Below are 72089 nucleotides of genomic sequence, written 5' to 3'. Positions count from 1 at the left end.
ATTTTTGGAAATTATAGAATTGTATATTGCAAGCAAAGTTTATTTTATAAAAAGATTTATAAAATATTTATGGTAGTTATTGTACAGTTTTTATTGTTTTTCAGGGATGTTAGCCTCTATGAATATGTTTGTACAAAATTGTGTGGCTTCATTGGCAGTTATCCTGCAAAATATTTCTCAGTGCTGGTAAGAGATTTTAATTTATTTTTCTTAAATATCTCCTTTCTAATTCTTAGTTTTCCAGTTTCAAGGAACAGTAAAATGTATTAATATTATTACGGTTTTGATATTTAAAATGAAATTTGATGATCGTTATGTATGATGTCATCCTCAGTAAACTGAATTGGTTTTATTTACCTGTTGCCAATATTTCCTAAGAGGATTGGATTGATGGATTGTTTTTAAACAATGAAAAATAGACAACAAAGAAGAAGAAAAAACCTAGCAAAACATTGTATTGTTACGTTTCCTTTTTTAATGTTTTGTTCATTAGCAATGCAAATGCATTTTTCAATCGAAGCTGGTTGGCATTGGGGTTTCTTGCATAGTTTTTCCCACAAATGTCTTGGATAAGTTTGACTAAGTCAGTCTTTAGATATTGGCTTCATGGTCATTTCAACTCATCAATGCTATCCATCCTAGATCTATTTTACTTTACTGCAGTCTCTCAAAGCTAATCATAACTAACAGATTAAACTGATTTGCAGTGATATTTTTTGTTTAATTGAATTGATATAGTTCCAAGATAATTCTGAAAGCATGTAATCCAAAATATATCACATAGTGTTAAATTATGGGATAAACTACCTATTACATGATTAATTGATGTATCTAAATATGTTTTCATATTAATTTTACTAGGTTCGTTACATTTTCTTATAGGAAAGAAGTCTTCTTCAAAATGCATTTTCAACAAATCCATTTATGTCACTGTTGGCTGTAGATTGTTGGTGCTTCCTGGTGAGGTCAGAAATGTTTCTTATTCTTGAGGGGTTGGGGGGGGGGGGGGGGGGGGGGTTCCGATACATGTTAATAATACATATCTCATTTGTTACATTCATCTTTCATATTGCATCTTTAAAATGTTTACGTTTATAAGGTGTATCATAACTATTTGTTATGTTGTTGGGTCCAGATGTAGACCAATGGTAAAGTGATCACCATATGAGCAGTCAGTCTAGGATCGATCTCCGTCGGTGGGCCCATTGGGCTATTTATCGTTCCAGCTAGTGCACCACAACTGGTATATCAAAGTCTGTGGTATGTGCTATCCTGTCTGTTGGTTGATGCATATAAAAGATAACTTAATACTAATGGAAAATTGTAGCGGGTTTCCTCTCTATGACTCTACCGGCCTCGGTGGCGTAGTGGTTAGGCCATCGGTCTACAGGCTGGTAGGTACTGGGTTCGGATCCCAGTCGAGGCATGGGATTTTTAATCTAGATACCGACTTCAAACCCTGAGTGAGTGCTCCGCAAGGCTCAATGGGTAGGTGTAAACCACTTGCACCGACCAGTGATCCATAACTGGTTCAACAAAGGCCATGGTTTGTGCCATCCTGCCTGTGGGAAGCGCAAATAAAAGATCCCTTGCTGCTAATCGGAAAGAATAGCCCATGTAGTGGCGACAGCGGGTTTCCTCTTAAAATCTTTGTGGTCCTTAACCATGTCTGACGCCATATAACCGTAAATAAAATGTGTTGAGTGCGTCGTTAAATAAAACATTTCTTTCCTCTCTATGACTATGTCAAAATTACCAACTGTTTGACATCCAATATCCAATGATTAATACATAAAATGTGCTCTAGTGGTGTCATTAAAGAAAAGACACAAAAAACTGAACTTTTTAAATGTTTGTTAATATAATATCAGTGCACTAAAAAAAAGTTTACTGTAGGCATGATATTTATTTTCGCAGAAGTATTGTTTGTTTATATATTGACAGGACAAGACAAAATGATAACATTTCGGCAAATATTTTCAGGTATGGCAGTGCTGAGCTCTGTAATATACATGTCATGCTCCTGTGTCACCTTCACAGAAGAATTTACTCCACCAGCCTCGAGTGTATGAAGACGACACAGCTAGGGATTCTCATTCACAGACTGGCTAAGTTTCTTGCTCCTGAACATCAGGTAACTTTAACTGGTGCCCACTTGTATTTCCTAGATAAAAAAACTACATATTTAATGTGTTATATTGTCTGACTATGCTTTAAAACCATAGTAATGTAGATATACTGATTGAAAGAAATAAGGGATCACATAGATAGTATCAGCAAAATAGCGGCTGCATGGAAGGAAGGAAATGTTTTATTTAACGACGCAAATAGTGGCTGCAACCATAAGCATAACCATAGTGTCTGAAGTTTACTGGTGGTCAGTTCAAGACTACTGACATTCAATCACTTTATAACTTTGCTAGTAGTAAATTGAATTTGTTCCTTTATTATTATTTTTCCATCAGTATACAATGCGTCAGTCAATGTAAAACTTGTTTTTATATTGTTCTTAATAATATATTCTTATTAAGTTATCTGTATTTTATTATATAGTTCATTAAACTGTTATTTTTGTTACTTCTTATTAAGCAAGAGCTGCCAAAGATGTTTGTGCCCTGTGATAATTTGGCACTATGGACAGAACTGCCATTGGCTGCTATGCAAGCCAGAATAGTTCCAGATCTGATGGAGGATCTGGTTACCAGTTGTACAAAAATACTTCACAACTGGATCAACTATTCAAATAAAACCCAGAATGACGTTCCTCATGTGGTAAGATGCTAATTCAATTTGTTTTAGTTTTTTAATTATAGCATTTGGGGGTGTGGGACGTAGCCCAGTGGTAAAGCATTCACTTGATGCACCGGCCTCGGTGGCGTTGTGGCAGGCCATCGGTCTACAGGCTGGTAGGTACTGGGTTCGGATCCCAGTCGAAGCATGGGATTTTTAATCAGTGATCCATAACTGGTTCAACAAAGGCCATGGTTTGTTCTATCCTGCCTGTGGGAAGCGCAAATAAAAGATCCCTTGCTGCTAATCGGAAGAGTAGCCCATGTAGTGGCGACAGCGGGTTTCCTCTCAAAATATGTGTGGTCCTTAACCATATGTCTGACGCCATATAACCGTAAATAAAATGTGTTGAGTGCGTCGTTAAATAAAACATTTCTTTCTTTTCACTTGATGCACGGTCGGTCTGGGATTGGTGGGCCCATTGGGCTATTTCTTATTCCAGCCACTTTACCACAACTGGTATATCAAAGACTGGTATGTGTTATCCTGTGTGTGGGATAGTGCATATAAAAAAATCCTTTGCTGCTAATCGAGAAGAGTAGCCCATGAAGTGGCGACAGCGAGTTTCCTCTCTCAATATCTGTGTGGTCCTTAACCATATGTCTGACGCCATATAACCGTAAATAAAATGTGTTGAGTGCGTCGTTAAATAAAACATTTCCTTCTTTCCTGTAGCATTTGGATGTTCCTCATATTTAAGTTTTCATAGCTGAATTCACCTATATGACTTAACAATCCAAAATCATATACATCTATCTTACGTTGGCTTGAATGTAGTAGGACTTAAAGAGGGATTGGGAGCATTCATTATTTAAATTTAATTTTGTAAATTGTATTCAGTAAAGGTAAATTTAAAATACATTTCAGATTTTTACATGTTGGCCTCTTTTCAAATTTATGTTAACATATCTGTTCTATAAAATTTCAACATTAAGCGGTTTTAGTATTAATAAACGTTTCAGTTACAAGATTAAACTCTTACATGACTGCATGTATAGTCTGCCAAATTATCAATTTCATCTAATTTTGACGCACAAATGTTTGGAGCATCTTTAAAGGTAAACACTTTATCAAAACTGTGAATAATATTTTGTTACTTGTTTCTTGTGTTGTACAAGCCTGGATACTCATCTTTACATAACTTGTAAATGGTTCTGAGCTATTAGACTGAAATGGGCATTATTTTTTTTTTTTTCAGGTTGTAGCTTTGCGCTGTCTGAACAACATTTTCTCAAATTCTGCTTTCTTGGAGCAGTACGTCTTGCAAAAACCGCAGCAACTGGTGGTGAACAAAGTGTGTGAAATGTGGAGGCTGCTGACTTGCAATGAATGGGATTTGACTGTTCCACTTGGTTACCTGATATCCTCCCTGATCCTGCTCAGTTCACTGCTCATCTCATGGTTCCAGACGTCAGATATCTTACAGGTCCGGTTTTCTCACTGGTTTAAATTGTATATTAAAGATTTGACAAATTTTACTTCTGAAAAAAACCATAACCAAATTTAGTTTGTAAAGTAGACTTAGTAAACATGTCAGTTCATGAAGTTTGAAGTATTTTGAAGTAAGAAGTGTTTTAAGTTTAAACTGTTTTGTCAAATGATAATGCACCTTTTTCTTCAGAACAATGAACATGTTATTCAAATTTAAATATTAAAAGAAAAACTCTCTCATTAAAAGAAATTGTTAGATTTTCCTATTATATAACCATGGATGAAGCAGAGAGAAATAAATATTAACAGACAATCCATTTTCAGAATAAGAATAATTTTACTACTATAGCAAACTTTATACAAATATTACCTATTTAGGAAAGGTTACTATTAGCTTTATTCTGTCTAGTTTTTCGAAATATATATTTGAACTCAAATAATAAAGCCTTTGTAGATCTCATGACTTCCTTATATCAAAGAAAAGTGTATTATTTCAAAATAATTCATATTGTTGTTTCATATTAAATGCCATGGATTTCACAATAGTAGCTTCATGCAATAATTCTTAATAATTTGTAACAATAACATACAGGAGATTTAAGTTATTCACCAAATAAAACCTGAAACTGAATTTGGTAAAGTGCCTGCATACAAACACACAGTCACGATAGGGTGTATTTTACCAAATCAAATCTCATAGATGACAATAGTAACATAGGTGGCTAAAATTCCTACTTGCAGTGTATCAATTGACATAAACACCACAGATATAAATATTACCACCCCTCACCCTTAAAGTGAATCAGGAAAAAATGGGGGTCAAGCTGCTCATTTCAGAGATAATGAGTATCATCTATGACTACCCCAGTTCCACACAAAATTTTAGTACTTTTTTTTTTTACAGGTACTCCATACATGTTTCAAGCACAAGGTTACTTCACACAGTGGTACTGGATGAAATAAAATTGCATACATTTTTTGCGCAGATGAAATTATTTTTATAACCAACACACTCACATTTATCACCAATCACAGAACTTGTGGTGTTAACTTTTCTATCAAAAGTTCAGTACACCTCAAACTTTGACCCAGCCGGAAGTTATTTGGTTTAGTACTACCTAAAGAACCATGTGCTAAAAATTTCAATAATTTCCGTTACTTTCAGATACTGTCTCTTATCCAAAAGGTTCTTTCGCAGCAAGCATCTGTCTTAATAAGGCTGTCTGTTGTGAAGTTTTTAGAGAAATGTGGATCACTAAAAATATCACCAAGTTTTCAGGTAATTCAGAATAAAAACTTGTGCTTAATATCGTTAGCTTTTCAATATAATTGGTCAAATTGGTTATATCTTTGAAAATGTGTCTGTAAACCTGTATATACCCATGTGGCTTTTAAAAAGTTGCTTAATATAATATTTTCATGGGGCCTTGGAAAAACAAATATTAGAGAATGTGTATACTGAGGAGGTTCGATTTTATTATCTAAGCACCTCAGGTGATAATAATTTAAAGGGACATACCCTATTTTTAACACGTGAAAATTAACACTAAGTTTAGTTAATCTACAAACCTATAACACATTTGGATAAAGTTGCAATAGAGTGAAACATGAGTCTGTGGGTCTGAAATGGTGAAATACCCTCTAAAAATAGACTAAAACTTGACTTCATAAGTGTTATTTCTTAGACGCACGTGCGTTTTTAAAAATATGAGAAATGCATTTTGTGATATTAAAAACACCAGAATGACCAATAACACTTCGAATGTACGGAATTTATAATCTAAACAATAAAATCTAAGTAAAGTAAGTTTTAAGTTATCCAAAACGGTTGCAATAGTCAAAAATATGCGTTAGTGTTTAAAAACTAGGGTATGTCCCTTTAAATAATTTCTCTTTATAGCAGCAAAAGTTACATAATTTTATATTTCTGAAATTGCCTAAAGGCAATGCCACACAATACAAGTGTATAGCAGTCAATGAAATCATAATGTTTTTATTTTGTCATCGGCTATTCTTGTATGAGGGACTCGTATTGTGTTATCACCTTGAGCAAAATCTTTTCCAGTATGAGTCTTGCATAATATTATCTCAACTTTTATCTATTGCTTTTGTTTTATTTTCATGTTTTAAATGTTCATCATGTTATAAATGTTCAACTGATTGGTGGTTTTCTTGTTCCATCCAGTGCACCACAACTGGTCAAAGGCCGTGGTATGTGCTTTCCTGTCTGTGGGAAAGTGCATATAAAATATCCTTTGCTGCTAATAACAAAATGTAACGGGTTTCATCTGATGAATTTGAGTGATAATTACCAAATGTTTGACATCCAATAACCGATGATTCATTAATTGATGTGCTCTAGTGGTGTCATTAAACAAAACAAACTATAACTTTCTTTTTTTAAAGCAATCTCAGATACTAAACAAGATCCCGGATGTTTTTCGAACGGTTCTGCTGGACTCGAACTGCGTGGTTCACCATGAAGCACTCAATGCGTTTGCCAAGTTTGCTGAACAGACGATCCACGAGTCAGTGGTTCCACAGTGTATAGGAAACAATGCACATCTTCAGGACGTCGTCGTTTCCTTCTTGAACAAAGTAGGTACATAGGAAGCTGTACTATAAAATGGGCAATAAACATTTTTAATACTGAAGGAATGTATAAAACATAATAATAATAATAAATAATAAATTCTTTATTTAGTGAGAGTAACACAGTTAGCAAAAGCTAATCTTCCCTGAGGCCTTCAGGTACAAACAATACAGAAGTACAATACATACAATTATGAACAAATAGAAAAAATATATATGGCATTAAACATGTACAAATGATATTATTTTAGAAAATATTTCTTGAGTCTGTATTTAAAAATGGCAGTATTTGGCGATGATCGGATCGGACTTATTAAGTAATTAGTATTTAAATGCATGAATACAACAACAGTCCCAGTGCTGTCCCTAGCCTAAAATAATGAGGGGAGGGTGGGGGGCCGGGGGGATAATCAGAAATGAAAGTGTTGCAGATTTATTTTTAGTCTGTACAGTTTCCAGGTCTTCTGCTGTTTTTCAGAAATTTGCCATATTCTCCATCCAAAATTTGTGATATGATTTTAACTGATGCTTTTGTTACAATCTGAATGATGAGCCTCCATTTTAAACCATAGTCCAACTCTAAATTTAGGGCTAATCTCAGTACTCAACCACAAGTATTTAAAATTTCTTGATTTGTTTATAACTTCTTTTTTTCTTTTTTTTTCCCCTTTTTTTTTTTTCCACCCCCTTTCATCTTTAGGCAAGAAAAGCAGGACCAGGGCATATTATTGATTAATGACAAACCTTTTACAGCTAAGGGTAATTTTAAAACAAAAAGGGCATATTTTCATACAACTGCTCTCTCCCCATATAACCGTAAATAAAAAATGTGTTGAGTGCGTCGTTAAATAAAATATTTCCTTCCTTCCTTCCTTCCTTCCTTCCTTCCCTATCCACCTCCCCACCCCACTAGGTCTGGCCCTGATTGTAGAAGCATTACTGTATACTTCATAACTGAATTGTTGCTGAATAGACTACGGTCATGGTTGTCATTAAACAAAACTAGTACTCTTTTAAAATTACTGCCCCCACCCACCCCCCCACCCCCCCCTGCCCTTCCCAACTTGGACACATCTGTTGGAAAATTTGGATGATGTGTCTGAAAGAGGTGTGCTTGAAAATTCAGGGGATGTAAGCAGATGTAAGTATATGTCAAATGATTGATTGATTGATCGATTGCATGGAAGACTTAAACAGTTTCCAGGTAACAGATGTGCCATGTCAGAGCAAAGCAATCAATAATTCAAACTTTTTGTTTATTTAGGTTCCTTATCAAGCTGGAAAACACTCTGTGGGGAAAACTGAATATTTGTCTTCTCAGATGGATTTCATAGATCACCCACAGAATCACTGCCATTCCCATACATCAAAAAACGACACTGAAGTGAGCACATCTGTTTGTAATATAAACATTTACATAACTGTTTGGGGCTCTACGTACTTATTATATTGTTTGTGTTTGTGGTACCCTCTGTGTTAGAAACAATAACAGAAATATTGCTGAAGTGAGCACATCTGTTTGTAATATAAACATTTACAAAACTGTTTGGGGCACTACGTACTTATTATATTGTTTGTGGTATCCTCCGTGTTAGGATTAATAACAAAAATATAGCTGGTATTGTCAGTGGTCCAGTCAGTCAGAAAATAAGGATGTATAAGGCCAAACAAAATAAATTTCTGGTCTCTGGTTTTTGCTATGCTTTTCTTGCTGTGACGTAAATCTGCATTTGGAGCCAAAATTCCATTGCGCATAAACTATGACATGCATTCTGATTTCAATTTAAATATGCCCCTTGTTTCGGTGTCAGATATACTCACCTTTTCTATACAACCCATGCTTTAAAAAAGAAAAAAGCCACATCAATTCTGGAACATCGGTCTGACCAGATACCGACTTTTTTTTTTGGCCTAACGGGATTTTGAAATTAAAGGCATACTGTCACAGACCACTGACCTGTTTCATGGCCTAACAAAGTATTACTTAAAAATTTATATATTTGATTAGTCCCTAAACATACTTTATTCAACCATCTACATAACCACCATACTCCACTTATTCATGATATTTTGTAAAAATAATTGAATTATGGCAATGGTCCATAATTCAAAAACTAACATTGCTGAGAGGGTGGACATTGATTTTACTCCATCATGATGTAGTTAAAGTGATGCAATAGTTAGATTTGGTCTGTAAAAACTAATGTAATTTTTATTTATTATTCATTAAAAGAGAAATAAGGTCCTTAAATCTGTGACAAATTACCAAAGAGTTAGTATCATATTTGTTCCTGGTGATATAAAAAGAAAATAATATTAATTAAATATGGGAAAATAACTTCCATCAAAAATGGTCAAAACTTAAAGCTAAACTGTTGTCATGGACTTTTGTTCATGGCCATTGCAAGTGTCAAGTTTAAGAAACATATATCATGGATCCTCTTAGAATTCAAATTACTTGGATGCAAGTATGGATACAACTAAATGTGTTTTAGTAATAATTATAATTTACGATATATATCATAAAAATCTGGTTTGTAAGTACTTATATGTAGATAATCATCTGGCCAAGAAGTAATTAAAAGGGGAGATAATATATCAAATGTATGGGATTATAATTATTATGGAATCCATGCAGTACAAATTTGTTTTGAATATTGTTACAGTCACATTCCAGCTTGACTTTAAAATGCAAATATAATATGTCATCATAATGGTCATGTTATTTATTCATGAAAAAAGAAAAACAATCCAATTTTTTCTCTACTTTTCTGTTTCAGCCTCCAAGGAAACGATTGAAAATGGATATCTGTCCTCAAAACGACGTAAGACAGGTTTCTTATTTGGCTTGTCGTATCTATACTAATGCGGAGTGGGGCGGGACATAGCCCAGTGGTAAAGTGCTCGTTTGATGCGCGGTCGATTTGGGATTGATCTCCGTCGGTGGGCCCATTGGGCTATTTCTTGGTCCAGCCAATGCACCACGACTGATACATCAAATGCCTTGGTATGTGCTATCCTGTCTGGGATAGTGCATATAAAAGATCCGTTGCTGCTAATGGAAAAAAAGAAGCAAAATTTCTCAAATCTACTTTTTTCCTGTTGGAATACTAAATTAGGACAGTTACATGTATTCCTACCAAATTCTATGGCTTGTAAATATTTTAATAACATTATAAATTTGTCTTTTCAGGATGACTACAAGAAAGTGTTAGGAAAGTTTCAGTCGGTTTTCACAGACTTGCAACAACTTTCTCTTATTGGCAAACCACCTGAATGGTTTCTTCAAAGTGGAGGTACCATCCTTGAACAAATGCTACAGATTTTTAACAAAAAGACTGTTATGGATAATTCTTAGAAATTATATCCCATAAGTTATAAAAGTGTTATTGCATTTTTGTAGCACCACCTGGCTATTGGTTTTAGACCCATCTATATATTGATCTCCCCACACATGATCATTAAAAAAACTATCACAAATCTAGTGGTCCAGACTACCAACTGCCAGCACAAAGTTGGCCAACTTTCTGCTGTCACGTCTACGATTGTCCAGTTGTTAGTCTGAATGCTTTTACAACTTGATTCTTATTGTATAAATCCATTATCATCCATTACAGGCATTTGTAGCAGATATCAATGGCATTATAATTTGCAATATTCTCCTAGAAGATATCGCTTATTTTGTTATGTCACTGTGTATGTTTCAGCGCTAAACATATCATTAATGATGTCACACCACTGTTGTTCTGCTAGTTAACGAATCTACTGCTGCCAAATATAGTGACATTCAACCCACATTACTGACATTGTTTACAATTGTCGCAAATGAAAATAATGATGGATGATAAAAAGAATACCCCCCTCGAGTCTTGTGATATCATAATTTATTAGCGCTCATTGATAAAAGTATAAAAAATCCTTAGCAAGCCTCGGATTTCATACTTTTATCAACTCGTGTGATAAATTATGATATCACAAGACTCGAGGGGTTTAACCTCTATTTTAGTTGTTAATCTGAGCGCTCCCGTCATAAGTCAAGAAATTACAACGCAACCATCGAGTTGGCCAACTTGGTTGTCAGTTGAGTCTGACCCTAGCACTACTTGGTGATCCAAGGATCACATTACATAGATAGGCAAGAGAGAAAAAACAAACAACATTTATTCCCATTGTGCCCCTATGATAAGACTAGAGTCGTAATAACAATGCAGTATATTTTGATTCCTGCTTGTTGCATGCTATAGTACTTTATTTTACCAATATATTTTTATTTGTGAATCTTAACATGTCTTAATGAAGAATTGAACATAATGTTCTTATGTTTCTTTATGCTTGTGTAACATTTTCTATGTATATATTTGTACATATCTATTTAAATTGATGAACATTACATAAATCTGAAGAGCCAATGTGTTGTGTGATTTCTTTATATATTTATTGCGTCGCCATTACAAACTACAAAGGCAAGATGTAGTGATTACTTTTCTGGCAGTGTTGACTTTTTCATTTATCACAACATAAAACATGTTTAGATCTTTTGAGTGAGTTGTTAAAGGGACATTCCGGAGTTTGCTGCAATGTTTTAGATGTTATCGACTAACGGAGACTTTTTGACGACTGTAATTAAATATCAAATATATTTTTCTGCATAAAATATTAGTGGCTGTATATTAAACGTGTTTCTGATTGTTCTAATATTTGTACTAGGTTAAATTTCATTTTATTTCCTAAAAAAGATTTTTTTCATACGTACAAAATTATTTGAAGACAAAATCTAGTTTTGGCTTCTTACAAATATTAAGATGACAAGAAACGCATTGAATATACAGACACTAATATTCTAAGCAAGAAAATATATTTAATACGTAAGTTTAATCGTAGAAATATTTTATTAGTCGGAAACATCTTACAATGCAGCAAACTCAGGAATGTCCCTTTAAATAAAACCTTTCCTTCATGTTTAGATCTGTTGAGTGTTTGTGATCATGTGCTAATCTTAGCAGCAGTCATTGTTGATTTTCTTCTTGATATATTTTTATGCGTACAAAATTGGAAGGTTATGTCTGGATTGAGCTATTACAAACATGACGACAACAAACCCCTTGTTTGTACAGATACTGATATTCAAAACAAGAAAATAGTTTTAATATGTCATTTTTGTCATGAAAAAGAATCTGTTGGCCATTAACATATACTGATGGAAAGAAATAAGAGATCACACAAAATACTATCGGCAAGTAAAACCTTCAACCCTTGTCAGAAATAGACCATGTTAATGGCGGTCCGTTCAACACTACTGACATTCAATCACTCATTACAACTCTGTATGTAATACAGACACTATTATACTTGTAGTGAATTAAATTTCATCTACAATACCATGTGTTCCTTTAGTTCTTTCCAGCAGTATATTACAATAGAAGCAAATTCAGGACCATCCCCTTTATTCAATTAAAAAAAATGTGTTTCTTCTCTAAAGTTTGTTGGGGCTTTTTGTGGGGGTTTTAACGCATTAAGATGAACATGTATGGATGCTACTATTGGTGAGATATTTAATTCCGTACAATTCTTGTCTTAATAAGAAAACAAAAGTGCCACATCAGGGCTGTACCCTGATCAAAATCCTAGGTGGGGCACTATTTATAAACAAATGAAACACTATACAAATTAAACCCTGAGATGTGTATGCTACTTTCTGGAGTTAAAAAAAAGTGAAATTCTCAGAGGGGCAACTGCCTCTCTCCCCCCCCCCCCCCCCCCCCCCCCCCCCCCCAGGGTATGGCCCTGCAAATGAATACTGAAGCAGAAGCAGCAGATAAAACTGACTTTAGTGGTTAATTTTTTTTTTTGCTAATGGAACACTAGTGGGTTTCCTTCAAAGACTATTAGAATTATCAAATATTTAACATTATATAGCTGATTAATTAATAATGGCCACTGGAGGGACCTGGAAAAAGTGGTTGTTAGGGGCAGGTGGCTAATTCCGAAAAAAAACACGGGTAAAACAAACATTGACATACTAATATTTTTATATGGAAACTTACTGTCATACATAATAGTAATAAGTGACTACTATTGCCAATGGGCATAATATTACATCATAGATTAAACAATCTTTAAAATATATCACACTGGCAGGTAACATGGGTTAGCCTACGTTTAAGAAGAGAGTAAACTCGAGTTATTTCACTTGCTGCATTAGAGAAAATGTAGCAGGTTTCTTCTGATGACTACGAGTAAGAATTACCAAATGTTTGACATCCAATAGCCGATGACTAATTAATGTGCTCTAGTGGTAAAAAAAAAAAAAATATGGGCCGAATTTACAAAGCCTTACGTATTAAAAAGAAAGAAAGAAATGTTTTATTTAACGACTCACTCAACACATTTTATTTACGGTTATATGGCGTCAGACATGGTTAAGGACCACACAGATTTTGAGAGGAAACCCGCTGTCGCCACATAGGCTACTCTTTTATGACAGGCAGCAAGGGATCTTTTATTTGTGCTTCCCACAGGCAGGATAGCACAAACCATGGCCTTTGTTGAACCAGTTATGGACCACTAGTCGGTGCAAGTGGTTTACAACTACCCATTGAGCCTTGCGGTGCACTCACTCAGGGTTTGGAGTCGGTATCTGGATTAAAAAACCCATGCCTCGACTGGGATCCGAACCCAGTACCTACCAGCCTGTAGACCGATGGCTAACCACGACGCCACCGAGGCCGGTCACACACGTAGTAAACTACACACATTTACAATGCATAAACACTTGCGTCTAAGAAAAACAGGCTTCGTAAATTCGGCTCTATTTGTTCAGGGTATGCCCGTCTTGTGTCCATAACAGCAAGTTCAAACATTTTTTTTTTTTTTTTTTTTTTTTTTTTTATAAAGAGTGACCGCTGACCGCGTAGGGCAGGTGGCTGTTATATATAGGTAAAACAGAGAAAAAGCATTGGACCAGTTTTATAGTGGCCGTTGGTTGTTAGGCCTTTATACCAGTTAATTTACGTCCTCCATTAATTAATAAACTAGGCCAAATTAATTTTAAAGTCCGTTCATTTTTATTTATTTATTTTGCTCTCTCTCTCTCTCTCTCTCTCTCTCTCTCTCTCTCTCTCTCTCTCTCTCTCTCTCTCTCTCTCTCTCTCTCTCTCTCTCTCTCTCTCTCTCTCTCTCAATTCCCTCTCCTCCTTTTCCCCCCTTTCTTATTTTATATCCTACGAATCAATCGTAGTCCTGGTCCGTGCTACAGTTTGTGTTACACCTGTCGATAATCTGAAGGTTACGTTAAATCATACTAGGAACTTCCGTGTCATAGGTGGCAGTGCACTGTCAAATATGTATAGAGTAAACGCAAGACGTTACGCAACTGCTGTTCGGCAGTAATATTTGACAGTGCTTTTTTGCGTAAATACTATCATCTATTCTCAATCAATTCATATACTTTTATTTAGTATATTGCCTGAGTTGGCCGACACACAGCTAAGAGGAAGTGGGAAACATTATCGTCAATGAGAATTGATTTAGGACAAGACAACCTGAACACGTGATGCGTTTACCTCTGCTATGAGTATTGCTGTTACCTTGGAGTTTAGGTTTGTTACAGGGGTGGGGAAGGGCACAGGTATCCCCAAACAATAACGGGCAAGATCCGCTTGTGTTCCATTGCACATGCCTGCAAGGGCGACCCCTCTCCCACTCAATTCAAACCTTTTCCTGTCCTGGACGGAGGAGCTGGGGAATGTCCACACCAGCGCCAATGACGTGTGTGCTACAACAGCTTGTTCTGAATGTAGCACATTAAAAATCTATGACCTGAGCTGACCTAGCAGGATCACTTTCTGTTGTTAACCTTTTATTTCTAACTTTGGTTGATAAATCAATGGAAGGTGAACTGCTGTCATTGCCATGTGATTATCGAATGTTACGAGGTATAATGCTAGCAAGTATAATTAAACATGTTAAAGATGTTTGCTACATGTAGGTTCCTTTTGACTTTTCGTTGTTTTTTTGTTTTTTTTGCCAGATTACTTGGACATTCTGAATCATGTACACTGCAGCTTTCGTAAGGGGTTCAACTGTGCTAAATGATGAAGACAGCAAATATTGTTTTATGAGAAAATTGCAAAAGTTGGTCAACTATTTTTGCAATATTTTTTAAAAAGGAAAAAAGTGGACCTCGGCTTTTGCGGGAGGGTTTGGACACATGCTATTCAGACAATTATAAGTTAACATTTAGGTTTTATTCACTTTTCCATGGGCTTGCATAAAAAATATCGAATTGTATTTTTTTAAATAAGGGATATCAGTGTTGTTTGGGGTTTTTTTTGTTGGGGGAGGGGTTTGGTGGAGGATGACTGTAAGGTCCCAATTTTGAAATATTCTTAAATTGATTTTATTAATGTGGAAATTAAACACAGGCATAGCTCCTAAATTTGTTTATTTTGTTTACTAGTGAGAGAAGGTAACTACTGTCAACATGATAGCCAACACATGCTATTTAGATAATTATAAGTTAACATTTAAGTTTTATTAACTTTTCCACATGTTTATTGGACAGCCAATGCTATGATATACCAGCCATAGGATACTAATTGGATTAGGAAAACCATCCATCTATGCTCACTCTCCATTATGTCATAGCCTTTGTAACAGTTCATTAATGTTACACCAGTTGTGGAGCACTGGCTGCAGCAAGGAAGGAAATGTTTTATTTAACCACACACTGAACACATTTCATTAACGGTTACATGGCGTCTGACATATGGTTAAGGACCACACAGATATTGAGAGAGGAAACCCACTGTCGCCACTTCATGAGCTACTCTTTTCGATTAGCAACAAGGGATCTTTTATATGCACCACCCCACAGAAAGGATAGCACATACCATGGCCTTTGATATACCAGTCGTGGTGCACTGGCTGGAACGAGAACTAACCCAATAGCCCCACCGACAGGGATCAATCCTAGACCGACTGTGCATCAAGCACTAGTCCCGCCCCCCCTGGCTGCAACAAGAAATGGTCCAATGGTCCACAAACAAAGATGGATCCTAGACTGACCGAGCTGAGTTGAGTCATGACATTAAACCTACATGTTGTTAACCAGTACCAATGCTACACGAAGAAACCCGACACCACAATGCGAAACAAACTTGAACTGTACTGCATAGGGGCGTCGGATTTCTTCATGTAGCATTGGTACTGGTTAACCTCTGTAAGTTTAATGTCATAACTTGACTCAAGAATAATCAAACTAAAGCTCTCTGGCATCAGATTTAGGGAAAAAATTGTAATTTAGACACGATAGCTGGCTACCATTTTGTTGTCGACGATTGCCAAAATATTACACACTATCATCTCTAGCGCTCTCCTACAACATCATCTTCATAAATCAAGGCTGATATTCGTTCCTCGTATTCAGCCTTGATACATGTCGTCAAGAAATCGTGCCACAAAATGCTTAAATTTTATTGGATGCGATGAGATCTGATTGCAACGAATCGCAACGCTCCTTATAGATTCCCTTGTTATTGTAAACAAAGATGGCAGCGTCAGCGTCCGGCGGTTAATTTTTGATATTGCTTTCAAGATTGTCACATGTTACCGATACTGTGATTGGTCAGCGATGTCATCGTGTAAGGGACATAATCGGTGTTACAAATTTTCTTCCAATAGAGGGCGCTAGTAGTGGATATCAGTAATCTTGACTACATGTATCAAGGCTGAATACGAGGAACAAATATTAGCCTTGATTTATGAAGATGGTACAACATATAAACAAAGGGGAGGGCTAGAGGTCACTCGAGCTTGATCTAAGACCATACATGCATCAGGTGACTGCTTTACCACTGGGCTATATAACCAAAATATGTTAAACCAGGGCTTCTAGATTATGGTAGCCCCACTCCCATGGCTAGTGATATTCAGTGTTGGGCTAGTAAATAACTACTATTGCCATGCTCAATGGCTAGTGAATTTTTTTTGTCAAATCTTGCAGTTAAGTCTCTTTTGTAAATATGAATATCCTGCCCGCACCCCCCACAATGATAAAAATTTTAAGCTATATCTTTCTCTTTAGGTGACATATATCCAATTTTTACTATTATTTAGTAACTTAATTTAAAGTAAACTAGTGAATTTTTAATCATGGCTAGTAAATTTTTAAAATCACTGTTAGTGGATTTTATAAAAATTCTAGAAGCCCTAAAAGTAGTAGTATTTTAAAATGTGCCAAGAGTGCAAGCCAAACACAAACTTCAATGACCTACATTTAGTGGCGTGTGCTTTTGTCTGTGTGAGATGGCTATAAGAATAACTTGCTGCACATTGGTAAAGGCTGGAGGTGGTGGTGAGCAGTAGGTTTCTCTCACGTTAGATCAACACTTGGTAATTAATAAACATGATGAATACTGAAAACTAACAACCATTGATTTATATGTAATATGCTGGATTGCAGTGCTTATGGTTTGAAAATGGGAATTTGTCAGAGCAATTATTCTGTGTGCAAATGGGAAACAAATCTGCGAGGTGGTGTTAGATGTACCTACTATCTAAAAGGTATACCAGCTGTGACAAGGCGAACAATTTTTCATCTAAGCAACCCCTGCAGTTAAGAAAATGTCCACAGCAAAAAAAAACCATGTCATTGAAAAAAGTGCCGTGGAGAATAGAAAACTCCACAGCATTGTCGATTGCCGTGGGCAATCGCAGGAGTTGACTAAGAGGAAATGGGTTGCTCGATTGCTGAGGGCTCACACTGGAACACATTTTGGTTTTGCCATTTTTCAGATATATATATATATATATATATATATATATATATATATAGCCCTGATTTTTATTAAAGACTACTTTCTTTACCTGTATTGTGGATTTCTAAATGCATTGTAATTTTTATTTCCAGTGGTGGTGCCGAGTTGCTCTTTGACAAGCAAAAGAGCCATGCCATAACTCTGCCTGAACAGTCTTCTCCATGTAGGTATAATGTGCCAGTCTTCTCCATGTAGGTATATTGTGCCAGTCTTCTCCGTGTAGGTATAATATGCCAGTCTTCTCCGTGTAGGTATAATGTGCCAGTCTTCTCCATGTAGGTATCGTGTGCCAGTCCTTTCCGTGTAGGTATAATGTGCCAGTCTTCTCTGTGTAGATATCGTGTGCTAGTCTTCTCCGTGTAGGTATCGTGTGCCAGTCTTCTCTGTGTAGGTATAATGTGCCAGTCTTCTCCGTGTAGTTATCGTGTGCCAGTCTTCTCCGTGTAGGTATAATGTGCCAGTCTTCTCCGTGTAGGTATCGTGTGCCAGTCTTCTCCGTGTAGGTATAATGTGCCAGTCTTCTCCATGTAGGTATAGTGTGCCAGTCTTCTCCATGTAGGTATAATGTGCCAGTCTTCTCCATGTAGGTATAGTGTGCCAGTCTTCTCAATGTAGGTATCGTGTGCCAGTCTTCTCCGTGTAGGTATATGCCAGTCTTCTCCGTGTAGGTATAATGTGCCAGTCTTCTCCATGTAGGTATAATGTGCCAGTCTTCTCCATGTAGTTATCGTGTGCCAGTCTTCTCCGTGTAGGTATAATGTGCCAGTCTTCTCCGTGTAGGTATAGTGTGCCAGTCTTCTCAATGTAGGTATCGTGTGCCAGTCTTCTCCGTGTAGGTATAATGTGCCAGTCTTCTCCGTGTAGGTATAATGTGCCAGTCTTCTCCATGTAGTTATCGTGTGCCAGTCTTCTCCGTGTAGGTATCGTGTGTCAGTCTTCTCCGTGTAGGTATCATGTGCCAGTCTTCTCTGTGTAGGTATCGTGTGCCAGTCTTCTCTGTGTAGGTATCGTGTGCCAGTCTTCTCTGTGTAGGTATCATGTGCCAGTCTTCTCTGTGTAGGTATCATGTGCCAGTCTTCTCCATATAGGTATAATGTGCCAGTCTTCTCTGTGTAGGTATAATGTGCCCGTCTTCTCAATGTAGATATAATGTGCCAGTCTTCTCCGTGTAGGTATAATGTGCCCGTCTTCTCAATGTAGGTATAATGTGCCAGTCTTCTCAATGTAGATATAATGTCAGTCTTCTCCATGTAGGTATAATGTGCCAGTCTTCTCAATGTAGGTATAATGTGCCAGTCTTCTCAATGTAGGTATAATGTGCCAGTCTTCTCCGTGTAGGTATCTTGTGCCAATTTTCTAAATGTAGGTATAATGTGCCAGTCTTCTCCATGTAGGTATAATGTGCCGGTCTTCTCAATGTAGGTATAATGTGCCAGTCTTCTCCATGTAGGTATAATGTGCCAGTCTTCTCTGTGTAGGTATCGTGTGCCGGTCTTCTCAATGTAGGTATAATGTGCCCGTCTTCTCCTTGTAGGTATCGTGTGCCAGTCTTCTCCGTGTAGGTATAATGTGCCAGTCTTCTCCCTGTAGGTATAATGTGCCAGTCTTCTCAATGTAGGTATCGTGTGCCAGTCTTCTCCGTGTAGGTATATGCCAGTCTTCTCCGTGTAGGTATAATGTGCCAGTCTTCTCCATGTAGGTATAATGTGCCAGTCTTGTCCGTGTAGCAGGGGTGGGGGGAAATAAAATTGTCAATCGGTCCCGCTTGATGTCGTCATTAACGGGGTGGGGGGGGGGGGGGGAGAAAGGAATAAAAAAAGAACTTTTGTTTGTATCACATTCGTGATTCGAGTGAAAAAAACACAACTCACAAATTGTATATATTTTACATAATGGAATAAATAATATAAAAAAAGGAATAAAAGTTATGCATTTAAATCCCATATATGTATAAAAAGTACGAGTATCCAGTACTGTGTCCTGAAAATTAATAAAAGATTGCACCGTTGAAGCATTTGACAGCCTGAGCCAGCACATGTTTAGATAAAGAGATTAATAACGTCATCACTGGTTGGATGAAATTTGACCTCTACTGGCTCTTGAGATAACCAGTACATGTAGCTGTTCTGCTTACTCCCACTTGTTAACAAAAAATTGGAAACCTTTTGTTAACTTTAAAATCCTTTATAATTATTGGATAGACTACATTGAACAGTCAACAATAAATACATTTATAGATTATTTCAGTATATTTTATGCTATTTCAAGCAGTTTGTATTGCACAAAAGTCTCTTGCTTCCGACAGGGACACTCGGCCAGACAAAGCTCCGTACATAGGTGTTGACAGGTGTTGATTGTAACCAGTTGCAAACTCTGGGTCCTTTGTTTTAATTGGAGTGTAATACCTTGATGGCTCTCTCACCAACAATGGTGTTAATGTTAACATCCGTTTAATCTCTTGACTGGCTCAGCAACTTTAATGTCTAGCCTAGTGGCTGTGGATTGACACTACTTAAGTCCCACTTCAGTGACTGACGATATATACTTAGGCAGACTTTAAAATCACATACGTCTGAAACACAAGCCATATTGACCACTATTTATTTATTATTTTAAACCATGCATGAGATACGGATGTCTGGGCAGGCCGGTCCACTTGACCGATAAGAATTTGTGCCAATAATAGAAATGGACAGGTGCTTCGGACCGACAAGAATGACAAAAGTGGGACCGGCAAACACGTTTAAAAAAAATATTTTCGGTCTCAGAGATCGAGAATCGGTCCCAGACCGAGAGAAAAGGTCCTTTCCCCCACCCCTGCCGTGTAGGTATAATGTGCCAGTCTTCTCCATGTAGGTATAATGTGCCAGTCTTCTCCATGTAGGTATCGTGTGCCAGTCCTCTCCGTGTAGGTATAATGTGCCAGTCTTCTCTGTGTAGGTATCGTGTGCCAGTCTTCTCTGTGTAGGTATCATGTGCCAGTCTTCTCTGTGTAGGTATAGTGTGCCAGTCTTCTCAATGTAGGTATCGTGTGCCAGTCTTCTCCGTGTAGGTATATGCCAGTCTTCTCCGTGTAGGTATAATGTGCCAGTCTTCTCCATGTAGGTATAATGTGCCAGTCTTCTCCATGTAGTTATCGTGTGCCAGTCTTCTCCGTGTAGGTATAATGTGCCAGTCTTCTCCGTGTAGGTATAGTGTGCCAGTCTTCTCAATGTAGGTATCGTGTGCCAGTCTTCTCCGTGTAGGTATAATGTGCCAGTCTTCTCCGTGTAGGTATAATGTGCCAGTCTTCTCCATGTAGGTATAATGTGCCAGTCTTCTCCATGTAGGTATAGTGTGCCAGTCTTCTCAATGTAGGTATCGTGTGCCAGTCTTCTCCGTGTAGGTATATGCCAGTCTTCTCCGTGTAGGTATAATGTGCCAGTCTTCTCCATGTAGGTATAATGTGCCAGTCTTCTCCATGTAGTTATCGTGTGCCAGTCTTCTCCGTGTAGGTATAATGTGCCAGTCTTCTCCGTGTAGGTATAGTGTGCCAGTCTTCTCAATGTAGGTATCGTGTGCCAGTCTTCTCCGTGTAGGTATTGTGTACCAGTCTTCTCCATGTAGGTATAACATGCCAGTCTTCTCCATGTAGGTATAATGTGCCAGTCTTCTCCATGTAGGTATAATGTGCCAGTCTTCTCCCTGTAGGTATCGTGTGTCAGTCTTCTCAGTGTAGGTATATGTGCCAGTCTCCTCCGTATAGGTATCATGTGCCAGTCTTTTCTGTGTAGGTATTGTGTGCCAGTCTTCTCCATGTAGGTATTGTGTACCAGTCTTCTCCATGTAGGTATAATGTGCCAGTCTTCTCCGTGTAGGTATAATGTGCCAGTCTTCTCCGTGTAGGTATAATGTGCCAGTCTTCCATGTGTAGGTATAATGTTCCAGTCTTCTCCATGTAGGTATAATGTGCCAGTGGTCTACGTAGACCTGAACAGTCTTCTGTCTGTGTATGTTGAACATATGCTGTTATATAATAACAGTGCTGATTAAAATAAGCAAGCATCCTGAATGACATTGTTTCTTGTTCCCATTCACAAGATACCAGGTTGAACATTTGGTAATAATTTTTGAGGTGTCAGACAGATTATGCAACCATTCATTCACACCTGGTCATTGCAATCGGCTTGGTAAAAATTTTAGCCACTTGCAAACTTTATTAGTCTTTTTTTCTTTTTTTTCTTTTTTTAGCCAGAGGCCAGTTTGGCTACCAGTACTGCAGTGTTCTTCATTCATGTTTATAAGTTATTCTTCTCAGGCTTGTGGACTAACAACAATTCAGTTGTCATTTCTTCACTCTTTTTATATCAGTCTTATGTATGCTACCATCAACCATTTATGCAACTAAGATGTGCTGTCGCTAGTTTAACTCCCAACAACTAATTTTTTAATTTAACAAGCAACTTCAGAACAATATATTTAACTGAACACGTGCATATAACAGTGTTCTAGCTAGCAATAAATAGAGGGGTGCTGCGCCCTGCCGTGTTTGTTTCCGCACCGCTTTCCTCTCAAAGCGTGTACAGTTTTGTTACGAGTCTAAATTCCCAACTAAAAACACGTTTGACAGTACATTGTTTGGCCACAGTTGTGAAGGACGACAGCAGTAACATGATATGTTTTTTTGTTTTCTATTGTTAGTCGATATGACTGCAGACGAGCGGTCTTACAAAGCTTGGATGGCGAGGTAATCCTCACACCGTCACGCACATAACCACACACCACCTAGCAAACACCTAGTTGAAAGTAGACCATCGTGATAAACTTCGACAGAAAGTCAAATGCGAAATTTATTTTGATAAGTAAATTTTTGAAAGTAATTGTTGCCTTTGCAAATACCCAGACCAAGATACATATAGTTTTAAAACTACATTCCCTGGAATATTTTTATTATTTAAGCATATAGAACAGAAAATCCAATGGGCGTCTTAGCTCAGAACAGGGGATATAATAAAACAGGTGGCGCGTCACTCGTCAGGGTCCAACAAACTCGGACAATAGCTGTATTTTTGTATTGCTTTGTCATTCTTTGTTATACCACAATCATAACGGACCAAAACCTTATCGGCTCTGTACATGACGTTCCTATACAGCACGGTTCTGCACAGGACGGTCTATAATATACGCTGCAGTGAACGGTTACCAGTCGTTACCAGTTGACATTTGTCTACACGTGTACTGAGATATGGGGAGGGGGGAGAAGTCAGTAAAGTCAGTAATAATAAAGAAAATATATGTATATTGTGGATAATAGTATTAAAAAATATATATAGTGATGACGGCTCTGTACAGGGTGTTCCTACACAGGGCGGTATAGTATTTTATATACTTAGATATGGTGGAAAACATATTAACAGTAAAGGGAATAAATATATAGTTTGTATATAAAGAAAATATATGTATATTTTGGATAATACTCGAATTTTTATATATATATATATATATATATATATATATATATATATATATATATATATATATATATATATATATATATAACGTGTGCCTGTGTGAGTATTAAAAAAATATATAATGACGACAGCTCTGTACAGGACGTTCCTACACTGCATGGTTCTGCACAGGACGGTCTATAGTATACGCTGCAGTGAACGGTTATCAGTTGACATTTGTCTACACGTGTACTAAGATATGAGGGGGGAAGTCAGTAATAATAAAGAAAATATATGTATACTGTGGATAATAATCAAAATATATATGTATCGTCAACGTCCCCTGTTGTTAGAATTTGTTTTTAATTATTATATTTGATCTGCAAAAGGTATGCTACATTTTTGTGCCTCTATTGTAGTGAATAGTGTTCATAATACATTCATAACAGTTGTAAATAATTTTGAGTATATAAATTTTGTTAATTTAGAATCAATTCATTAAAAAAAAAAATAATTTACAAACTATGCGCAGGTATGGACGTAATGCCTATCAGTATTGACATCAAGTGTGAGCGGTGTGTGTTGATAAAACGCGGACCGGACCAGAATGCTTGACAAATTGAATTTTTCCTTTAAAAAAAATTGAATAAATTAAGTGTTCGGCAACTGTGCATAATTAAGAAACATATATTTTTTCATGTAGTTGTTGCATTGGTTTCACTACGCTGGCTTAACCAGGTCAAAAACAAAGCCATGATTTTGAAAGTGGAACACTTTTGACGGGCTCGTACCGATCTCGGTTTTCATTGGCTTATCACAAGTATAGAATTCCCCAACAAGAGATCACGTGAGATTTCGCAGTTTTTGAACAAATTTAACTGTCTTGATTGAGGGGTCGTCTCATATCTCCAAAACATATTTATATCCATAGAGGTATGGTACAATGCCTTTCCAGGGGTCGGTGAGTGGGGGATTTTGACAGTGGCCAGCTGTTGGCATACACGTCACATGTAAGGGGGTTGTTACTAATTACGTAACGCTCTAGGGGTAGAGGAAGAGGGTTCTGTGTTCGATTTACGTAACATTTTTCAAGACTATATGTTATTTTTATTCATTACTTAGACCTAAAAAGGTGGGGTTTTTGGAAATGTGCGGTCAGTCTAGGATCGATCCCCATCGGCGGGTATACAAAAAGACCATGGTATGTGATATCCTGTCTGTGGGATGGTACATATAAACGATCCCTTGCTAAAAAAAAATGTAGCGGGTTTCCAAGACGCGTGTGCAGGGATTTCATCAGGGTTCGGGTTATAGACTGTGTTGAGTGAAGTTTATATGGGACCATGCTCCCCCCACCAAAAAATAACAACATTTCAATTTTTTTAAAGCTTGGGCAAGTAAGGGTTTCGACCTCCAATACCCTCCCCCTGCACATGGACCCGATTCCTCTCTAAGATTGTATGTCAGAATTACCAAATGTTTTTTTGGTCTATGAAGGCATAACTGTGTTTTGTTAAAAGCATGTCTACAAAAGCTATTTAATGAAATCTATCTAGACCTTGACATGCAATAATAGCCGTTTTTAAATGCAGTGAGCAACTTGTTACAAATATATTCTTGTCAATTTTTTAATTTGTTTGTTCTTTTATTTCTTTATTTTTTTAAAATTTATTTCTAATCATTCTCTTTTTTTCATTTCTTGATTTCTTTTAATTATTTCATTTATTTATTTTAAATTATATTTGGGCATGATATTAAATGGTATAAATACTATATATAATTAAAAAAAAATATGATTTTTTAGGTGATCCAACCTTTTGTAAAACATTTTAATAGTTAAAGTTTGATTTTATTTAACGACACCACTAGATTATATTGATTTATTAATAATCGGCTATTGGATGTCAAACATTTGGTAATTTTGAAATTTAGTCTTAGAGAAAAACCCGCTATTTTTTTCCATTAGTTTTATCGTTTATATACACCATCCCACAGATAGGATAGCACATACCATAGCACATTCCAGTCGTGTTGCATTGGCTGGAACGAGATTTTTTTAATAGTGTCTATATTTAGTACATTAGTACAATAATATTGCATATGGCGATGAAAGAAAGAAGTGTTTTATCAAACATCCAAATTTAAGAATAATAAATTTGGGTTTAGAAATTGATTGTCCCCCTCCCTCCAAAAACGTTTTGTAAATTAAAACCAGCATAGATATTTCTACATATATGATATTTATGAATGTGAAAAATTCGATCATATCCAGCACTTGCCTCAAAAATAAGATTTTCACGTTAAAAATGCCCTACAATTAAATTAGCGCCCTGCCCCATCAAAATCCTAGCTAGAACACTGTATAAGTTTAATAAACTTGTATGACAATCAATCAGCAGTCATTCAGTGTTTGAATGTGACCCAGATTGTAATTTAAAGTTTTGCTGCCTTCAGAGTTAACAAGAAGTTGAGAGGGGGGGGGGGGGGGTGACGTAGCCCAGTGGTAAAGCGTTCACCTGCTGCACAGTCGGTCTAGGATCGATCCCCATCGGTGGGCCCATTGGGCTATTTATCATTCCAGCTAGTGCACCATGACTGGTATATCAAAGGCCGTGGTATGTACTACCCTGTCTGTGGGATGGTGCATATAAAAGATCCTTCACTAATGGTGAAAAAATGTAGCTGGTTTCCTCTCTAAGACTATATGTTAAAATTACCAAATGTTTGACATCCAATATCCCATGATTAATAAATCAGTGTGCTCTAATAGTATGGTTATAAAAAACAAACAAAACAACTACTTGTTGGCTATACTGAATAGGTATATATTGATATATACTAAAACAGGATTTATTATTCAAATTCAACCACGCATGTTTTATAATGTTTGACATCCAATATCCCATGATTAATAAATCAGTGTGCTCTAATAGTATCGTTATAAAAAACAAACAAAACAACTACTTGTTGACTATACTGAATAGGTATATATTGATATATACTAAAACAGGATTTATTATTCAAATTCAACCACGCATGTTTTATAATGTTTGACATCCAATATCCCATGATTAATAAATCAGTGTGCTCTAATAGTATGGTTATAAAAAACAAACAAAACAACTACTTGTTGGCTATACTGAATAGGTATATATTGATATATACTAAAACAGAATTTATTATTCAAATTCAACCACGCATGTTTTATAACGGCTTTGTTAAATTAATGAAGTTAGTAATTTATGCAGATGTGACCAATTGTTTACGAAGGTGTGATTTATTTTCAGGGAAACTTAAAGATCTGTTACCATGGATACGGGATAATTTATTGAAAGAGAGGCCTGAGCTGTTTATGCAGGGTACTACTGTGTAAGTGTTTTTCATTTCATTGCTACCTCTGGCACTCAGCAAATTTGTCTATTGCGAATTTCATAAAGAAATTGGTAAATTTTATTTTAATTTGGCAAAATACTTTGACGAAATAATTGATATTGTATTAAAAAATAACAGGATTTGTGTAGTTTTTGAAGTTTGCTAGATAATTTGGTGAAATGTTCTGCTGATTCAGAGCTCGCCCTGCATTTCCTCATATTCTTCAACATCGAACATTTTAGACAACATTATACCCAATAACATCAGAAGTTCAAAGTTACACAACATTTTATAGTCTTCCTGTTGCTGATAAATGTGACAGTGTTTGTTGTTCAAATAAAAATGTGTTTTGTGTGGGCAATAAAATGAAGCAATTTTATGTTGTCCAGCACCATGTGTCAAGTACCTTGTTCTCAAAACTAGGTTGCGACAATTTTGAAAAAACACTTGAACATGTTTTATCAGAAATGAGTCATGAAAGGTTCCACTTTCTTAGAACTGTTAATAGCATACATATTTATGCTTCATACTAGTGATGTTCCAATGATCGGTTATCATCGAAAATTGATCAGTTTGGATCTACTGATGTGATGATCGATTATAAACATCCATAATCGATTGTGTGGTAAAATGTAGTATATTTCAAGCATTACATTTTGACCATGTTGGTTTTCGCTATACCTACATAATCACCTGCTTTGGGCTTTAAATTTAACAAAAACTTTGACTTTTAAAATGTACAGATCAGGGCACTGTTTTACAAAGCGATCTTAGCACTAAGATCGCCTTAAGTGCATAGGTACCTTATGAACTTGTGGTGATCTTAGCGCTAAAATCACTTCGTAGAATGTGGCCCAGGGCCACATTCCACGAAACAATCTTAGTGCTTAGATTACCTTAAGTGCATAACTACATTATGCACTGAAGGTTATCTTAGGGCTAAGATTGCTTTGTGGAATGAGGCCCTGAAATTCATTTTTCAAATAGGATACTATGTACAGATACAGGTTAATCACATTTTGTTGTATTTTTTAATCTTTTTTGTTTGCAGAAGACCAGGCATTCTTGTACTGGTGAACGATGCAGACTGGGAATTAATGGTAAACAAATCCATTTTATACATTTTTGTTTCGCCTTTCTCCCAAACTAAGTCGTAGGTCAAACTGGTCAACAGCCGTGGTATGTGCTTTCCTATCTGTAGGAAAATGTATATAAAAGATCCCTTGCTACTAATGGAAAAATGTAGTAGGTTTCCTCTCTTAAGACTGTATGTCAGCACCGACGCCATACATGTATAACCATAAATAAAATAAAATGCGTTGAGTGAAAGAAAGAACTGTTTTTATTTAACGACGCACTCAACACATTTTATTTACGGTTATATGGCATCAGACATATGGTTACGGACCACACAGATTTTGAGAGGAAACCCGCGGTCGCCACTACATGGGCTACTCTTCCGATTGGCAGCAAGGGATCTTTTATTTGCGCTTCCCACAGGCAGGATAGCACAAACCATGGCCTTTGTTGAACCAGTTATGGATCACTGGTTGGTGCAAGTGGTTTACACCTACCCATTGAGCCTTGCGGAGCACTCACTCAGGGTTTGGAGTCGGTATCTGGATTAAAAATCCCATGCCTCGACTGGGATCCGAACCCAGTACCTACCAGCCTGTAGACCGATGGCCTAACCACGACGCCACCGAGGCCGGTGCGTTGAGAGCATCGTTAAATAAAACATTTCCTTCTTTTTCGTATGTCGGCATTACCAATTGTTTTACATCCAATAGCCGATGATTTAATTAATCACTGTACTCTAGTGGTGTCGTTAAATGAAACAAACTGTAAGTCCTAGGTCAGTGAAACTTGGTTTATGGTTGCACCTGTGGATAATACATCACCGAAAACGTTTCTGGTAGATAAGACGTTTAATTTTGCGGAATTCTTGTTTTAGTAATTCATAATCTTGCTACCTTGCCCCATTGATTAACCTTTTAACACCATTTTAAATGTCATTCATAAGTTTTTGATGCGTATTAAGTCCGTCCTAAGCTTTAAAGACATTTGTCTTGCCATTACGAAGTCAAAAGATATAGGTATTGTGCTACCTGTGACATCAACTTTAATGTTAAAGTTTTGAAATTATAGTCCATCCCATCCTCCTACAAAAAAACAAAAAAAATCAGTTTGGTTTGACGTAAGAAGAAAATTAAGTGTTTTGGAAATAACAAAAAAGTACTATTTTTGTGGGCAATTTAGAAAACAGTCGGCTCAGAAATAAATAACTTGAAGTAAATTTCATAGGATGAAAAAAAGGCGTTCCCTGTGGGAGGACTATAAGTCAGTTTCTCACAAGTCCTAGGTAATTGAAACTTGATTTATAGTTCCACCTATGGATGTTCATCACAATGTACCAAGTTTTTTTTATTGTAGGTGAGACATTTAATTTTCGTGGAATTCTTTGTTTTTAAAAAATGTATTCGAGTTCCTGATATTGAAAACACATACCGTACAGTATTGTATGATATTTTAACTCATGATCATTATTCTTTCAGGGGGAACTCGAATATGAAATTCAACAAAAAGATAGAATCGTGTTCATATCTACTCTGCACGGAGGTTGACAGAGTTTTGTTGACAACTGTTCATTTCAGTTAGTCTGGATATTGATCCCCAACAATGTCCATCAAGCAGAAGCCTACATATTGTAACATCGAAGTCGAACAAGTCTACACTAAAACTGAATAATACATCAAATTTTGGAGAAAGTTTACACTGAAACTGAATAATACATCAAATTTTGGAGAAAGTCTACACTGAAACTGAATAATACATCAAATGTTGAAGAAAGTCTACACTGAAACTGAATAATACATCAAATTTTGGAGAAAGTCTACACTGAAACTGAATAATACATCAAATTTTGGAGAAAGTCTACACTGAAACTGAATAATACATCAAATGTTGAAGAAAGTCTACACTGAAACTGAATAATACATCAAATGTTGAAGAAATGTTCCCGACTTTTTGTACAGCTCTATGACTGACAAATTCTGACTAACATAATGGCACTGTCGTGTTCATGCATGACACGCTGTGCTAAAACAGAACAACAATTTATATGATAATGTTATTCATCATTAAATGTCCTACACTTGAGCAGTTTTTCTGATTTGTGAGTATGAAATTTTGAGTCCCGTCCGACAAGCTCGCTCAATGTGCGGTCAGTCTGAGATCGATCTCCGTTGGTGGGTCCATTGGGCTATTTCTCGTTTCAGCCAGTGCACCACGACTGATATATCAAAGGCCGTGGTATGTACTACTCTGTCAGTGGGATGGCGCATATAAAAGATCCTTTGCTTCTAATTGAAAAGAGTAGCCCATGAAGTGGCGACAGTGGGTTTCCTCTCTCAATATCTGTGTGGTCCGTAACCATATGTCTGATGTCATATAACCGTAAATAAAATGTGTTGGGTGCGTCGTTAAATAAAACATGTCCTTCTTGTCCCTCCCCACAATCTTCAGTATTGTGCACCTGGATCACTTGTTAAGTATTAATTGTCCTCATTTATAAAAAATATTTATTGAATTTCCACTTGAGTTTTTTATGGTCCCTGTGCTTAAAGACATCATTTTGATATTTACTTGTTACAGCTTATGACAGATTTATAGTCTTATTTAATTACCTTTAACTCTTGAAACCTTTAAAGGGACATTCATGAGTTTGCTGCAATTTTTAAGATGTTATCAACTAACAGAGACTTTTTAACAATTGTAATTACATATTAAATATATTTTTCTGCATAAAATATTAATGGCTGTATATTAAACGTGTTTTTGATCATTCTGATATTAGTACTAGGTTAAATTTCATTTTATTTCCTAAAATATTTTTGGGCTTCTTACAAATATTAAGACGACCAGAAGCAAATTGAATATACAGACACTGATATTTTAAACAAGAAAATATATTTAATATGCAAGTTTAGTTGTAGAAATATTTTATTAGTCAGAAACATCTTACAATGCAGGAAACTCAGGAAAGTCCCTTTAATTAATGTCTGTTGTAATTTATATGGGTGATCAACAAGCTTCTCAAGTGCATGTCGTCATGAATTTGATCCAGGTGCATGGTTCATGTTTGGTTTAAGTTTTAGTTGGATTGGTGGACAGAGACAGAACTTAGTCCTTAAACCAGTTACCTAGCAACCTAAAGTGGATATATTTTAAAAGTATGTTTGTCTGTCCGTCTGCCCCAAATATATTCGGATAAATTAAAAATGTTTGTGTTGTGGAGTGTCTGAAGAACTTGACTGTGATTATACACTTACAAACACATTTTATATGATTAAAGGTGAACAAAAATAAGGTTTCGAGCAAGAAACAATTTGAGAGAGAAATAGTATTTTAAATGCTATAAACCGACATTGCAGCTTTAAATCTGTGACATCTGTCGGTATTTACCTAATTCCTTAAAGGTAGAGTAAACTCAAACAAGAGCTTTGTGTGTTGGAAAGATACATACACGGACCACCAACACATACTGACACTGAAAAACGCGTAATCCAGTTTGGGCTTCTTACAAATATTAAGACGACCAGAAGCAAATTGAATATACAGACACTGATATTTTAAACAAGAAAATATATTTAATATGCAAGTTTAGTTGTAGAAATATTTTATTAGTCAGAAACATCTTACAATGCAGGAAACTCAGGAATGTCCCTTTAATTAATGTCTGTTGTAATTTATATGGGTGATCAACAAGCTTCTCAAGTGCATGTCGTCATGAATTTGATCCAGGTGCATGGTTCATGTTTGGTTTAAGTTTTAGTTGGATTGGTGGACAGAGACCGAACTTAGTCCTTAATTCTCAAATCCTTTAATGGTTTTATATTTTATATCATCAAGGGCTTATGGGATGAAAAATTACAAGGGGAGGATTTTGAGAGTACTGCTAAAGCAATTTATGTCCCCTACCGGGCTGCAAAAAATTTCATAGCTTCTAAGTTCAAAAATGAGTAAATCCCCATGAACGTCCAACTTGATCTGTTACTCTACACACAATTTTATCTCAATATCTCGAGGCATTGCGAAAGACTGTCCAGAAAACTTTTATGTGGAACAGATTGATGGACAGAGACAAAACTTGTAGTCCCCTCTGGTTGGACCATAAATAATACATGGCAAACAAAGGGTTTTAATTTATTTAAAAATGTAATTATTGCTGAGGGCGTCGTTAAATAAAACAAACTTTACTCTTTTTTTTATTGCTGAGATTTTAATTAATAATGCACAGGAACCTTGTTTTCCGTGATTATATAAGAAAATAAGAAATCAACACACTAGGTAGGTATATATATATATATGCCTCTCAAGAAATGGAACACGATAAAATATGTATATGTTTATATGAATTTAACACCACTAACGTTTTTAGTCCCACTGAACCTCTCAAGGTGGATATTTCCTGTCCCAAGTCAGGTCCTCGGGGATAGGCGTATTCGAAACCCCTGTGGTATATGAGCACGTTAAACCAGTTACCTAGCAACCTAAAGTGGATATATTTTAAAAGTATGTTTGTCTGTCCGTCTGCCCCAAATATATTCGGATAAATTAAAAATGTTTGTGTTGTGGAGTGTCTGAAGAACTTGACTGTGATTATACACTTACAAACACATTTTATATGATTAAAGGTGAACAAAAATAAGGTTTCGAGCAAGAAACAATTTGAGAGAGAAATAGTATTTTAAATGCTATAAACCGACATTGCAGCTTTAAATCTGTGACATCTGTCGGTATTTACCTAATTCCTTAAAGGTAGAGTAAACTCAAACAAGAGCTTTGTGTGTTGGAAAGATACATACACGGACCACCAACACATACTGACACTGAAAAACGCGTAATTTTAGAGTTAATAAAAAACAAACATGATTATTCCTGCTAACTGGGGGCAGCCATTTTGTTTCGTTTTTGTGACGTCCGGGGGTATAGCTTGAGGCGAAGTGACGTCAGCTCCGACCATCTCCTCTATGCACAGTGTAAACAAACGCTCTAATTTACGACAAGGCGCTTCGCTTTCATCAAACTGACTTGTAAAACAACATAAATGACTTGATAGTATAATAAACTATTTAACTAAATATATTTCAATCTGTATCAATAGAACGAAATGGAATTATAATATTTTTCTCTTTTTTTTTAATCCAAAGGAAAAACCAAGCATATTATTAGGCCTATTGGTATGCTACGTTCGAGCAAAAACGACCACTCGGATACCGCAGTGATAATTTTCTTTTCTTTGGGATTACGTAATTGGTCAGTTTTGTGATTTTAGATGGGGAAAGTCTACTTAATCAAGGGTTTTACAGAATTACTTAAGTAGTAGGGGGGCCTATATGGGGTCATGATTGACCTACTTTCCCGTGATCACGTGACCTTGGTAGGAGACAATGGGCTTTGTGTAGGAAACAATGGCCTTTGTTTAGGTGGGTGCAGGTGTATGGCATCGGTAGGAAACAATGGCCTTTGTGTAGGAAACAATAGCACAATGGCCTTTGTATAGGTGGGTGCAGGTGTCTGACCTGGGTAGGAAACAACGGCCTTTGTGTAGGAGACAATGGCACAATGGCCTTTGTATAGGAGACAATGGCCTCTGTTTAGATTGGTACAGGTGTTTGGTCTTTGTGTAGGAGACAATGGCCTTGGAAAGGTATGCGATCATGGTAAGAGACAATGGCCTCTGTGTAGGTGTGCGATCATGGTGAATTCAATTCATTTTATTGCATATTACCAAACAAACTGGTGTCTGCAAACAAATAAAAACAAAGAAACATACAGTACCATTAACAACAACAACAACAATAATTAATAATAACAATATTAATGTACAGGTGTGACGGGACATGCTCTTATCTTTTTCGCCTGTGGCGATGTTAATTGTTTCAGAGGGCCGTGTGCGGCTTGGTTACGTAATACCCCCGCGCGATGGTGGTCGAGCTGTTCCCAATATGCACTTAGACCAGTGGGACACTTTGTTACGTAATACCTGGCAGCGTTTCTCAAATATCACACGTGTGTGTGTTGTATCACGGTGAAGTGATTAGAATATTGTGTAAACTAGACACCTAGTGATTAACTAATTAAGTGTTTAGTTCTGGGTTGTTATATTTGTTGTTGTTAATTAACTACTGCGGCATATATTTGTCAGCGTAAGGTTAATACAGATTCCAGTGTATTGTGTTTTGTTGTGTTTTCTAGTGAACTAAACGTGCTATATATATAAATATTTATGTAAGATCTTATCTCTGATATACCTAGAGCCGAGCCACTCGGGTATTGGACTGCCCGATACAGAGAGATCTAATAGATATACAGTTAGGAGAGATATTTGGATAATCGTGTTTTATTCAGTTACGGGTATTATAGGATCCCCGTGACAGGAGTAAAAATTGGGGCGCTCGTCCCAGATCTGAAACGGGACATGCATATTTAAAAAGTATTGTTTGTAAATGGGGGCGTTATAAATTATTTTTACAAATTAACTAGAAGTAGCAACGTTGTTCACTAGAAAAAATTAATAATAAGTGCGTCATATCTAAATATGGATAAGAATTTGCTGGATAGGCATACGCTCAGTGTAGTGGAGATTAAGCGAGCACGTAAGGCCGAGTTAGTTGAAATCGCGAGTGAGCGAGAAAGTGATTTAACATCAGCTAAAACATTAGGAGATATAAGGACAATTATTATCCAGGAAGTTTTTGGTGATAGTCCTGTTATGGAAGAAAGTGAGATTGTTCCAGAGATAGAGATAAATGAGTTAAGTGTGGAACAACAGTTAGCTTTTAAAAAGCTTGAGTACGAAAGAGAAGAACGTGCATTAGAGAGAGAGAGAGAGAGAGAGAGAGAGAGAGAGAGAGAGAGAGAGCGAGAGAGAAAGAGAAGAGGGATAGAAAGAGGGATAGAGAAAGAGAAGAGAGGGATAGAGAGATAGAGAAAAAGAAGAGAGAGAAAGAGAAGAGAGGGGTAGAGAAGATAGGGATAGAGAATTCCAGTTAGCAAAATTAAAAGTGGAACATGAGTTAAAGTTGAATACTGAAGAAGTTAGACGACAGGCAGGAAATGGGTTTAACATGTCGGAGGCTTATAGATCAGTGCCTGTATTTGACGACCAGGAGGTAGATATGTTCTTCCAACTTTTTGAACGGGCCGCTAAGCAGCTAAATTGGCCGCAGTCTAAGTGGACATTGTTAGCCGTGTCTAAGTTTAAGGGGAAGGCTAGTGTAGCTTATAATTCAATGAGTGATGAGCGTGCCAGTCAGTACGACCTAGTTAAGACTGCAGTGTTGAAGGCTTATGAGTTACGACCTGAGGATTATCGTTTACGGTATAGCGAGTTGAAGAAAACGCAGGGTCAGTCTTATAGTGAGTTCGTGGCTAAGAAGGAAGGGATGTTTGATAAATGGGTGGTTTCTCATCAGGTAGGGTCATATACCGAGTTACGGGAATTGTTGATCTTACAGGACATTAAAAATGGATTACCAGTTAGCTTACGTGTTCATTTAGAGGATCGTGATGTCAAAAAGATAGAGGTGGCAGGCATAGTGGCAGATAATTACGTGTTAATACATAAAGTTCAGGCAGTACAGGGTAGCTCTTTACAACAGGGTGAAAAGAAGAAATTTCAGCCAGGTTTTTCCCGGGAAAGTAACTATCCGGGAGAGTCTTCTAGTTGGTCAGCTAGTCAGGCAAGGAATGCACCTGGTGGGCAAAGTAAGGATAAGCCTGCATTATCAGCCAATGCACAAACTTTTCGTCCACATTGCAGTTACTGTAAAAAGGATAACCATCTTGTCGGGGACTGTTTTAAAAGGAAACGCGATAATGCGCAAGTGGTCGGTTTAGTGAGGTTAGCGAGAGAGTTAATGATTAGTCCCATGGCAGAGAAAGTAAACCCGTATGTGTCCACTGGTATGGTTTGTGATGTGAAACAAGAGTTGTGTCCTAAAGAAATATCAGTCTATGGAGATACAGGGTGTAGCCAGTCACTGATAACGTCAGAGCGTTTAGCTGGTATAGAGAATTGAGATACAGGACGTAGTTTGGCCTTAACCTCAGTTACTGGAGAAAATATGGTTGTCCGGTTACATAACGTTTTCTTGTGTTCGAAGTTTGTGACGGGACCAGTCATTATGGGTGTTGTAAAGGACTTGCCTGTTGAAAACAGGAGTTTTGTTGGGTAATGATTTGACTAGTTAGTGTTGTCAGCCGAAATGTGACCAATTGTTAATTAAAGACAGCCCTTTACCAATAGAAGAGAGTGAGGTTGATGAGATTAGATATCCTGCGTGTGTAAAGACGGGCTATGGCCAGAAGGGTAACACGAGACCCAGAGGATATTGTGATTTGTCTGATACGTGTGTGAGCCATGAAATTGGAGTGGATGAGGTTATCAGTAAAATGGTAGATAAGTCAACTGACGAACTAAATGTGGTGGAACCTGTTGACTTCCCGCAGAGGGTAAATGAACCAGTTGTGTTTGATAGAGGGGCCTTACCTTGTAATAGACAAGAGTTAATTCTAGAGCAGGGGGCTGATCCAAAATTGTTGGCAGCTTGCACTACCTTGTTAAAGGTAGGGTCAACTCCAACAAGAGCCTTATGTGTTGGAAAGATGCATACCCGGACCACCAACACATACTGACACTTTAGCAAATGAAAAACGCGTAATTTTAGAGTTAATAAAAACCCATGATTATTCCTGCTAACTGGGGGCAGCCATTTTGTTTCGTTTTTGTGACGTCTGGTGGGATAGCTTGGGGCGAAGTGACGTCAGCTCCTGACCATCTCCTGTATGTACAGTGTAAACAAAAGCAGTAATTTTCGACAAGGCGCTTCTCTTTGATCAACCTGACTTGTAAAACAGCATAAATGACGTAATAATATAATAAACTATTTAACTAAATATATTTCAAGTTGCATTAACGGAAAAAAATGGGGTTATAGTGTTTTTCTCTGTTTAATAATCCAAAGGAAAAATTTACACTATTACGCCTATTGATATGCTACGTTGGAGCAAAAACGACAACCCACAATACCCAAGTGATAATTTTCTTTTCTTTGGGACTACGTAATTGGTCAGTTCTGTGTTTTTAGATGGAAAAATCTACTTAATCATAGTTTTACAGAACTATTTACAGTAATAAACCATGTCCATTACAATTTTAGGGGCGACAGGTAATATTCCACCATACCGGTATGTATTTTTGTGTCTAGACAGCGTCAATTAATTGGCTCATCTGGTTACCAATCAAATACACACCTGCCAATCAGGAATCAAAGGTAGAAGCAACAAACAGCATAGACCAATTAACTAAGAAAACACTCTGTGTATCATTTCAGTACGTAGGTTAATGCATGGACAAAACATTGTTAATTGTTTCGACTTGTTGTGTAGCCATTTTGACAATGGTATTTTATTTTGTATTGAAAAATAATATATATAGTGCTGGATATACTTACTATTGGCTTACTGGGATGTGTATTATTACAGAACATTGCAATTAATGACTATTTATCATCCCGCAAAAACCAGGTAGATTGTGTTTCTCTAGTTCTAAGGCTCATTCCTGACGTGACGCGTTAAGTATTATGTAACCACCAGCTCGCCAGAGGGCGTACTCACTGAGATGGTACAAAATGGCTGCGTCCGTTATATATAATAGTCATCACATTTAACCTTTTTATTAATTAACTATACGATTATACGTGTTGATATTAAGCAATAATGTGCATTATATATCGTTGAATATGCATACCAGGCCAAATGCCTTAATTGTCCTCTCCTTTAACTGAGGGTGAGATGGAGGATCAGAAGTCAGGTTATTATATGGACAAGGGAGTATTAATGAATAAGAGAGTTAGAGATAGGAGGTGGCAGGCGTCCAGACTAGCTAGGAAGCAACTGAGCCATGCTCGGAGCAAAATAAAATCAGTATTTTATAGGAAGGCTAGGAGTCGGGAATTTAAACCAGGGGATAAGGTGCTGCTGTACCTTCCCATTAAACGGGGTTCTGTGCAGAACAGGTATTTCGTGCCCTATGTTGTGCACAAACGGGTTAATGAGACAGGGTATGTGATAAACACTCCTGATAGGGTTAGGAAAAGTAGGTATTGTCACATCAATTTGCTAAAAGGTTATTTTGACAGACTGTCGATAGTTCCAGTGTTACCTGTCCAGATTGAGAGTCACTCAATTTCCTGTGATGACGTCAAGACTGTAGAGATCAAATTAACCAACAGCCAGATTCTAGCAGACTTGAGCCCCCAGCGAGCAAAGTTGACTACATTGATACAAGACAATGTTTCCATTTGTCAGGACCTTCCAACGGTTACCAACACCTTAATCCAGGATGTGCGCTTGGAACCCAACGCTACACCGATTCGACAGCATGCCTATCGGAGAAAACCTGGAAAACTTGCGACACTGAAAAAGAAGGAAACGAAGTTCCAGTGGTCAGATGAATGCGAGAAGTCATCCAACCGTCTTAAGCAGATGCTCTCCTCGTCTCCCGTGATGGCAGCACCAGACTACCGAATGCCTTTCAAGCTGGCTGTGGATGCCAGTGACGTGGGAGCTGGAGCTGTGCTGTTCCAAGAAGACGAAAATGGACTGGACCATCCTGTTAGTTTCTTCTCCAAAAAGTTTGACAAACACCAGGTGAACTATTCCACTATAGAGAAGGACGCTTTGGCCATGGTACAAGCTCTGAAGCATTTTCAGATCTACGTGAAATCGGCATTGCATCAAGTGGTGGTCTTTACTGATCATAATCCGCTTACCTTCATTCACAGAATGAAAGCCACCAACCAGAGAGTTTTGAGATGGAGTCTTCTTCTGCAGGAATTCCCAATTACTATTGAACATATCAAGGGCACATCCAATGTAATCGCTGATGCCCTGTCCCGAAGTTGAACGTTGTGATAATGTGTTGACGTTCTTGATTTCTGTTTTTGTTTTTATATATTTTATTGTATACCAGGGACTCAGAGACTCAGTGTGATTACTGGTAGTCACCTTATTACTATGTGTTATAAATGCCCGGATGCGTCGGTTAACGCACATTTGTTTTGTTTAAATGTAGTATATTTCCCTATTCCTAGAGTAGAGGAAATATCCTTTTTGAGGTGGGAGTGTGTGACGGAACATGCTCTTATGTTTTTCGCCTGTGGCGATGTTAATTGTTTCAGAGGGCCGTGTGCGGCTTGGTTACGTAATACCCCCGCGCGTTGGTGGTCGAGCTGTTCCCAATATGCACTTAGACTAGTTGGGCACTTTGTTACGTAATACCTCCGCGCAACCGTACCCCCTAATACACACCCAGACCAGGTGTGGAGGCCATGTGGCCAGTAGTTACGTAATACCTCCGCGAGTTCTGTTTTTACGACCTTGTATTCCTAGCGGAATGGCGACAGCTAGTCTGACCATCTAGAAAATATTCCGTCTTGGTCGCTGTGGAAATATCACATGATAGGGCGAGTACCGCGATATTCGGATATGTAATAAATAGATAGGATTTTAGATATATCGGGGAGAATCATTGGAAGGCTCCCGGGGAACGGTAGTCCGACTGGACTTGGTAAATATATATTTCTGCTCTGTTGTATAACCTTGATGTGATTGATGTTACTTTAAATATTTTAATACTGTATTATACCAATATTATTTAGACAGTGTTTCCGGTAATCTGACGAAGTAAATTGTAGGCTTCACTGTTCTAAAATTATTATAGCTTAACCAGTCATCCTAGAGGACCTAGGTAAACTGTAGGTTATTGTCTTTATTGTGATAGGTACCAGTATTAATTCTGTATTACAAGGTTACTGAATTAGTAGTTAAGGGTTAATTAAAAATTAACCAGTTAGGAATAGGGTTGTAATTCCTTTATTAATTAAGTTACCCTGGCAGCGTTTCTCAAATATCACATGTGTGTGTGTGTTGTATCACGGTGAAGTGATTAGAATATTGTGTAAACTAGACACCTAGTGATTAACTAATTAAGTGTTTAGTTCTGGGTTGTTATATTTGTTGTTGTTAATTAACTACTGCGGCATATATTTGTCAGCGTAAGGTTAATACAGATTCCAGTGTATTGTGTTTTGTTGTGTTTTCTAGTGAACTAAACGTGCTATATATACTCTTCAAAAAAAGAAACGCAAAAGGGTACAAATGGGTTATAACTCCGATTTTATGTTTCCTACCGGTTCATGCTTTGTGAATATAAGGTCATTGCATGTCCCAAACACATTCCCACGGTTACATTCGATAAAACGCAGCTACTGTACAATAAAGTTGCAAAATGTGAATATTCGCAAAAACGCAGCCACGTGCAAACCATGTCACCACTGCACGTGCGTTGTCTGCACGTGCAACATGAACACCGACAGTATAAAAGTGCAGGGTGTTCGCTTGCCTGGCCTCTGTATCTGGCCGACAGTTGACAATCCAGGACATGCCACGTCTCAGTGAACCGCAGAGAAACAATGCCATCGGCCGACTAGACGCAGGCGAATCCAGAACGGCCATTGCCAGGGCATTCCATGTGTCCCCAAGCACCATCTCCAGACTGTGGGACCGTTACCAGCAACATGGATCAACACGTGACCTCCCTAGATCCGGTCGACCACGGGTCACTACCCCCGGGCAGGACCGCTACATCCGGGTACGCCACCTTCGGGAACGATTGACTACTGCCACCTCCACAGCCGCAGCAATACCAGGTTTGCGCAGGATATCCGACCAGACCGTACGGAACCGCCTACGTGAGGTAGGAATTCGTGCCAGACGTCCAGTTCAAGGTGACATCTTAACACCACAACACCGTCGACTCCGACTGCAGTGGTGCCAGATTCATCGACAATGGCCTCAACTGCGATGGAGACAGGTGTGGTTCAGTGACGAGTCCCGATTTCTGCTCCGACGTCATGATGGAAGATGTCGCGTGTATAGGCGTCGTGGTGAACGTTATGCGGCAAACTGCGTGCAGGAAGTGGACAGATTCGGCGAGGGTAGTGTCATGGTGTGGGCAGCCATCTCACACACTGGCAGAACTGACCTGGTCCACGTGCAGGGCAACCTGAATGCACAGGGCTACATTGACCAGATCCTCCGGCCACACATCGTTCCAGTTATGGCCAACGCCAACGCATTGTTCCAACATGACAACGTCAGGCCTCACACAGCACGTCTCACAACGGCTTTCCTACAGAACAACAACATTAATGTCCTTCCTTGGCCATCGATATCACCGGATTTGAACCCAATTGAGCATCTATGGGACGAGTTGGACCGACGCCTCCGACAGCGACAACCACAGCCCCAGACCCTGCCCGAGCTGGCAGCAGCCTTGCAGGCCGAGTGGGCCACCGTCCCCCGGGACGTCATCCGTACTCTGGTTGCTTCAATGGGCAGGCGGTGCCAGGCAGTTGTCAACACACGCGGAGGCCACACCCGGTATTGACTCCAGATGACCTTGACCTTGGTGGTGTGTCCTATCACTTACTCACAATGGACTAGAGTGAATTGTGAACAATCCTGCAACATTTGGTGATTATCGGACTCACCATTCAATAATTAATTCAATTCTCCAAATGTTACGACAATGTGGTTTTGCGTTTCTTCTTTTGAAGAGTATATATAAATATTTATGTAATATCTTATCTCTGATATACCTAGAGCCGAGCCACTCGGGTATTGGACTGCCCGATACAGAGAGATCTAATAGATATACAGTTAGGAGAGATATTTGGATAATCGTGTTTTATTCAGTTACGGGTATTATAGGATCCCCGTGACAACAGGCCAGGTGTAAGTGATGTTGATGTTGGTTTTGGCTTCATTGTATAACGTCTATTGTGTTGTTTTTTGTATTCACAGTGGACATACACGTGGATGTTTTTCACAGTGTTTTATTCTAGAAACCCAAAATAATAGCCGTTAAACGATTTCTCGTGGGGAAGGACTGTAACTGTTTACTGACTGTTTGGTTTAAAGAGAGGCTTTCATTTCGCCAGACAAAATGCGTGTGTAATGATTTTCATTCATTTGTATTTCTTTAGCACATTGTCGACGTTTTCTTTGTTGCCGTCATTCAGCCATTCATTCATTCGTTTAATAATAGAGGAATACAAAGAATGAACGATCAAGAGCTTTCTATTCAGTCTGTAAACCTTTATTGATAGCCATCGATCTGTTCACGGAAGGAAGTCACCACAGAAACTTATCCGTCATCGCCATCAACCAGAACCTCTATAACAGCAAGGACCCGACACAAAGAAGAAACTGCCATTATCTAGCGCTGTTCAACAACCCCATCGACAAGCAGCAAGTCCTGACGTTGGCACAGCAGATGTATCCTGGAAATACTCGTCATTTCATGCAGCGGTTTGAGGAAGCTACCCACAGGCCCTACGGACATCTCTTGGTGATGTGAGGGTCTTTTCCAGCTGTAGACATCAGGTAGTCCAACACGATGAGAATTCTGACTCATGGATCCAAATAACGATCCTTTTCCAAATTCTTAGGTATACCGTGAACAAATTTTACTCGAGCAACCATTTTGATCGTATCATAGAGGAGTTGCCATCGTTTGTAGAGCCAGATGATGCGCTGAGGAGGCGGGTGGATTTTACCATCCCTTAGCAGTTTGTACAACAAAAATGTTTTTCCACACAACGTGGGTCCCGACACGATCATGGTGAACGGATGTAACAATCTTAGGGGCTGCTGCTGCAGCGGAGCAGGAGCTATAGGAGCCCTATGAGCAGGAGCTATAGGAGCCAGAGGAGCAGGAGCTATAGGAGCCAGAGGAGCAGGAGCTATAGGAGGAGCAGGAGTTATAGGAGCCAGATGAGCTATAGGAGCCAGATAAGCAGGAGCTATAGGAGCCAGAGGAGCTATAGGTGCCAGAGGAGCTATAGGAGCAGGAGCCAGAGGAGCTCTAGGAGCCGGAGCCGGAGCTATAGGAGCCTCAGCAGGAGCTATAGGAGCCAGAGGAGCAGGAGCCGGAGCAGGAGCTATAGGAGCCTCAGCAGGAGCCAGAGGAGCATGAGCTCTAGGAGCAGGAGCCAGAGCAGGAGCTATAGGAGCCAGAGTAGCTATAGGAGCCAGAGGAGCAGGAGCTATAGGAGCCAGAGCAGGAGCTATAGGAGCCAGAGCAGGAGCTATAGGAGCAAGAGCAGGAGCTATAGGAGCCAGAGTAGCTATAGGAGCCAGAGGAGCAGGAGCTATAGGAGCCAGAGCAGGAGCTATAGGAGTCAGAGTAGCTATAGGAGCCAGAGGAGCCGGAGCAGGAGCTCTAGGAACCGGAGCAGGAGCTATAGGAGCCAGAGGAGCAGGAGCTATAGGAGCCAGAGGAGCAGAGCTATAGGAGCCATAGGAGCCTGGGGTTGAGCTGAATGAAAGGTCTTCCAATGACGTAGCATATTTGATGGTTTTGAAAAAGTCTTTGGACATACGGGACACGATCTTTTGTTCATGACATGTTCCGGAATAAACCAATTCAGATTCATGATGTTGACTATTGAAGTGTTTGACGTGAACTGACGATGTTGAAACTGCCATGCCCCCTTTTATAGTCTTCTCAGAAATGCTTGTGCCGTTTTTGCCCAGTCTGCTTTCTTCGTTTCTGTTCCACGCCACTCTTCACGTTTCCGTTTCTGCTCGGCCTTGGCTTGCTCTACCACCTGCTGCGTTGGGGAGACCATGACGACTTTGGGTGCCGGGGGCTTCTTCTGTTCCTCTTTTTCTTTCTTCCACGTAGGGTCGTAGAGTTCTAGACATCGATCTAAACTGTACATGATCTGACTGTTTCCACCACGTCGAATTTCGAAGTGAGGCTGAAGTTTGCTGAACTTGTAGAAACGGGTCCACTTGTCCACGTCGGGAACGTACAACTTGTACTGGTCTGACATGTTACTTCTCTGAAGGTTCTACCTCAAATGACGATGTTAACCATTACCCTTTTATTTATACTCTCTACAATTTCGCGCATGCACACAAAGATTAAATTTTGTGTGGTACGTATGACCCATCCCCCATCCCAAAGCATAGCTCGTGCACGGCTCAGGGCCACTCTCGGGACCACACTCAGGGCCACACTCAGGGCCACTCAGGGCCACTCAGGGCCATATTCAGGGTCACAGGTCCACACACACGCACGCACGCACAAAAAAGTTTGTATTTAATTATGAAATACTGGCCTCATAAGGGGTATGAGATTGTGTATATAAAAGATCCCTTGCTACTCATGGAAAAAATGTAGCGGGTTTCCTCTCTAAAACTGTCAAAATTATGTTTTTCATCCAATAACCGATGATTCATAAATCAATGTCCTCTAGTGATGTCGCTAAACACAAACAAACTTTGACGGTCAGTGTGCATACCATAATATATTTATTCGCTGCTTAAGACGGGCACGCGTCGGTATGTCTTTTGCAGTTCACCTGGTTTCATAAACACTGAGAGGCGTAATAAAATGTCTTTGGATGAGGTCCGACAGTTGTAAAATGGCTATCAATAAAGGTTTACAGACTGAATAGAAAGCTATTGATCGTTCATTCTTTGTATTCCCCTATTAATAAACGAATGAATGAATGGCTGAATGACGGCAACAAAGAAAACGTCGACAATGTGCTAAAGAAATACAAATGAATGAAAATCATTACACACGCATTTTGTCTGGCGAAATGAAAGCCTCACTTTAAACCAAACAGTCAGCAAACAGTTACAGTCCTTCCCCACGAGAAATCGTTTAACGGCTATTATTTTGGGTTTCTAGAATAAAACACTGTGAAAAAACATCCACGTGTATGTCCACTGTGAATACAAAAAACAACACAATAGACGTTATACAATGAAGCCAAAACGTCAACGTCACTTACACCTTGCCTGTACATTAATATTGTTATTATTAATTGTTGTTGTTGTTAATGGTACTGTATATTTCTTTGTTTTTATTTGTTTGCTGACACCAGTTTGTTTGGTAATATGCAATAAATTGAATTGAATTCACCATGATCGCACACCTACACAGTGGCCATTGTCTCTTACCATGATCGCATACCTTTCCAAGGCCATTGTCTCCTACACAAAGACCACACACCTGTACCAACCTAAACAGAGGCCATTGTCTCCTATACAAAGACCATTGTGCCATTGTCTCCTACACAAAGGCCGTTGTTTCCTACCCAGGTCAAACACCTGCACCCACCTATACAAAGGCCATTGTTTCCTACACAAAGGCCATTGTGCTATTGTTTCCTACACAAAGGTCATTGTTTCCTACCGAGGCCATACACCTGCACCCACCTGTACAAAGGCCATTGTTTCCTACACAAAGCCCATTGTCTCCTACCAAGGTCACGTGATCACGGGAAAGTAGGTCAATCATGACCCCATATAGGCCCCCCTACTACTTACTTACAGTAATAAAGCAGGACGGCTGATCGATTATAATTAGAGGGGTGTCCGTGCGGTTAACACACAATACCCTGTGATCTTAATAAAAGAGGCACGTCTTTTTAGTGTGTCTAGACAGTGTCTGGGGACCGTCTAAATATACACCTGCCAATCAGGAACCACAGGTACAGGCCACGGAAAGAAAAGACTAATTAACTAAGAAAACACTCCGATTATTATTTCAGTACGTGGGTTAATTTATGTACAAAACATAATACAGTTATTTCAACACTTTGACAATGGTGGTTTATTTTGTATTAAAAATAATATATAATTGTTGCTGGCTTACTGGGATGACTAATATTACAGAATATTGCGATGCATCCGCAAAAATCAGGTATGTTTTGTTTCTTCAGTTCGAAGACTAATTCCTGACGTGACACGTTAGGTATTACGTAACTACTAGCTCGCCACTGGGATGATACAAAATGGCTGCACCCGTTATATTTAACCGTTTTATTAATTAACTATACGATTATACTTGTTGATATTAAGCAATAATGTGCATTATATATCGTTGAATATGCATACCAGGTCAAATGCCTTAATTGTCCCTTACTTTAAGAATTGCTTCAAAGGAATCAAACAGATGTTTAAAAAAATAATTCCCACAGACAGGAAAGCACATACCACGGCCTTTGACCAGTTGTGGTACACTGGTTGGAACGAGGAAACCTCCAATCAGTTGAATGGATCCATCGAGGTGGTTCAATCCTGCAATATTTCTGGCCAAGACCGGCAACAGTAATGTTTATGGATCGTGAATGGTTTACGGCATGTTGGCACTATGGCTATTTTGGAAGTAGGCTGATCTATCTTCGAAAACCTTAAATTGACCATGTTAGAATTTTGTGACCCCCCCCCCCCCCCTCCTCTCCTCCCTCTCAAAATCCTGTATCCGCTCCTGCAATCGATTCTACATGTAGGCGTACGTCTCATTGCATTTTAGACGAGCCTCTATAAGTAGTACTAAACCAAATAACTTCCGGCTGGGTCAAAGTTGGAGGTGCAGCGAACTGTTGATGAACACTACAAGTCCTGTGATTGGTGATAAATATGAGTGTGTTGGTTGTAAAAAAAAAAACAACAACAAAAACACGTTTCATCTGGGCCAAAAAATGTATGAAATTTTATTTCATCTAGTACCACTGTGTCAAGCAGCCTTGTGCTTGAAACATGCATGGGGTACCTGTGGAAAAAAAAGTACTCGAATTTTGTGCGGAACTAGAGCAGTCATAGACTCTACCCGTTATTTCAGAAATGAACAGCTTGACCCCCAGTGTTTTCTGATTCACTTTAAGGGTGAGGGGTGCTATTATCCTGTTCAATTATTTAGACCCAAAGTTTTTTGCAAATGTTACGTTATTTCCTATTCGATATTTGTTTTCTTTGCATTTATATGAAAACAAACCCAAACCCCGACAGGTTTTATGTACAAATCATCATATAAAATGCACGAAATTGACTTAATTCCACTTTTTAAAAATCTCTGTGTCGTTTGAATGCACGTTATTTCGCCTATAAATAACTAAGGTCATTTGCATATCAAAACATTGGGATCTGAGGCTACGTGAAGGCCATTATAGCTTGTTTCACTAAATCAAGGTTATTATTGTTTTGCAGTGTGTAACAGCATTGTCTAATCTTTCCGTTAAACATAGATGTAAACAAACAGAACATGTAACCCTTTCTTGTAGGTGCATTATATTTAATAAATTTAGCTAATGTATTATGTATTTTTATTTTATTATATCAATTATATATTAGCATACCATACCTAACCTAACACAACTGAGATGTAGCACAGTAATAAACACAAATCATCTCACACACGGCAGGAATGTGCTTTCCAAATTTATAAATAAATTTAATGCAGGGCCGGACCCAGAAGACCATGGGAGGGGGGTGGGGGGGGGGGGGGGGGGGAGAGATAAAATGTCAAAGGCCACCAACATCAAATAATAATAAAAATGTTATTTAATTTGCCTCTAAATTGGAAACTCAAACGTGTATATATATATATATATATATATATATATATATATATAGTATTTAGGGTGGTGCTAGGGGCTGGGGTTCGGGGGTGGGGTGTTACATTTGTAATGCGAAAAACCAAAGGGCTATTGTTCGGACTCGTATGGGTTCAACCACTTTTTCATCCCGCAGACACAGCCCTGAATGTTCAAAATACGATAGCATTGCTTGGTCAATAACATCGTTATTTCGATCTATGACTGCACGTGCTATTGTAGCAATGTGTAAACCACGTAAAATACAAGTTAGGTAGGGTATATAAATTCATTGAAAATGTATTAGTCGACATTCTTGTTATTGTTATTTGAGGAAAAATATGGGTAAATCGAAAAACACTCAGTTGATGTAAAATCGTGTATTAAGAACGTTTTCGATTATTTTGAAGATGAATATCAGCGCGGTAGACCTAGGTATGCTTCTTATCGAATTGTCGATCGAGTTTCCGCTGCACTTAAAGTTTCGGTTTCAACAGTAAAAAGAACTGTGAAAAATCTAAGCTCTACGAATCCAAGCACAGAAATCACTGTTAAAAAACGCGACCTTTCACTCATCGATTTATTTGATAAAGATGTTATTAGACGACGAGTATACAGATTTTATAGAGAGGGCGAATTACCTACATTACATAAGATTAACGTGGCTTTAAGGGAGGAATGTGGAATCAAGATATCCATATCAACTTTACGAAGAACACTCCATGACCTCGATTTTAAATACCAACATATGTCTACAACCGGAAAAGTGATTTTTGAGGACGCCAATATATCAGACAGGAGACTGTCCTATCTCCATGAAATATCCAGTTTACGAGAACAGGGGTATTTAATAGTGTATCAAGATGAGACCTGGGTGAATGTCAACCACACAACATCCCACCACTGGACAGCTATCCACCCGGGCACAAGTACTGCCAATCACCTGCCGAAATCAGACGCTGCTGATCGAGTTCCTAAACTCTGTTCGGTGACTGGGAAGGGAAAAAGACTTATTATTTGTCATGCTGGCTGTGATAAATATGGATTGATAGATGGCTGTGAATTGATCTTTGAGGCTAAAAAAACAGACGGAGACTATCATGGTGAGATGAATCATGACAATTTCATCAAATGGTTTGAAGAACAACTTATGCCTTCTCTACCAGAACCTTCTGTTATCGTCATGGATAACGCAGGCTACCACAACAAATTAACTGAGATTACACGATGTCCTGCACTAAACGCTAAAAAGGAAGAAATTCAGTCGTGGCTACGAAACAAAAATATACCTTTTGAGAGTAACATGACAAAGCCAGTTCTTTATGAACTTGTGAAAAGTAACAAATGTGCAAAGCAATTTGTTACTGATGATATTGCTGAACGCCATGGGCACTTGTGTCTAAGACTGCCGCCAAGACATTCTGAACTCAATCCGATAGAACTCATCTGGAGTCAAGTCAAAGGGTACATAGCTCGTCATAATGATGGTAAAATGACCACGGTGCGGAGAGAACTTGCACATGCATTGAACTCTGTCACACCTACAAGTAGTATCAGGGCCTGTCTGGGGTCATGACCTACTTTCCGTGACCTTGACCTTGATGACGTCACGGCCTTGTGCCGTGACCTCGTCCTACTTAGACTGGCCTTGATGACGTCACGGACTACTGTACCGTGTGCAACGTCCTACTTAGACCGGCCCTGACCTACTTAGACCGGCCCCTGACCTACTTAGACTAGCACGAAAGAGTATAAAAAGGCTAGATACGGTTTCATTGTCATTCGTTCGCCGAAAACGATCAGATCTACGTTCAATCCAGAGATGGCCTGTTCCACAAGTGATGAAGCGAGATGTCGTCTAGAACTTGGAACTAACGTCTACGTGGTGGCCAAGTTATGGAAAGGGGACACTGCTATTCACATAAGGAAATTTGACAGTGACAAGGGGAAAACTTTCCCCACCAAGCGAGGTATTGTCCTTAGTCTTAAACAGTGGATCGAACTGTGTGAATGTAAAAGCCAAATTGACGAAACGATTTCAGCATTAAACCAGAGGAAAGACGAAACATTGTTCAGACACTGTGGTGCCAACGTCCATGTCAGCGTCGACAAGAACTTTGCTGGGGTGGACCTGCGTCAGTGGTGGTGGTGTGAAGAAACTAAATCCGTGAAACCTTCGAAGAAGGGAATATTCCTTTCTCTACAACAATGGGAGAAACTGAAAGGCTGTTTCACAGTCATGTGTGACTTTGTACCAGAGCTGAACTCGATTGTGCCCTGCGCCATGCAAGACGACCATCAAAACCAGATGGGATTTCTTCAGTGTAACTTCTGCAACCCTAACGAGTGTCACCAGTGGTGAACGAGTTTTGTTTTGGATGAAGGTATAAAAGAATGGATTTATGGTTTATACTTCATTTGCTTTGTGACTGTGCTAGAGAACAGACGTGTTTTATGATTCTGACATTCTTGTGTCTTGTTGCACTCTATCTGGAACGAAGAAGATGGCATCGGGATATTCGATCAGTCTTAGTAGCAGCAGCAGCAGCGACGAGGACGACGTCTTGGTCTGCAAATGTTCAGAAAGACATACAATCAAATGTGTGACTAGCAAACCTGAAGAACAGTTCATGGATCAAGCGGATGCTACACGTGACACTATGGATGAAGATGGTGAAATCAAAGAAGCCACAGATCAAACAGATGCCGCCCGTGACACAGACGCTGCCTGGGATGAAGAAGACTGCTGTTCGAGACGTTACCTGTTCTGTCATCATCCCGAAATGAGACATTTCTATGCCCGGATGCTGACGTATGCTCGGTGGCCCATACAATTACGTCAAAAACCAAAAGAACTTGCCAAGGCCGGTTTCTACTACACGGGAGACCACGATGCCATCACCTGTTACTGTTGCGGACTTCGCGTCTACCGATGGAAGAAAACAGACGACCCAGTGATGGAACATTACAGACTCTCTCCAAGATGTCCTTATGTGAACAACCTGTTCATACATTAAATGTTTTAGACACTTGTGTGCTATGTTTTCATGTTGTATGTTGTGAATAAAACCGTGAATAACAGGTTTTGCTTTCTTATTTATGTCCTGGGTCCATGAGTGTGTCTCTGGACGTGTCCCTATGGTAGTAACACTGGTAAAGGGTAATATTTTGGTAACGATTATGTTTGGGAGCTCGCACGATGAGATTTGTGCTTGGGAGGAGGGACACTGGTCATACGTATCACACACACACATTCAAACATTCCTGTACCATATCTTTATGCGTCATAAGGTATATAAGTAAAATAGTTTTGGAAAACTCGTCATTTGAGGTAGAACTTTCAGAGGAGCAACATGTCAGACCAGTACAAGTTATATGTACCCGACGTGGATAAGTGGACCCGTTTCTATAAACTGCAGGCAGAAGGTAAACTTCAACCTCACTTCGAAATTGAACGTGGTGGGGAAAGTCAGATCATGTACAGTGTGGATCGATGTCTAGAACTCTACGATCCCACGTGGAAAAAAGAAAAAGAGGAACAAAACAAGTCCCCGACACCCAAAGTCGTCATGGTCTCCCCAACACAACAAGTGGTAGAGCAAGCCAAAGCCGATCTGAAACGGAAACAACAACAACAACAACAACAAAGTGGTACGGGTTGGAAAGCCCCGAAACGGCAGAAGCATTTCTGAGAAGGCTATAAAAGGGGGCATGGCAGTTTCAACATCGTCAGTTCACGTCGAACACTTCAACAATCAACATCATGAATCAGAATTGGTTTATTCCGGAACATGTCATGAACAAAAGATCGTGTCCCGTATGTCCAAAGACTTTTTCAAAACCATCAAATATGCTACGTCATTGGAAGACCTTCCATTCAGCTCAACTCCAGGCTCCTATGGCTCCTATAACTCCTGTTCTGGCTCCTATAGCTCCTCTGGCTCCTATAGCTCCTCTGGCTCCTAGGGCTCCTATAGCTCCTCTGGCTCCTATAGCTCCTATAGCTCCTATAGCTCCTCTGGCTCCTATAGCTCCTCTGGCTCCTATAGCTCCTCTGGCTCCTAGGGCTCCTATAGCTCCTCTGGCTCCTATAGCTCCTCTGGCTCCTATAGCTCCTATAGCTCCTCTGGCTCCTAGGGCTCCTATAGCTCCTCTGGCTCCTATAGCTCCTCTGGCTCCTATGGCTCCTCTGGCTCCTAGGGCTCCTATAGCTCCTCTGGCTCCTATAGCTCCTCTGGCTCCTATAGCTCCTCTGGCTCCTATAGCTCCTCTGGCTCCTCTAGCTCATATAGCTCCTCTGGCTCCTATAGCTCCTGCTCATAGGGCTCCTATAGCTCCTGCTCCGCTGCAGCAGCAGCCCCTAAGATTGTTACATCCGTTCACCATGATCGTGTCGGGACCCACGTCGTGTGGAAAGACAGTTTTGTTGTACAAACTGCTGAGGGATGGTAAAATCCAGCCGCCTCCCCATCGCATCATCTGGCTCTACAAACGATGGCAACCCCTCTATGATACGATCAAAATGGTTGCTCGAGTGAAATTTGTTCAAGGCATACCCGAGAATTTGGAAAAGGATCGTTATTTGGATTCGAGAGTCAGAAATCTCATCGTGTTGGACGACTTGATGTCTACAGCTGGAAAAGACCCTCGCATCACCGACCTGTTCACAGAAGGAAGTCACCACAGAAACCTCTCTGTGATTGCCATCAACCAGAACTTGTATCACAGCAAGGACCCGACACAGAGAAGAAACTGCCATTATCTAGCGCTGTTCAACAACCCCATCGACAAGCAGCAAGTTCTGACTTTGGCACGGCAGATGTATCCTGGAAATACTCGTCATTTCATGCATCAGTTTGAGGAAGCTACCCACAGGCCCTACGGACATCTCTTGGTGGACTTGAAACCGACCACGCCCGAACATTGGCGTCTTCGGCCTAATGGTTTAGAGACGGGGCCGTCCGAATGGTATAAAAGCACGAACGTAACGGCGAATGTCTCAGAAGAGTTGCAGCCACCGACGAAGAAAGAGCTCTACATGCAAATCATGCAAAGAAACGCATTCAAGAGAAAACTACCAGGCATACCCGCCTACGAAAGTGACGACGAAGAAGATGATGAGGTAGAACCCTATCTGAAAAAAGTCAAGAGAATGCAGTCTTACGATACGTGTGGTCTGGTCTTTAAAGACGGAAGCGACTTGCAGCGACACGTGAAAACGTGCGAGGAGGGAAATGAAAAAAAGAAGAAGAGCCGTCGCCCGACCTGGAAAACGAAGGCATTCGTCTCATGGTGGAACGTGTATTCGACATCAATCGTGACTATCTCCAAAACAAGAGGAAACGCTACGAAGAAAAAAACATGTCCCAAGATGCCATTGAAAGAAACATGAAGACATTGCAATGGAAGTTATTTAAAGACACGTACTCTCGCTTCCTGACCTATATGCATTACTTTGACAAAGGTCCCAACACCAGAAAATTTTTACAGTTTGTGAATCCAGACAAAGATGTGAGACCACAGATTCGTTCTAAATTAAATCAGTATCGTTCATGGATCGGCGAATATTTGGATGAACAAGACGACGACGATACCGACGATGAGGAGGACGACGATGATGAAGAGAAATGAACACTCATATTATTCACATGTCGCCCTTAAGGCCTCTCGATGTAACCCAGTGTGTGTCCATTTTATATATGTGTCAGTGATTTGTAATTTAGAAATAAATGAAAAACCAAACCATTGCGTTTGTTTTTTGTGTTTTTTACTCTATGACTAGATTTGTGATTGGATATTACTACCGCTACTTTATAGTAGCAAGAGCTGTGTGTACAAGACAGAACATACCACGATCTTTGATATACCAGACATAATACACTAGTTGGCTATAGCTTAATGGGCCACCGACGGGGATCGATCCTAGATCGACCACTGTATTTACCTATTTGGTAATTAAAAAAGCCCTGTAAAAAGGCTTGTACTCTAGGGAAATACTTGTGTTTAAAATGTAGTTAAAAAGATCATAGTTTAGGTTGGAGCGTTCAGTTGCAGTCACGCGTTCTTTCTTCAAAGCAATGGGCTGGGGATCTTTCTCTCACACACACACACACACACACACACACACACACACACACCTTTCTTCCCTTAACAAACATTCCTTTCTTCTCCTTAACAAATATTCCTTTCTTCTCCTTAACACATATGCCTTTCTTCTTAACAAACATTCCTTTCTTCGAGACAAATATGTCTTTCTTTTCCTATGGCTAAAACAAAATAAAAATATTTGTGTTCAATTAATCTTTATTTTACGAGGAAGGAAATGTTTTATTTACTCAACATATTTTATTTATGGTTATACAAGAAAGAAAGAAATGTTTTATTTAACGACGCACTCAACACATTGTATTTACGGTTATACGGACATATGGTTAAGGACCATTGAGAGAGAGAAAACCCGCTGTCGCCACTGCATGGGCTACTCTTTTTGAATAGCAGCAAGGGATCCTACACCATCCCACAGACAGGATAGTACATACCGTTGTCCAGTTGTGGAGCATTGGCTGGATATATACCAGACCGACCGCACATCAAGGGAACACTGAGCTACGTCCCGTCCCCACAGGGTTATTAGAGGCTGCTTGAAAAAAAATCGTAACATAATAAATAAATAAACAAATAAATAAGTAAGTAAATAAGTAAAATAAAAACAAACTATAAATTATTATTTTGGTTTAAAAAATAATAGAAAAATATAATTTCCCCACATGAGATACGAACGACGTACCCTCAGTGCTGGACGCGAAGTCGTTCGCACTTGACTACTAAAAGCATGTTAACATCATCTGTCATTTAAACCGTTATATGTGCGAGCGGCGAAGCGCGGAATGAAGTGACGAAATAGGTTAGTTCATAATAATCTTGTGAATGCGCTATCAGATAGGGTAGAGCGAGAATTCTATTTTACACCATTTAAATCATTTCTTATTTCACGTCTTTAAGAATGTAACTTCTAGTTCAGTATTGCCACCAACAATAAAATAGGATACCACCGCTTCCCGGATGTAAACAGTGATAACCATTCATCATTCAGTGCGCTAAAATTAAACACACTACCTGGCGTCGGGCCGAGTCCTTAGATGTGGTAGGTTAACGACACCACTAGAGCACCTCGATTTATGAATCATTGCCTATTGGATGTGAAACATACTTTTGGACAGTTTTAGAGAGGAAACCCGCTACAGTTTCCCATTAGTAGCAAGGGATCCCACAGACAGGATAGCACGGGCGTTGCTAAGTACGACGGGTCGGGGCCGGGCTAAGTAGGTCAGGGGCCGGTCTAAGTAGGTCAGGGTCGGGTCAGTAGGACGTTGCACACGGTACAGTAGGCCAGTCTAAGGGTTTCAGTCTGTGTTGAGTGCGTCGTTAAATAAAACACTTCTTTCTTTCTTTCTCTCCCTATAACCATATAACCATAGATTAAAATATGTTGAGTGCGTCGTTACATAAATGACGTCTCTCTCTCTCTCTCTCTCTCTCTCTCTCTCTCTCTCTCTCTCTCTCTCTCTCTCTCTCTCTCTCTCTCCCTTCAGCGCGCGCGCTTGTGTATTCTTCAATATAATTATAATATTTGATGCGCCTGCTTCATGTTTACAGATATTTTCTTAAATATAGGTCATACTACGATTTGTGCGGATAGGACGATAGAACCGAACATTAGTTTGAAACGCACTATAGAATGAACAGGATAATAGTATCTATATCCGTGGCGTTTATGTCGATTGATACGCTGCAGGTAGGAGTTTCAGCCACATATGTTAATATTGTCGTCTATGGAATTTGATTTGGTAGTATACACCCTATAAGCTTACGTCCTGATAATTAGCCTCTGTATGAAATATTAGATGCAAAATACAAAGTGCCATATTTCACTATTATTACATTTGGTGTTAAATAACTAGAGACGAATCGATCCCACACAACAGCTTGGGAATATCTGAACTGTAGTGTGCTTGCATATGATGTAAACAATACTGGATTCGTGTCTTATAACGTTAAAAAAGAAGGAAGGAAGGAAATGTTTTATTTAACGACGCATTTAACAAATTTTATATACGGTTATATGGCGTCAGACATGTGGTTAAGGACCACACAGATATTGAAAGAGGAAACCCGCTGTCGCCACTTCATGGGCTACTCTTTTTCGATTAGCAACAATAGATCTTTTGTATGCACCATCCCATAGACAGGATAGTACAAACCACTGCCTTTGTTATACACCAGTTGTGGAGCACTGGCTGGAACGATAAATAGCTCAATGGGTCCACCGACGGGGATCGATCCTAGACCGACCGCGCAACAAACGAACGCTTTACCACTGAGTTATCCCCCCCACCCCCCCCCCCCCCCCCCCCCCAAAAAAAAAAAAAAAAAAAATGAAATAGGCGAATTTATTAATTCTGGAAAGTTGACGGTCAGCAGCTAGATATGGCTTTCAGAGACAAGTGGTAAAGCGCTCACTTGATCCGCAGTCGGTCTAGGATCGACTCCCGTCGGTTGGCCCATTGGGCTATTTCTCGTTCTAGCTAGTGCACCACGACTGGTATATCAAAGGCCGTGGTATGTGCCATCCTGTGAGGTGGTGCATATAAAAGATCCCTTGCTGCTAATCGAAAAGAGTAGCCCATGATGTGGCGACAGCGGGTTTCCTCTCAATATCTATGTGGTCTTTAACCATATGTAAGACGCCATATAACCGTAAATAAAATGTGTTGAGTGCGTCGTTAAATAAAACAGTTCCTTCCTTATTGCAGTCGGTGCTTCACAGCTGGTGTAACACTAACAATCTATTACAAGGCTATGGAATAATGTAGAATGAGCATAGATGGGTAGCTTTCCTATTCCAATTAGTATCCTATGACTGGTATATCAAATGGCATGTGCTTATCCTGTAAACATGTGGGAAAGTGAATGAAAAATGGTGCATATAAAGAATCATTTGCTACTAATGAAATTTTTTAGCGGGTTTCCTCTTTAAGACTATATCTCAGAAATTATCAAATGATTGACATCCAATAGCCTATGATTAATAAATCAATATGCTCTAGTGGTGTCGTTAAACAAAGCAACCTGTAACCTTTTCAGAAAGAAATGTTTTATTTTACGACACACTCAACATATTTTATTTACGGTTATATGGCGTCAGACATATGGTTAAGGACCACACAGATATTACACCATCCAACAGACAAGGTAGTACATACCACGATGTTTGATGTACCAGTCGTGGTGCACTGGCTGGAACGAAAAATAGCCCAATGGGCCCACCGACGAGGATCGATCCCAGACCGACCGCGCATCGAGCGAACGCTGTACCACTGGCCTACGTCCCGCCCCTATAACCTTTTCAGAGATAATAAATAAATACGTTGCACAAATACAACAGACTTGTCGATAACATCAGCCTAACATGACGTTAGAGTAAAGTAAGTGTTCGACAAAACTGGATGCGCCCAATTCCGTTGGTCCAAAAGATTTTTTTTTTATTTTTTTTCTACTAGAAAATTAAATTATTTAGTTGTTATTCTATGGTCATATAGATGGATGTATAATGTTTACATTTCAAAGCAAAGGTTAATAAATAGTTTGGCGGGAAGCAATAATTATATATGCAGCTTTGACATTTGATTTCTTCATACGAAATATATTTGGTTTGCTGGTGTGGTATTTTTAAATATTATTTTGTTGTTGTTGTTTAAAGGCCTAAGAAAACAGTAACATTCAAACCTAAATATTTTTCTTAAGATTACACGTATTTTACATGTTTATCTAAAGTTTGTCCTACGTTTGGTGTTATTGTAGCATGTTTATGACAGATCCTTTTTGATGAAGGGGCGGAATTTAGCTCCGTCTGTTGAGTGTTCGCTTGAGGTGCTTGCGTCGCAGGATCGAACCACCTTGGTGGATCCATTCAACTGATTGTTTTTTCTCGTTCCAACCAGTGCACCACGACTGGTATATCAAAGGCCGTAGTATGTGCTATCCTGTCGTTGGGATGGTGCTATAAAAGATCCCTTGCTGCGTTAGAAAAAAATGTAGCGGGTTTCCTCTTATGGAATTAGTCAGAATTACCATATGTTTGACATCCAATAGCCGATGATTAATTAATCAATGTGCTCTAGATGTGTCGTTAAACAAAACAAACCTTTTTTTGATGATTAAAATTACATATTAAAGATATTTTCCTATTTAGAATATTAATATCTGTATAAACAAGGTGTTTATTGTCGCCCTAATGTTTGTAGTAAACCAAACCGGATTTTACATCTTAATAATTTTGTAAATTATATTACGAAAACCCCCAAAACAATCTTGATACGACCGCATTCACATTGGAAAACACTTACTTACAAACACGAGAGATGTAATTAGTTTGTAATAGTTGTCACCAAAAAGGCTCTGTTAGTCAAAAACATCTTACAATGGCTGTAAACTCGTGACAATCCCTTTAAATAAACGTTTTACTCCAGAACCTGTAAGTGATCTAGGGCTAAATTAAAAACTGCATGAGCATCTATAAATACTTTTTCTACATTAGATAACTATATCCGGGACTTAAATGTATTCAAAATGACCGCCATATTTCATATCATTTCGTGTATTTTGTAGTTTTTAGATCCTACACTCCATGTAATATATCAATATATGGGTTTTCTGGTCAGAGAACACGAAAATGACACTTTCAGACATCACTAAAAATATTACATTTTCTACAGGTTAGCGTGTAATTTCATTATTTTTTATTAACAGCTTAAGTGAAAAAAAATTTTCACGAATATCAAACAAAACAAAAACTGTTTCATGGGTGCCAAGCTTATAAGTAGAACGCAATATAGGGCAAACCTGAAAAAAAGGTCTTCAGTTGACTAAAAGAACAGTGCAGGTGAAATTGTAACTTTAAATATTGCTTTGATTGGACTTTTTAGACGTTTACCCCAAGACAGAAAGAACAATAGAAAAACAATTTATGGTTGACTGAAACATTGCAGAATATGGCAGAAAGGTTTGAGGGATAGTTCAAGATCGTAGTCTGAGAAATGTTATAAAACGCAAATTCAAGAACTGACCACTAACTCATAATATATCAACAAAGAGAGATGATGATGCTAGGATGCCTTCAATAACTGACATGGAAGATATAATGCAACAGTACACCATACGTTATTGTACATTTCGTTCCTTTATCTGGCATATGAAGAAAATATGTCAGTGGCGGATCCAAAAAATCAATTTAGGGGGGCACCAATGACTTGAGGCGGAATGCCAAGGGAACTTTGGGGGAGGTTTGGAGGGGGATTGTAAAAAATAAATTTAAAAATTAATATATAATAAAACTATAACTGTCTCAAAATGTAGGAGGGGGTCGGGCCCATGCCCCCCCCCCCCCCCCCCCCCCCCCCAAATCCGACTCTGTATGTGAACAAAGAAAGAAATTATCATAGAAGAAGAAGCAGCAAGGAATGGACAAAATAATGAGTGAAATTAATTCCACCACAGAGGTACAATTTCAAGATTTACAATCAGTGAGTATATAATATTATGTCAGCGTTGGAGGGTTTAGCTAGCGTCAAAGTCAGGGTGAAGGATGGTCATCGAGGCAGTACGGTAGGCCTACACCAGATTCACTTGACATTTGTCAACTCAACTGATCAGGTTAAGTAAATCATGTTGCCCCATTGGCAGAATTCGTTTACTTCCTCTCTTTGTCTAATTTTATGTTGTTTCTTCCCTACCAATATTTTTATTTTTCGTTTGTGTATTTTCTTCCTACGCAACACCTCAGGTACGATAGGTATACATATTGCATTGTATTATTAAAAGATGGTTTTTTAAATCTCATTTTGAAACTTCATGTCAAATTATACCTACATGTACTCCATTTTCAGATTCTAACTTTCTAGTAATTCTGTTTTGAGTTTTGCATGCATTAATAATAAGTCATTGATATTTTAAAATATTTCTCGGACTCTGGCTTTGAACTCTTCTCATACTTTTTTATTTTCTGAAATGCTCTTTCTGTCTTGGGGTAAAACATGTTTATTATCCAATCAAATACAAATTTCCTTAGCCTCAATTTCACTTACACTTCCTTTTCTAGTTGCTAAAAGCCTTTTTTCTTCTGGTCCAATTCATACAGAGAGCATTCTGTCGATTAGGTAGCCATCAGGATTTGGTTGACAGTCCTTCGGGTCGGCAGAAACGTTTTGTTGTTGTTGTTGTTTGTGTAGTAGTAGACACATGTCACGGGGATACTATAATACCCGTAACTGAATGAAACACGATTATCCAAATATCTCTCCTAACTGTATATCTATTAGATCTCTCTGTAACGGGCGGTTATACCCTAGTGTGGCTCGTCTAGGTATGATCAGAGATACGATCTTATATAAAGTATATGTAATATAGCAGGTTTAGTTCACTAGAAAACACAACAAAAACACAATACACTTTGGAATCTGTATTAACCTACGCTGACAAATGTACTGCCGCAGTAGTTAATTAACAACAACAAATAATAACAACCCAGAACTGATCACTTAATTAGTTAATCTCTAGGTGTCTAGTTTACACAATATTCTAATCACTTCACCGTGACACAACACCCACACGTGTGATAACCGAGAAACGCTTCATGGGGAACTTAATTAATAAAGGAATTACAACTCTATTCCTAACTGGTTAATGTTTAATTAACCCTTACTACTCGTTCAGTAACGTGTAATAATTGAGAAACGCTGCCAGGGGAACTTAATTAATAAAGGAATTACAACTCTATTCCTAACTGGTTAATTTTTAATTAACCCTTAACTACTCATTCAGTAACCTTGTAACACAGAATTAATACTGGTACCTATCACAATAAAGACAATAACCTACAGTTTACCTAGGTCCTCTAGGATGACTGGCTAAGCTTTAATAATTACCTAGAACAGTGAGCCTACAGTATACTGCGTCAGATGACCGGCAGCACCGTCTAAATAATATTGGTATAATACAGTATTAAAATATTTAAAGTCACATCAATCACATCAAGGTTATACAACAGAGCAGAAATGATATTTACCAAGTCCAAACGGACGAACGTTCCCTGGAAGCCTTCCAATATGTTTCTCCCCGATATCTCTAAACCCTAGCTATTTATAATAAAACCCAAATATTGCCTGGGGGTACAACGCGGTTCTCCCCCTATAAAGTGATATTTCCACAGCGACCACGCCGGTATTACGTAACTACTGGCCACATGGCCTCCACACCTGGACTAAGTGCATAATGGGATGCACGGTCGCGCGAAGGTATTACGTAACAAGGTGGCCATCTGGGCTAAGTGCATATTGGAACTGCACACGGCCCTCTAACACAATTAATATCGCCACAGGCGAAAACAAAATTAAGAGCATGTTCCGTCACAACACAATATCATGGTTTATAGGAATCTGACATCCTTTTTCAAGGGGAGGGACGTAGCTCAGTAGTACAGCGCTCGCTTGATGCGCGGTCGGTCTGGGATCGACCCCCGTTGGTGCAGTCAGTGCACCACCACTGGTATATCAAATACTGGCATGTGCTATTCTGTGCATAAAAAAGTTTTTTGCTACTAATGGAAAAATGTAGCCGGTTTCCTTTCTGAGACTATATATCAGAATTACCAATCTGGTGTCGTTAACCAAAACAAACTTTAACTTCTCAGTGAGCGGTCGTTCTCGTTGATAACGCACTAATAGGTTTTAAGCCGTCACCGTCGTGCCGTTTGCGTCTCAAGTTAGTGTGGGTGGGTGGGTGAGGACGTGCCCAGTGGTAAAGTGCTCGCTCGATGCCTGGTCGATCTGGGATCGATCCTCGTCTGTGGGTCCATTGGGCTATTTCTCGTTCCAGCCAGTGCACCACGACTGGTATATCAAAGGCCGTGGTATGTGTTATCCTGTCTGTGGGATGGTGCATATAAAATATCCCTAGCTGCTAATCAAAAAGAGTGGCCCATAAAGTGGCGATAGCGGGTTTCCTCTCTCAATATCTGTGTGTTCCTTAACCATATTTCCGACGCCATATAACCGTAAATAAAATGTGTTGAGTGGCTTTCCCTAGACACCATCAACAGTCAATTGTCACGACGGAGATGGCCAACTCGACGGTTGCGTTGTAACTAACTGGTCGGCAATCCACCGCGATCATGAGAAAGTCACTAGCTCTCACATAAGCTTTCGCTAGTGCCCTATATATTATAGTAATACAGTTGATAATTTTCACTAGCCCAGCCCAAACATTCACTAGTCGAGACCGAGGGGTAGTGGATTTATTGATCCCTGTATTTACATTGGGTATCTATGCATACATGTATGCACACACACACACACACGCACACGCACACACGTACACTCTCTCTCTCGCTCTCTCTCTCTCTCCCCCACCCCCCCCCCCCCCCCCCCCCCCATCACATGTATGCCATATAAGACCACAAGGAATAACAATATGACAAAAATTCGATTCTAACCTTTTTGAAAAAAGTTGGGTTTTTTAAAAATCTTTAGTCAAACTAATATTGTAACTGATATATACCTGGTATTATCCACTTGTTATTACGATTATTTTGAGAATCTTCTTCATTTTCATTTTCTTTACAAATATGTTATATCACATATAATGCCGGGGAAAAAACCCTAATCATTTTTCATTTTGTTTTTTTACCTTTTTAATTTGTCGTTAATTTACTCCAAGATGTTTGTTCTTTTTTCTAATTACTAATTTAAGCAGCAGTTCCCAATTAGTTTCGTATTTATTTCCAATTATGGTTCAAGCACGGTATCCTAGCCATATCACTCAACTGTCTGTGAAAAACTAATGTTAATTTATTATTATTAATGAAGCCAGCTAGTATCACAGAGGCTACGATTTTTTTGTTAGCATCAAGGAGTCATTTATATATCAGTCTGAGCACTCGTGATTAAGTGACTATTTTTCCTTTCCGACCGCGCATCAAGCGAACGCTTTACCACTGGGCTACGTCCCGCCCCACAGAATAGAAACTGTATAGTGTTCTGCAATAAGATTGCTTACTGGTTACGCAAATATAAATCACATAACCGAACAACACAGGTTACCTTGGAAAATACCCCGCGAATCGACTTTCAGTTACCTAAACCTTTCAAATATGGTTCCCGGCTTACTGCTTTATCGGTGTGAGTAGCCGGCAACGGGTTTCCTCTCTTTCTCTTTATCGACAAAATATCGAAATAACCACAATGTTTAGACACTAAATATTCGTAGATGTCGTATAGTAAAACATGCAACTCTTTTTCTGTTAGCGAAGTGTATATATTATCATATACGTATTAAATATATTTTCTTTGTTTAGAATACCAGTGTCTAGAATACCAAACAAGGTGTTTGTCATCATCCTGAGGCGTAGCCAGAGAGGACAAAAGGCCGAGGTAAATTCAGACCTGTAAAATAAATAGTGTCATAAGAAAAATAAACTAACTCTGGGGAAGTTCCAGACGAGGCAAGTGTCTGCCTTATGCTGGCTACGCCATTGTCATCCTAATGTTTGTTGTAGCCCAAACCAGATTTTATCTCCAAAACATTTCGTATGTTCAAAAAACAACTTGAATCATATTACGAAGTAAAATGAAAAGTGACTGCAGTAAACATTAGCACACGACACATTGAATATAGAGACACTGGTACTGTAAACAGGAAAATGTGTTTAATATGTAAATCTAGTCATAAAAAGGCACTGCTAGTCGGAAACATTTTACAATGGCTTCAATGGCTTCAAACTCGGGACAGTGCCTTTAACAATGGAGATGTGCGATATAGGGATGTGTCCTGTCGATAGCTTTAGATTGATCTTTTTGTATCTCGATACAAGTTCGTTACAAAAGACCGATCGATTCATTGATAATAACAATAAAAGTCTTTCATAACGTTATATTATTATTACTATGCATCAATAATACGACAGACTGGGAAAGTAATTTTAAATGTTTGGTTTTCTATCCCATCTACGAGAAAAAAACATTCACAAAACATCGATTAACACACTGACAGCAGCAACAAAATCTTTCTGATCTTTATATTATTGTTACTATTATTATTATTAAAAACAAAACAAAAAAACCCAAGAAATATTATCCGGGGACTCTGTAGTCAAATTTATGAATGCAGAAAACACATTTAACAGTACTGTGGGATGGTGCATATAAAAGATCCCTCCCTTGTCCTACGTAGCGGGTTTCTTCTCTAAGACTATATGTCAAAATGATCAAATGTTTGACATCCAACAGCCGATGATTAATAAATCAATGTAATCTAGTGGTGTCGTTAAACAAAACAAAAGTTGTTGCGACAAGTCACGATGGCATGCTTTCATGAATGAATCACCCCTGCGCGTGCTGTAACCTGGCCTCAGACCACAATTAATTACGCTATATGTTTCTATATAGCCTTAGTGGCTATATCATTTTTATTAATATCAGCAGGCCCGTGGATTTTTGTATGTACCTTTGCCTGCCTGGGGGACACATACCCTGAAAAGGACAAGCCCTGTTGTCTAGCTCTTTCTCCCAGCATATTGGTTTAAACAAACACACCCTCTAAACCAGGCCGGAGTACACCCATTTTACACAAAAAGCACTACTTTTGCATGGGCCGGAATTACCACAAACAAGTCTTCAATGTCAACAAGTTACACATGTTTGCAAACTACGTGCTCTCCCCTGTCACTTCAGTCAAATAGTTGCTACTTCATAGCTGTCTGCCATGAAATAATCACAAACAGCAGACTACTTGCGCGGTCAAATGGGAAGATAACTGTAATCTGAGGCCACCTCACCGTGATGCAGGGGTGTAACATTCTCTTTGAGAATGGCCAATACAGCAAAAATCCCTTGTTTTCTTCGAGATACAATTGAAATTTTGAGTAAAAGTCAGTATCTATCTGTGATATTTGTATTTTTGCACAGTTCTTTACACTGTTTTTATTTAAATCTTGAATTTTTATATTGATGTTGATCATCACTTTATTTGTTTGCATTACCACAATTTGACACCCAATAGCCGATGTATTTTTCGTGCTAGGGTGTCGTTAAACATTCATTCATGCATTCATTCATTCATGAATCACTATGAAGGTGATATAACTTGCCCCAAGTTCAGCTAGCCGTTTTTCACTATATAAATTTGCAAACTATTTTTGACTGGTTCCCTAAGTAGTCATTTGGTTTACTCGGTATTACTGTGTAGCGTAATGTATATCAGTCTAGTGAACATTAGTGACAAGCGGTTCACTGAACGCACCCCTGGTTTTTGCAAAAAAGTTATCGTATCACATCCAACTGCGCGTCTGGTGACTAAAGGTAACGCCACATGATATGAGAGCTTCGAACGAGAAGACACAAATTACGATTTCAGTAGTTGTCAATCTAATTAAAATTAGCTCCACTGGTTAATTACTATTACCTGTGGATCTAACAGCAAACCCTACTTGCAAAATCATGCCAGGATTTGAAAAGAATTTGAAAACATTCTGCCGAATAACGTTATAAAAAGCGAAGTGTGATTGGTCGATATTTAAATTATTATTTATAGACGAAATGTCACCTGGACATGAGGAGTCCACGCAATGCCGTTAGATCTACTGGTAGACCAATAGAGCTATATTTAATCACATTGATTAGTTGCTATATTCTCCTATAATTTTACAATGCTGTACCATATGTTGAATATTAGGGGAGGGCGGAATGTAAGCCAACTGTAGAGCCGTCACCTACTGTGCAGTCGGTCTGGAATCGATCCCCGTCGATGAGCACATTTCTCTTTCCAGTCAGGGCTCCACAACTGGCATAACCATGATTCTATTCTGTCTGTGGAATGGTGCATATAAAACATCCCTTGTTTTTAAAAATTATTTTGTTTATCCCACTTCCCACTTTCCTTTCTCTCCTTTGAATTCCATCTTATTTCTTCCTGATCTGCCAGCTCCTCCTATCTTTCAACTTCTTTCGCTGTCCACCTCCACATCCCAGTCCTTGTCTCTCCAACCGCGACATGTGCTTGTCTCTATCCGTGCCACACAGGTGCCATATCCCATCAGCTTTTAGCTTTGTCTGACCACTTAGGAGTGTTTAATAGTTACTCCTGGCATTAACAGTCACTTGTAACCACCTACTATGCTCTACTACTACTGGTGGTCGTTTGTTAATGCTGTGGGTCAGATCAGGTTTATTAGCGGCAGACGACGAGGATGCCAGGTGGGTGCAGGGAAGTACACAGAGACTGCACCCGTGAAGGACGTTGAGACAAGTAGGCGATGGTGTGGACAGCTCAGAAGACAGAGTCGAAACCGATTGAAATTGTGGGAGAAATTGATTTTTTTTTTTTTTTTATAATGAGAATGATAAGCCGAGGGTGATAGATGGGAAACATGAATGAAAGTGTAAGCCAGCTTTGACGGGATTTGAACCACTGTCGTCAGCTTGATTGTCCAGCAGCTTATCCACTAGACCACTGAGCTCACTTAAAGCAATCCTTGTTGCTAAAGTAAAAATCATTTATTGATTTATTAATCATCGGTTATTGGACGTCAAACATTTGGTACTTGTGACATATAGTCTCAGAGAGGAAACCCGCTTAATTTTTCCATCAGTAGCAAGAGATAATTTATATGCACCATCCCACAGACAGCATAGCACATACCTAGTGATTTCCCTAGAAATTTGGCAAGGCATGGTAGACCAAACACTTTTGGGGCATTTTCACCATTTTCGGAGCACTTGTTTTTCATTAAAAATACACAAAAATTAATTGAAATAAACATTAATGTAATTTATGTGCTTGCTTTAATAAATGATTGGCAAAAGATATAAAAGGCATATTTTATTAATTAATAATACCTTTTTGGGTGTTTTATAAAGGCAATTTTAGAATTAATTAGTTAAACTCAGGGCAGCATGGTGCTGATTAAGGCAAGATGGTGCCAGACTATTGAGGCATGGTGCTGCACCATGCTAAAACAAGCTAGGGAAAACACTAATACCACGACCTTTCTTATATATACTACTCAAAAGAATTTAAGGGTCAGACGATATTTTCGACATTATTTTCTGAATGTCAATTATATTAGCTAGACCATAATGTCACGCATGGTATTGTTCCATTTTGACGAAAGTGGGTCTAAGCAACCCATAAATGAATTAAAATCCACTGTCATTGACACTGTCGACTAGTTCCAATGGCGAAAACATGCTTACATTTGCACGTAAATTAGGGCGAAAGCGAAAGGTCTGCTAAGTGCCCATAACTTGCTTTTTCACAAAGCGCTTCATTTGCACGCTTTGCACGTGTATTCCATGTTCCCATTGCTGAATTTCCGTATAATTGGAGCTTGCGTTCGTGTACGGTGCACACTCCAAATTCGACAATGGTACGATTTCAACTGACTATCGAAGATCGAGGAAGGGCTATTGCTTGGCTTCAGGATGGCAATACGCAAAGAAATGTTGCTCTGAGACTTGGTGTCAGTCAGAGTGTCGTTGGCCGACGGTGGCAACGGTACCAAGCAACGAATTCTGTTCGAAATCGTCCACGTTCGGGAAGACCCCGAAGCACTACAAATAGAGAGGACCGCTACATCACCAATATGGCTCTACGTCAACGCACAACCACTGCACGCCGATTACGTGACAATCTGCGGACTGCGACTGGAACTCGAGTGTCTGATCAAACCATACGCAATCGTCTGAGAGCCAATAATCTACGCTGCCGTCGCCAGGCTGTTCGACCACCACTCCTACCACGTCACAGAACGGCCAGACGTCACTGGTGCACGCTTCACCTGCGGTGGCAACGTGTTCAGTGGGGTCGAGTGATGTTCACTGATGAGTCCAGGTTTAGTCTCCAGTTCAACGACGGTCGGGTTCGTGTCTACAGACGTCCTGGGGAGCGCTTCGCTGACGTTAACGTTAGACAACGTAACCGGTTCGGTGGTGGCAGCGTCATGGTGTGGGGCGGCATCTCTATCCACCACAGGACCCCCATCTATGTGGTGGATGGCAATCTGAATGGAATCCGCTATCTGAATGAGATTATCCGACCGTTGGTTCTCCCAGGCCTTCAGCAGATTGGCGGCGGGGCAGTTCTGCAGGATGACAATGCCAGACCCCACCGCGCCATGGTGGTAACGGACTTTCTCAGACAACAAGGTATCGCCAGGATGGATTGGCCAGCATATTCGCCTGACTTGGCCCCAATAGGGAACGCCTGGGACGAATTAGGTAGGAGAGTTCGGGATAACCATGCCCCTCCGGCCAACCTTCATGATCTGGGTCAACTTCTTATGGCAGAGTGGCAGGCCATTCCCCAAGAGTTCTTCAGACGTCTGATCAACAGCATGAGGCAACGATGTGTCGAGTGTATTCGCGCCAGGGTGGATTCACACACTATTAAACGAATGTTCTAATGTGTAAAATCCATGTTTGACAACCTTCAACTTTGACAGCATGTCATGTGACTTTCTTGTATACAGTGACGTTTATTTGTGGGTTTTTGTAAATATGGAACAATAAATAAAAAATTTGGTGTAGTTTACATCATCAATCTAATACACTCTGAAACTTATTTCGTTATAAATTTTTGACCCTTAAATTCTTTTGAGTAGTAATATTGGTCGTGAACGAGAAATAGCCCAGTTGGTCCATCGATGAGGATCGATCTTAGACCTACCATGCATCAAGCGAGCGCTTTTACCAGTGGGCTACGTCCCTCCCCCGTCACTAAAGAGTAGGCCATGGAGTGGGGGTTTTAAATTATATCTTTGGTATATTTTATATTCAAACATATTTTATTGTTTTTTTTAAAAAAGAACAAATGGATTAGGCACAAGTTATACAATTTATTAGGCCTTCTCTATATATCTTTGGTCCTTAACTATATGCCCGATGCCATATACTGTAATCGTAATTAAAAACGTGTGCGTCGTCAAATGAAACGTTTGTTTTTTCCGTTGAATGTGTAGTGAACTGAAGCCGTGGTATGTACTATCCTGTCTGTGGGGTGATACATATAAAAGATCCCTTGCTGCTAATCGAAAAGAGTAGCCCATGAAGTGGCGACAGCGGGTTTCCTCTCTCAATATCTGTGTGGTCCTTAACCATATATCTGACGCCATATAACCGTAAATAAAATGTGTTGAGTGCGTCGTTAAATAAAATATTTCTTTTTTTCTTTGAACAGAAGCATGCTTAAAGGAACTTTCCTAAGTTTTCAGCCCTTAGAAAGACTTCCGTTTGCGCCTCCCCACTCCACCCTTCGAACAAAATAAGCACACATCCTTTTTCCTGTTGTTGTTGATTTTTAAAACACAATTTTAGCATCCTTTAAATATAAAGCATTATACGAATAAATCTGTTTGAGAGATCGTTTGGCCGAATTATATATTTCATATTTCAAAGAAATAATAAATTTGTACATATGAAATTATTTTAGACCACAATCGACATTACGATACAGCAAAACATTACGATGTCCAGAAAAGCATTGATTATAGATATATTCATATTCTAAGCAAGAAAATGTTATAATTTTAAGAATGTAAAAATATATTATTCGCTCAAAACCTTTTAAAATGGTTACAAACTTTAGATTGTAGTCTTGTCAATGTCGGCTATAAATTAGTTTGTGGATAATAAACACATTATCACATTTGCGTCTGTGTCACACGGTATTTATGCAACTCGTGTGGAATGTTCACTCTCGCTAGGGGAATAAAAACAATTCCCAAACTCTTTTCATAAATTTCGTATGGCCGCTCGTGCAATAATCTATTTCTGGGTGAAAAATAAAACCGAACGAGACGTAGAGAACTTTGAAATCCAGTAGTCTGGTAGCAATGATTCTGTTATGATCTTTTAAGTTCCATTTCAGTCCCGTTTTGGTGTTTCGTTGGACCCCACAACCAGAGACATACAAAGTTCGTTTTGTAGGATCCTAGGGAGCCAGGCTCCTTGAGTCCCCTCCTATAACTGCGACTGAAACCAGACCATACGTTGCAGGACCTGCAGAGTGCATTTGAAAGTGTGTGTGGGAGTGGGTAGACAATGTCAATTCAACGGTCTGGGGGATGGAAATATATGTATTTGCGGGTTCGAACCTATTGGGTGAGGGTTCCATGCATGTTATGCCCCCCCCCCCCCCCTTTCGCGGCCCATGCACTGAGGAGACACGTTCGAGACAAAGGTACTAATCTTCTCAGTGAGCAGGGGCGGGACATAGCCCAGTGGTAAAGCGCTCGCTTGATGCGCGGTCTGTCTGGGATCGATCCCCCCCCCCGGTGGGCCCATTGGTCTATTTCTCGTTCCAGCCAGTGCACCATGACTAGACTATCAAAGACTGGTATATGCTATTCTGTCTGTGGAATGGTGCATAAAAAGGTCTCTTGCTACTAATGGAAAAGTGTAGCCGGTTTCCTCTCGGAGACTATATATCAGAATTACAAAATGTTTGACATCCAATAGCCGATGATTGATAAATCAATGTGTTCTAGTGGTGTCATTAAACAAAACAGACTTTAACTTCTTAGTGAGCGGTCGTTCTCTTTGATAACGCACTAATAGGTTTTAAGCCGTCGTGCCGTTTGCGTCTCAAACTAGTGGGGGCACGGGACGTAGCCCAGTTGTAGTCTGAAATCGGTCTGGAATCGATCCCCGTCTGTGGGCCCATTGGGCTATTTCTCGTTCCAGCCAGTGCACCACGACTGGCATATCAAAGGCCGTGGTATGTACTACCCTGTCTGTAGGATGGTGCATATAAAAGATCTCTTGCTGCTGATCGAAAATAGCCCATGAAGTGGCGACAGCGGGTTTCCCCTCTTAATATCTGTGTGGTCCTTAACCATATGTCTGACGCTATATAACCGTAAATAAAATGAGTTGAGTGCGTCCTTAAATAAAACATTTATTTCTTTCCATATAACCGTAAATAAAATGTGTTGAATGCGTCGTTAAATAAAACATTTCTTTCTTTTTCAAGTTCGTGGTAGCAAAATATCAAATAACATCCGGCTAGGTCTAATTGGAAGTCACTTTTAATAGCACAGTAAATAATACCAATCCTACCATTGGTGATAAATGTAACAGTATTGATTGTACCCCCCCCCCCCCCCCCCCCCCCCCCCCCCCCCCCCCCCCCCAAACAAACAAAACAAAAATAAAAACAAACAAAACTTAAGTAATTGGGAGGTGTATACCCCATCACTCTGCCCAGAATCTGCACCTAATTTGTACACTAACAGAAGCCCAAACACTGAACAATTATTATGATGATTGTTGAATTCTATTCCATTCCAATCCAACCTGGATAAAAATAATCCGAATAGTTCTTAGAGAACGCATTTCTTAATGCCGAATCTTCCCGAACTGGATGCTTATAATATAGAGTTATACCTCCTGACAGAAACCCAGACCACCAACCAAACGTGCCAACGGTCAAGATTGTGTGATTACATTGGACGAGCATGCTCATATCTACTTCCGGTGAATTACCATGGACAAACACGACATTTGGATGTTTAATGTTAGCCTGTGTCCATGTCATATTGTCGGAGCACACCATAAATTGAACATTTATAAATTTCTTAGTAAAATACGCCATAGCTTTGTCTATGTATTGTTTAGGAGCGACCTGATAGCCAAAATCTCTAAACCGTTTTTCGTTAACAATGTCACTGCGCCTAACATGAATGCCAACGAATGTAATGTTTTTCGCAGTGCCATCGACAGAAGTTTGTGTTTTAAAGAAATCGGCTGAGGCTTTTCTGATGATTTGTTCAGCTTTATTGGATATTGGCGTTTTAAACGTGAACTGTTTCTTCACTTGCGGCACAACGTTCTCGAAGTATTTCCAAGACTGGAGGTAAAGTCCGACAGCGATGTTTTCACCTGGGGGAAGATGAAAAAGCCGCTCGTCAAACGAGCAAGCTTTAGCCGCATTCTCATGCTTTACCTTTGCTACCTTGATAATGCATTCATCTATTTTAATGGCTTCAAGATCAAAACAATTATTCAGTGACCTTTTCCTTTCAACCAACATGGTTCTGTTGAGTCGAATGGCTATGCCGTAAGCAGACGCGTACTGAAACATGTGATTTCCAAGACCTCCTGGGATATTTTCATATACGAATTTTTTCTCTCGTTGAAACGTGGCCAAAAATGGATCAGAGCACGAAATTGTGGTCGTTGTGGGTGTTGTAGTCGTAACACGTTGTACAGTCAAATTGGTTGTAGTTAATGATTTGCTGCTACTCTGCAATAGAAGTGTAGAGAGTTTTCTTTCGTCTAGTCTGTTACTAGATGTTGTCATTGAAATCATCGTCTTTGATGTTGATGATGATGTTGATGATGATGATGATGATGAAGAAGATAATGAAGATGATGATGAAGATGATGATAATAATGGCATGTGGCTAGTGCCAATTACTTTCGAAACATTCCCCGTAATCTCATTGCCGGCTTTGTTGGTTTTCCAGTTGAAAATATTCCGTTCATTTTGCTTGTATTTCATCGACAACCAGGCAGTGTAATATTGTGAATCAAGTGTCAGATAGTTGAAATGAAGGAAAACCACAACTGTGACGAAGATGCCTGAAAAAAAAAAGAGAGAATATTTTCATAGAATTTATTTTTATTTATTCTTTTCAAAATAAATTCTGGGCCATATTTGAGTAAGCGGCGAGTGGGAAAAGTTTGTTTTGTTTAAAAACACCACTAGAGCACATTGATTAATTAATCATCGGTTATTGGATGTCAAACATTTGGTAATTCTGACTCGTAGTCATCATAGGAAACCCGCTTCATTTTTTCTAATGCAGCAAGGGATCTTTATATGCACTTTTCCACAGACAGGGTAGCATATACCACGGTATTTGATATACCAGTCGTGGTGCACTGGATGGAACGAGGAATAACCCAATGGGCCCACCGACGGGGCGGCGAGTGGGATGCAATTACGAAAATTATGAAGTATTGTCTTTTTAGTTTTAAATATCTATATTTATATTAAAGGCATATTGTCACAGACCACTGACT

At 39.0% G+C, this 72089-nt stretch overlaps 3 protein-coding genes across 5 annotated transcripts in view; 2 read left to right on the top strand and 1 right to left on the bottom strand.

The window, feature by feature from the left end:
• Positions 1-10609, top strand: part of LOC121383469 (uncharacterized protein C1orf112 homolog) — a 22948-nt gene extending 12339 nt beyond the window's left edge. The window contains exons 16-25 of the mRNA XM_041513538.1: positions 105-186; positions 883-965; positions 1984-2134; positions 2590-2772; positions 3989-4216; positions 5387-5500; positions 6628-6819; positions 8078-8197; positions 9594-9638; positions 10007-10609. Of these exons, the coding sequence (XP_041369472.1) occupies positions 105-186; positions 883-965; positions 1984-2134; positions 2590-2772; positions 3989-4216; positions 5387-5500; positions 6628-6819; positions 8078-8197; positions 9594-9638; positions 10007-10171 (1363 nt within the window). The 3' untranslated portion in view covers positions 10172-10609. The remainder of the gene's footprint in view (positions 1-104; positions 187-882; positions 966-1983; positions 2135-2589; positions 2773-3988; positions 4217-5386; positions 5501-6627; positions 6820-8077; positions 8198-9593; positions 9639-10006) is intronic.
• A 3565-nt stretch (positions 10610-14174) lies between these two features.
• On the top strand, positions 14175-29590 carry LOC121384101 (ubiquitin-related modifier 1-like). The gene is made up of 5 exons (XM_041514335.1): positions 14175-14411; positions 17723-17793; positions 26347-26428; positions 27483-27531; positions 28987-29590. The coding sequence occupies exons 1-5, from the start codon at positions 14383-14385 to the stop codon at positions 29053-29055; spliced, it is 300 nt and encodes a 99-aa protein (XP_041370269.1). The 5' UTR covers positions 14175-14382; the 3' UTR covers positions 29056-29590.
• Positions 29591-69947: 40357 nt separating this feature from the next.
• LOC121383128 (galactoside alpha-(1,2)-fucosyltransferase 2-like) overlaps positions 69948-72089 on the bottom strand; it is a 58123-nt gene continuing 55981 nt past the window's right edge. For all 3 annotated transcript variants that reach the window (XM_041512932.1, XM_041512931.1, XM_041512933.1), the window contains one exon: positions 69948-71645. In XM_041512932.1, the coding sequence (XP_041368866.1) occupies positions 70339-71645 (1307 nt within the window). In that variant the 3' untranslated portion in view covers positions 69948-70338. The remainder of the gene's footprint in view (positions 71646-72089) is intronic.

Source organism: Gigantopelta aegis, chromosome 10 (genome assembly GCF_016097555.1).
Source record: "Gigantopelta aegis isolate Gae_Host chromosome 10, Gae_host_genome, whole genome shotgun sequence".
Classification (NCBI taxonomy): Eukaryota; Metazoa; Mollusca; class Gastropoda; order Neomphalida; family Peltospiridae; genus Gigantopelta; species Gigantopelta aegis.
Note: the sequence above shows the minus strand (reverse complement) of the source record. Positions and strands in the feature narration are given on the sequence as shown.

Excerpts from the sequence above, each read along its gene's own strand:
- LOC121384101 (XM_041514335.1), top strand. The coding sequence starts at position 14,383 with ATGAGTATTGCTGTTACCTTGGAGTTTAG. Across the intron at positions 17,794-26,346 it reads GCCTGAACAGTCTTCTCCAT|GGAAACTTAAAGATCTGTTA; the intron begins GTAGGTATAATG and ends ATTTATTTTCAG. Across the intron at positions 26,429-27,482 it reads TTTATGCAGGGTACTACTGT|AAGACCAGGCATTCTTGTAC; the intron begins GTAAGTGTTTTT and ends TTTTGTTTGCAG.